The sequence below is a fragment of the Citrus clementina genome, unplaced genomic scaffold (assembly GCF_000493195.1).
Source record: "Citrus clementina cultivar Clemenules unplaced genomic scaffold, Citrus_clementina_v1.0 scaffold_3, whole genome shotgun sequence".
Taxonomy (NCBI): domain Eukaryota; kingdom Viridiplantae; phylum Streptophyta; class Magnoliopsida; order Sapindales; family Rutaceae; genus Citrus; species Citrus x clementina.
The window spans coordinates 24,293,616-24,360,910 of NW_006262339.1; the positions used below are offsets into that span (position 1 = coordinate 24,293,616).

The 67,295-nt window shown below is 33.0% G+C and overlaps 9 protein-coding genes, 1 long non-coding RNA gene, 1 other non-coding gene and 1 pseudogene across 14 annotated transcripts; 8 read left to right on the forward strand and 4 right to left on the reverse strand.

Annotated features, from left to right (window-relative positions):
- Positions 1 to 12,565, forward strand: part of LOC112099741 — a 42,888-nt pseudogene extending 30,323 nt beyond the window's left edge.
- Positions 4,847 to 6,733, forward strand: LOC112100229. Its single transcript, XR_002906540.1, has 3 exons — positions 4,847 to 5,368; positions 5,646 to 5,709; positions 6,706 to 6,733. It is a non-coding gene; the product is annotated as an uncharacterized LOC112100229 (long non-coding RNA).
- A 2,805-nt stretch (positions 12,566 to 15,370) lies between the features above and the next one.
- LOC112099742 (peptide chain release factor 1-like) lies at positions 15,371 to 16,091 on the reverse strand. The gene is made up of 2 exons (XM_024187196.1): positions 15,573 to 16,091; positions 15,371 to 15,519 (listed from the first exon to the last, which is right to left on the reverse strand). Exons 1-2 carry the CDS (start codon positions 16,089 to 16,091, stop codon positions 15,409 to 15,411), a joined length of 630 nt encoding a protein of 209 aa, XP_024042964.1. The 3' UTR covers positions 15,371 to 15,408.
- Positions 16,092 to 18,807: 2,716 nt separating this feature from the next.
- LOC18049618 (disease resistance-like protein DSC1) lies at positions 18,808 to 23,508 on the forward strand. The gene is made up of 6 exons (XM_024187197.1): positions 18,808 to 19,427; positions 20,143 to 21,229; positions 21,752 to 22,051; positions 22,150 to 22,771; positions 22,856 to 22,932; positions 23,011 to 23,508. Exons 1-6 carry the CDS (start codon positions 18,955 to 18,957, stop codon positions 23,506 to 23,508), a joined length of 3,057 nt encoding a protein of 1,018 aa, XP_024042965.1. The 5' UTR covers positions 18,808 to 18,954.
- Positions 23,509 to 28,489: 4,981 nt separating this feature from the next.
- LOC18049619 lies at positions 28,490 to 36,236 on the forward strand. The gene is given in 7 exon segments (XM_024187198.1): positions 28,490 to 28,931; positions 29,292 to 29,298; positions 29,410 to 29,881; positions 32,687 to 33,493; positions 33,893 to 34,756; positions 34,758 to 34,883; positions 35,985 to 36,236. Coding segments are annotated over 7 exon segments (2,970 nt in total).
- On the reverse strand, positions 33,188 to 33,294 carry LOC112100534. Its single transcript, XR_002906902.1, has one exon. It is a non-coding gene; the product is annotated as a small nucleolar RNA R71 (small nucleolar RNA).
- A 2,958-nt stretch (positions 36,237 to 39,194) lies between the features above and the next one.
- On the reverse strand, positions 39,195 to 40,121 carry LOC112099743 (peptide chain release factor 1-like). The gene is made up of 4 exons (XM_024187199.1): positions 40,082 to 40,121; positions 39,596 to 40,032; positions 39,437 to 39,507; positions 39,195 to 39,285 (listed from the first exon to the last, which is right to left on the reverse strand). The coding sequence occupies exons 1-4, from the start codon at positions 40,119 to 40,121 to the stop codon at positions 39,195 to 39,197; spliced, it is 639 nt and encodes a 212-aa protein (XP_024042967.1).
- A 4,078-nt stretch (positions 40,122 to 44,199) lies between these two features.
- Positions 44,200 to 47,176, forward strand: LOC112099744 (TMV resistance protein N-like). The gene is made up of 3 exons (XM_024187200.1): positions 44,200 to 44,840; positions 46,209 to 47,141; positions 47,173 to 47,176. Exons 1-3 carry the CDS (start codon positions 44,368 to 44,370, stop codon positions 47,174 to 47,176), a joined length of 1,410 nt encoding a protein of 469 aa, XP_024042968.1. The 5' UTR covers positions 44,200 to 44,367.
- Positions 47,125 to 49,572, forward strand: LOC18049620 (disease resistance protein RPS6). 4 transcript variants are annotated; one of them, XM_024189506.1, is made up of 5 exons: positions 47,125 to 47,298; positions 47,867 to 48,166; positions 48,267 to 48,492; positions 48,972 to 49,048; positions 49,124 to 49,572. In XM_024189506.1, exons 1-3 carry the CDS (start codon positions 47,179 to 47,181, stop codon positions 48,456 to 48,458), a joined length of 612 nt encoding a protein of 203 aa, XP_024045274.1. In that variant the 5' UTR covers positions 47,125 to 47,178; the 3' UTR covers positions 48,459 to 48,492; positions 48,972 to 49,048; positions 49,124 to 49,572. The 4 variants fall into 4 exon arrangements, with proteins under 4 accessions (XP_024045274.1, XP_024045273.1, XP_024045272.1 ...); XM_024189505.1 differs by having other exon boundaries at positions 48,267 to 49,048; XM_024189504.1 differs by having other exon boundaries at positions 48,267 to 48,888; positions 48,972 to 49,572.
- Positions 49,573 to 51,479: 1,907 nt separating this feature from the next.
- LOC112100328 (TMV resistance protein N-like) lies at positions 51,480 to 53,959 on the forward strand. The gene is made up of 3 exons (XM_024189503.1): positions 51,480 to 52,166; positions 52,745 to 53,834; positions 53,931 to 53,959. Exons 1-3 carry the CDS (start codon positions 51,694 to 51,696, stop codon positions 53,934 to 53,936), a joined length of 1,569 nt encoding a protein of 522 aa, XP_024045271.1. The 5' UTR covers positions 51,480 to 51,693; the 3' UTR covers positions 53,937 to 53,959.
- Positions 53,960 to 54,318: 359 nt separating this feature from the next.
- LOC18049621 (disease resistance-like protein DSC1) lies at positions 54,319 to 56,042 on the forward strand. Its single transcript, XM_024187201.1, has 4 exons — positions 54,319 to 54,587; positions 54,687 to 55,296; positions 55,392 to 55,453; positions 55,533 to 56,042. The coding sequence occupies exons 1-4, from the start codon at positions 54,321 to 54,323 to the stop codon at positions 56,040 to 56,042; spliced, it is 1,449 nt and encodes a 482-aa protein (XP_024042969.1). The 5' UTR covers positions 54,319 to 54,320.
- Positions 56,043 to 56,518: 476 nt separating this feature from the next.
- On the reverse strand, positions 56,519 to 58,700 carry LOC18049622 (pheophytinase, chloroplastic). The gene is made up of 6 exons (XM_024187202.1): positions 58,315 to 58,700; positions 57,649 to 57,760; positions 57,456 to 57,549; positions 57,151 to 57,326; positions 56,982 to 57,053; positions 56,519 to 56,896 (listed from the first exon to the last, which is right to left on the reverse strand). The coding sequence occupies exons 1-6, from the start codon at positions 58,698 to 58,700 to the stop codon at positions 56,585 to 56,587; spliced, it is 1,152 nt and encodes a 383-aa protein (XP_024042970.1). The 3' UTR covers positions 56,519 to 56,584.
- Between the last annotated feature and the right edge of the window lie 8,595 nt (positions 58,701 to 67,295).

Genomic DNA, 67,295 nt, shown 5'->3' on the forward strand with positions numbered 1-67,295 from the left:
TATCCATAATGGATATATCCATATCCATATCCAACATTTAATATTGGACATGGATATGAATTTTATCCATATAGATATGGATATCTATGGATATCCATAGATATTTGATTTTTATTATATAAAAAAATAATAAAAAATATAATAAAAATAATAATATAGAATAGTTAAAACCAGTATTAGATTCCAATATCAAATAAAAAATAATAAACATAACAAATATCAAAACTATGAATTAACAAAAAGAAACTATAACATGAAATTACAAATTAATTTCAAATTAAATACAAAAAGTTCATTCTTCTAACGCATCATTAATATCCAATCTTCTAACGCATCATTAATCTCCAACCAGATCATCATGATTAATATGCAAATTAAAGCAAAGCATTAAACAACTAAATAATTTGTATTATTTAGGACCATGATCATTCATAATTGAGCATCACAATAAGCATCAAGCACATACCAAAAAAAGAAAAATAAACACTATTCAAAACATAGTTGGGTCTCCTCTTCATCATCATTATCAGTCACTTCTTTATTTATTTCTTCCCCATTCATCACCTTATCTTTAGGAATCTCACCTAATTTAAAAAAAACTTGTAAAATATAAAGAAAACAAATACTATCAAAATCAAATAAGTGCATAAGTGAGCTGAATTTGATACCTTTTAATTGAGCCCATATCCAATTCTGAGTATACATTAAGGCTCTACTGTACTCGGATGAAGTCTACTACGATGTGGGCTTAAACATCAACCTCCCGCACTAAAAGCAGATTCGGAAGCAACTGTAGAGACCGAAACAGCCAGCAAATCTCTAGCAATCTCAGACAATATCGAATATCTACTTCTATTCACCTTCCACCACATTAAAATATCGAAGTCTGGAGTAGTCTTATCCTCTTCTTCCAAGTAAGTATCTAACTCCGACTTAACTCGTTTACGAATATGTTGGCTTTTGAATGCATTAAATTTTTGCACACCCACATGCCCATCACAACCGAAGATTGGAAACTTTTCTTTGTCATCTTCCATGTGACAGATTTAAGAAGCTACCACTAAATTTTATGTGAGGACTGTGTAATTTTCTATAGTAATTGTAAACCACCTACACTTTTCAATGTCTCTTACTTTCCTTTTAACCTTTATTTTATCTCACATCTCCCCCACCACCAGCTGGTACCATCCCCAATCACGACTCTGTAGTATTATTATTTTACTAGCAAATGTAAAAATCAAATCTTTATATAGTGTCAAGACATTTCATTTTTTTTGTAGCTGCACTAACATCACCATTTCTCACTCTCTCTCTCTCCCTGCCTCTCTCTCTGAATTCCACTCAGTCAAGTCAGTGTATACTCTCATTGTACATGTTTTGCTTCACTTTTGGGTTCCAGCTCAGAATTGTTTAGCTTTTCTGGGTTTGTTTTGCCTTGTCTTTTTTTTTTTATATAATTGCATTGTCATAAATTCAATTATGACAAGTGATAGACCATAGAAATCAAACCTCTCCATTCTCACACAGTGATAGACCAATTGGCTTCTCTATTCTTTCCTTTGGTATAGGCTTATCATAACAAAACAGGGATAAATGACTCAGACTTCAATAAAAGGCATAGACTACTTGACTCAGACTGCAATAAAAGGCATAGACTACTTGATTGCTAAAGAAAAGGCATAAACTACTTCAATCTATTCAATCATGCAAAACTAAGACCACCACAACATCATTTGCAGCTAATGATGGGATGCATAAACTACTTCAATATATTCAATCATGCAAAACTATGTTATTGATTTTTTTTCCTAGTTAATGATGTGACAATACACAATGTATGCCAAATAGCACAAAAGTGGGATAAATATTTGCAGGCTTTCTCAATTCGCATTTGCAAACTTTCTAATTTCTCTTACCCATTTATCTTTTCTCCAATTTCCATGATACAACCTGTCGGCAACCGATTGTAGAAAAGAAACAAGAACCGACGACCTCTAACAAAATGAATCGAGTGCAAGTGAAGAAAAAGAGAGAGAGTTACATATACGTAGTGACAGAGAGAAAAGAGAAGAGAAGCGACGAGCGACGAGCGGCCGAGCAACGAGCGACGAGTGGCTGGTGAGCGGTGACAATCTTAGGGTTTGCAAAATCAATAACATATGGCATTTGTTTTTATTTTTTTATTTTAGTTGTACGATATAAATTTGTTTAACCTAAAATCGGGTAAATGAATTGGATAATGGATATCCATCAAATATCCATATTCATCCAATATCTAATTGGATATCTTTTAAAATATCCATATCCATATCTAAAAAGATTTTGGATGGATATTACCCAATCCAATTGGACTGGATATATAGATATTCAATTTGGATGGACTAATTTGCCATCCCTACCCGTGAACTTATATTTTTTTTAGAGGATATCTTTATGATAATGTATGTATTTTTACAGCATTGATAGTGGGATTAATGTGGACCATTAATTTTAAGTATTTTAATCTCAAATGTCCATTTAATGTAATGGATAATTAAATAATTAATGAAAATGTCGCAAGTAATTTATAAATTGCTGGTAAATATTTGTTTTATAATTTTAAATTAATATTAATTTGAGAAAAAGCCACACACATCCCAAGGTTTGCTCAAATAGTCATATAGATCCACTTAGTTGCATAAATGGTAATACCGACCCCCTAGTTTTCATAAATGACTATTATACATTTTGATTTAAATAACCTTAATATATATACATATAGAAATAGGATAATAATAATAATAAATATCATATGATACAAATAAAATATTACAATAAGTATAATTAACAAAATAACTTGTAAAATGAATTTTTTTAATATTAAGTTACTATTAATCTATCCCGATGGATTTATTAAAATCTAATCCAAAAATTGACTTTAAGATAGATATTAATACATATATAATTAGAAAAGATATTGTAAATAAACACTATAAATTTTTATAAATTACTGTGAGTGTTAGGTATAACTATTTCAATATTCTATATCATACATCATACTTAAGTTGTTGATTTTGTTGAAGTGCTATGTTATTAAACATTAAGCTTTACATTTATAATGTGCTACAACTTTAATGTAAAATGTAATAAAAAAATATAAATACATTTTTTAGTAGTCAATTGTATTGTAATATGATCAAATTACGACAAAGTTATCATATTTTCACTGTTGAATATGCATATGATTCTTATTGAATACGAAGGTGCATCATTACGGATAGCACAATTTCATCATCATCACCATCTTGCATCCATTAAAAAAATGGAAATATAGACCTAAAATAAGCTAATGGAGGAAGACCAACAATCCTGAAAAGTTGTTCCATAAATTTAACCTTACGGTGATACTTATTTCTAGACTGACACTCCAAGTAACTTAGGGCATATTCAATATCATTTTGTAGCCCCTATTTTCATTTTCATTTTAATAGTACAAGTGTAATATATGTTCGGTGAGCCTAAACCTTAAATTAAATTATAAAATGTATTAAACAGAATCTATTTGACAGTAATAAAAGTTAAAACATGTTAAACACGTTTTCTGTAAATTACAATACGAATTATAAAATAAATTATAAAATAATATACTACACGTCCTCCAAAGCATAACAAATAAAATATATTTTACAAACACTACAATAGAAAGACATATAAGACATATGTTAAGTTAGTAGAGGTGATTTTTCTTGTAGTCATTAAGACATATGAATTGATACCCACACACACACACACATTGAGTACTTCTATCTACCCCTATTATTAATAGAAGGAAAATTAAAATCGTAATTACCTGATATATTATGAATTGATATGTCATATATAAATATCAGTGAAAATTAATTTTTAGATTAATGAAGTAAACCATATATAGGCATTTAATTAATCTAAGGTAAAATGAAATATATCACATGACATTTCATGCAGTAGTCCAATTTTTAACACTTGCAAATAGTTTTTAAGCTAATAAGCCAATGAAATATACCACATGAGAAATTGAAGGGCTATTATTTATATTTCACTATTGGACAAATATGGATCTTCCAATTGTCTTCCATGACCATAAATTAGAATAAAAACATCACATAGTAGAGACTATATCCGTTTGCATGCTCTCAAAATAGATTTTGAAATTAGTTTTGCATGCTTTCAAAATAAATTTTGAAATTAGTTTGATTACATGATAATCAAATTATCTTATAACATTAAAGATATAATTTAAGCACTATTTTAGCAATTGTGAGTTTTACATTAAATCTTCAAATTAATTACATATTGTCACTCTTTCTTGTTTTGCTTGAAATTTATATTTAATAAAATTACGAAAAGTTGATAATGAATGGTTTAGGATACATAGGTAAGATAAACTATAAAAGTCTAATGAAACATTCCTATGAATATGGGTTTTGTATGCATGTTCATATATTCCATTGAAATCATATATTTTATTGAATTTTATGTTATTAAACGAATTATGTTATTCGAGTGAAAAATATGAGAATATTTAAAACTATAGGTGTTCATTGAAATTTCTCATACCTCTACCAACTCCACGATCCAACAGTTTTTTTAAGAATTCCCAACAGTCTAGCCATTTTGTTAACCGGTTATGTTATTTTAAAAATAATTAAAACATTTATTAATAAATATAATGTGCATTGTTGATTAAATCTAATGGTTAATATTGCTTACACTATTGATGCTGTAAAAAAATTATAGCATGTAACATATGTGAAAAATAAAATAAAAATGAGGTAGTTAAGGATTTTATTAATAAATAAAAGAAGCTGGAAAAAACAGAGCAAAAACAGAAGCCACACGTGTGTGAGAGAGTGAGAGAGAGAAGCTGTCAACCCGACCCGAAAACCCGACCCGGAACCTACGAATGTGACCCGACCATATCTCCCATTTTCAGCCACCGTTTCGGCCGAGCTTGGTACCAATCTGTAGCTTAGAAGCCGGCCATTGTTCCCCTACCATCCTCGCTACAGAAAACCAACCGGAATGCCGGCGATCGAAGCTTGAAAACCCGCGACTGTTTCGATTTGTTCTGCTGGGATTTTCACCGGTTTTGGGTGACACCACCAGTTAGATTTTGTTCCCCACGACTCCCTCTTCCATTTCCGACCATCCATAGCCACCGGGAGTCACTATTTTACCACCGGTCAATTGTTGGAATTCACGGCTGCCGAGCTAGATTCCAGTGTCGTTGCCACGCGTTAGAGCTCACTGCCGGTACCATTGAACTCAGCTTGGCCAAAAGTGTCTAACCCATGCTTCCTGGCCAGCGTTGGCCAAATTCCGGTGACCGTTGACCGGCAAGGGCATTTCGGTAATTTCACACTCCGAGGGCAATTTTGTAATTTCTGAGCCTGTGGATATTTTAGTAATTCCTGGAATTGAGGATTGGATGTAATTATAATTCCGAGGGTAATTCGGTGATTTAAGATTTCAGAGTACTTTAATGATTTACGGACTCGAGGGCATTTTAGTAATTTTATCGACACGGGAGTTGTAAATTATAGATAGATGTTCGTTTCGAGTTTATTGCATAAATTTAGTCGTAATTCCAATTTACGAAAAATAATTATGTCGTTTCCTTGATTTAGGAGGATCCGCAAGCGAGAACCGATCTACAGACGTGGACGATAACCGAGCATGAACACCGTCACTGTGAGTGGAAAATACAAAACCTATTTTCACCTATTTTCATAGTTAATTATGATAGTAAAGCATGTTTGCGAAATAAGTTTTTTTAAATGTTCTGATTTAATGATTTCTTCAAAATTGATTTTATTCACGCATTTGTATTTTATTAAAATGTTTGGTTAATGATTTTGTGTATCTACTTTGAATAAAACATTATAGTATTTTAAAGACAAGAAAAGTGGATTCAAATGTGGTATGATTTAAAGTATCGTTAAAAGGTATTTGAATATGAGTGAAATGATTGCTTTTGAAATCATTAGACAGTACCATTCCCTCCAGATACAGTGATACATATGAGATGAGATGAGAGGCCTTTGGGGCCCGTTTGAACACACATAGAGACTTTGGGCCGTGTGTTTGGGCGTTTTTGCCTTTCGGGGGCATATGCATGTGGTATGATGATTACAGATACACAGATATGAGATACAGACAGATATTGAGATACAGATGATACGAATGAGATACAAGCCTTTGGGGCCCGTCTGAGTACACACAGAGGCTATGGGCCGTGTGCTTAGGCGCTTTTGTCCTTTGGGGACTAGATTATGCATGCACAGATATGATGAGATATGAGATGGTATTTCCCTGTCTATCCGTGTAGCTCCGGGGCGTGATGGTACCCAGATAGTACGTCATTGCCCGTCCGTTGAGGTCCGGATATGACGAGATTATTTTCCTGGGTACTTGTTTGGTGATGATTTTCAGATTTTTGTATTCTATATGATATTGTGATATGATTTCCATAATTATTTAGTACGATAATATATATGCTTTTCATGGTTAGTAATCTAATTTAAATGTTAAATGATTTATTACTGGTTTCTCGCATATGGTTTGATGAAATCGTGTTTGGAAATGATATGATTATTTCTTTTAAAGTAAGAATTAATTTTTAAAAACTAATATCCACTCACTGAGTTTTAAACTCACCCCGTTTTTATTATATTTTTCCCCTACCAGGAGGTTGCAGGTACACCAGACCAACCTAGTGACTGTAAATATATTTTGAGTCTTGGTCACGTAATGGTGTTAGAAGTTATAGATGTTTTTGTTGGGACAACTTGATTATCTCGTTCTTATGGGATTGTATACTTTTGTTATATTATTCTTTTGGGATTAAGAATAAACTGAGATATTAATATTAGTTATAATATTATCTTTTGAGACTCTGGAGATATAAAACTCAACATTTTGGTTGAGGATGTTGATCACTGGAGTTTGTTGTATATTGAATTATATTGGGAGTGTTTGATTCATATTTGTAGATTGGGAGTGTTATATATATAAAGGAGACTCTACCGAATTTTCGGCAGAATCCTTACCAATTCGATTATTATCAAGTCCGTTTTGATGAGACTAGATTGACTCGCCTAGCGGGATTCAGGGCGGGTCGTTTCACAGCATCATAGAGGGATCCATATTTAGATTATTTTATTTTTTCCAGGTGAAAAATTGATTCCTATTAACATGAGCAATATAAATTACTAAATCACCTTTCTCTATTCTTTAGATTGCTATATCTTTTTCCTGTAAAAAATTGAATCCTTTCATTCACATATCATTAACATGAGCAATATAGATCACTAAATCATTGTTCATTACTATTGTGCTGAATTTGACTTTTTGAAGCAAGTTAGACTTTTTATTGAATAATTTGGTACATTTCTTGAATCAATTTGGAGCTTCTACAACACGTCAGGGATTAGTATCTCTTGCATTCCTTTTGGTGCCAAAAGATATTCAAGCAGTTGAATAAGAATTGATATATACAATGTAAATACTAGAATTGTTTGTCATTTTACAATAGGAATGATATATAATGCTTATCAAAACTTGTTGATAAGAAAGTAAATTCCTCAGCAATGGGATGTTTCAGCCAACCAATTAAGGAAGCAGCTTTTCCTGGACCAAGTCCGGTCCGTCGTCACGAGGACAATGTCCTACTTCTTCCAATACAATTAACTTCACATTTGAGAGTTGAGAAGGCAGAGATGAGAAGTATTTACCAACAGGTCCATCGACGGGTGTGAATGGATACTCATCACCCCATAAAACTAGTACAGGTATGGAGATTGATGCCATCAATTGCACTGGGTTCAGCCCTGATGGGCCTGTCACGATCAAAAAAAATTAATGCATCAAGTGCCCCTTCATCAGTGGCGGCTTCTCGTATGATCTGTGGTTTTGACGTCAATTCATGAATTATGAGTGGCCATTTTTGTAAGAAATTTAAATGGCACATAAGTGCAGAATATTAATGTCTACTAGTGTTTCATCCACAGATTCATTATTTGCATAGACAATAAATTGCTCCTCAGTCTTTACCAGCAGCACCAATATGTACGCATCATAGTGTTTTTTAGTTTTGACTCTAGTGTTTTAGGATAATGAACAATGGACTGAATACAGACAAGAGAAAATACCTTTGCCTCGCACGCTCAAAGAACGTAAAGGCAACTGGCCTTTGCTTTAACAAAATATCAATGAACCAAAGCAATGGTAACAGTAGCTTGATTCTCCAATCATCAACTCAACAAAACAAGCCCCCGAACAAGTGTTTAACTGGATTCTTATGGTGGAAAATAGAGCAGGTTTATTGCAAACCATAGTTACCGAAAAGGCTAATTAAGTGCCAGTGTTTCTTGCAAGCAAGAAGACTAATATCTGATGCCCAAGAGGAAGTTAAATTAATATACCTGAGGTAGCAATAACACAAGTAGAGACGGCCAATGCAAGGCTCATATGTGCTTATGCCCGTGCCGTGCTGTGCCCACAATGTGTTTCGTGTCATGCCGTGCGGTGCCCATTATGTGTTTCGTGTCGTGCCATGCCGTGCTTAAATTTTTTTGTTTAGGGCTGGTCCGGCACACGTGTTGTGCCTATTTGTGTTGTGCCCACATATGTTGTGCTATGGGCCGTGACGTGCCGTGCTTAAGAAAAAAAAACCAAATAAGCTTTTTTTTAAAAAAAAAAATTTAAGAGCGCATGCAAAGTTGTTGCCGTACTTTTTTCAAGTATGTGTACGTTTTTTGCGTCTATGTCTTTATTCAAATCTAATAGAATCGAAAATTCAAAATTCAAGTCCATATTTAATAATAATAAACTAATAATAGTAAGAAAATATAATATTAATTACTAAGTTTGACCTTATAATATTAGAATTTTTTAATACTTAACAACAATAATAATAATAGTTTTTTTTTTAAAGCTTAACTTAATTGTTAACTTAGACTTACATAGAATTATAAATCATAGTTCACAATAATATTAATGCATATTTATAAAATCATGATATTTATAATTTTATTCATTAAAATCATGATATCAATTATTTATTTAATAAATTATAAATATAAATCAATTATAGTATTTTTTTAAACTAAGAATTAAATGAATTTAAAAAATTCAATTTTAAGTTATTTGTAAAATCATAAAATTTTAAGTTTACCTTCATTAAAAAAGTAAAACATGCTTATTACAGGTTTTTTTATTGTGCCGTGCTTAGCCCATCTCTATTTGTGCCGTGCTTTTAAGGCCCGCGTGCCTAAAATTCTAAACTCAGCCCAACCCACGTGCATGCCGTTAGCTGTATCGATGAGTCTCACTCAAGTTAGCAAGGAAAATAACCTAAGGTCGAGCGAATGATGATATAAGTATAGGAGTTGTCATATTTGACCCCTCATTATATCTTATCAGCCCCATTAATCACTTTTATTAAATGCTTTTTACTCTTTATCTTTATATGAAATAACTTAAAAGGAAAATAAGTAATGATCCTTAACATTTTTGGATGCCAACTATATGTACACAAAAGTAAATACTATTAAAAAAATAGTACATTATAAAAAAAATGCACTACAAAATAAAAATTATTTTTTGTCATTTGTGCCTGTGTTATTTTTATTACATGTAATATTATTGTACGGATGCGGGAAGAAAAAATTTGGGGTCGATTTGTTGCAAGCCCCAAATGCAACCGAAGATCCAAGCGCAAGTTTCAAACCAAACCAACCCAAAGTTTGCGCGGCAATCCAATTCAACCCAACTAAAATCATTTTATTTTGATTTTAGTTTGGGTTGACTTAGGCTTTGATAAATTCGCATGTTATATAACACAATTAAAATAAAATATCATTTGTCATACATTTTATTCATTAAAAACATAGTAAAAAAAATTTCAAAAATTCATTGGCGGCAAACGTCCTCTCTGGAATCTTTGTGGGCAACACGTACGTGGTGTCTTCACTAAGTGTTGAATCTTTAGCTTCAAAAGAAAGAAACCAAAAAAAGGATATTTCCACCACATTATTTTTGTAAATTCACACTAATTTTACAAATTAATTATAAATAATTGACAATATTTTTAAAAAATACAAGTTAATAAAAATTTTGTATAGTTAATCAATTAAATCCTTCTATTACCTTTCTTCTTAGATTTCTTTGACTATATTTGATCATAAACTTTGATATAAATTTTATTTTACTAATTTATTATTATGATATAAGACGAAAAAAATGCTTAACAAACATGAGTTATTGTATCTAATAATTTATGTATTTAATTATGTGAACTAATATTTTTAAATAAAATCTAATTATTATTTTCACTACCTTACTTACAAATGAATGATATAAATTTAACAGCCTAAAAATTTACATGAGTTTTGTACCATAAAGACACTATGATAGTTTAATTAAAGTTTTATAATCATATTAATAAAGTGGTCTTAGAAACAAGGTCCAACTACCATGCACCCAGTGCATTGTACCCTCCATTTTGTCCATATATGAGTTTGGCATAAAATTAGAAAAATATTGAAGTTAAAGTAAATTTTCAGTTGTTTTACCTTATAAGGATAAATTAATTAATTTAGAATTATGCCAAAGAAGTCTTTGTAATCAAGTTTAATAAAAAAATTTAAGTCACAAAAAAGTAAACTAAGATAGGTTTATTAATTTGTTCTCCAAATTTCTTTTTTATTTAGTTTTTTAAAAATAATTTACACTTTTTGTATTTATTTTTAACTAAGGGGTGGAGATATCATCACCCGATAAAAAATTCAGTAAGGGTTAATTTGATAATTGCCCCATAAAAAGGCATATGTGCGTGTGGTGGTGGAGAAGCCTTTTTCCATTGAGTAATGATACAACCACAAACTCTTGTACAAACTTATTTTGTACAAACTGATGTGGCATGATAAGATTGGTTGAATTAAATATCACTTGACCCACATAATTTGTTTTTATTAATTGGGTAAAAGCTCGTTTAATCCCTATATTTTTAAGTTAGTGCCCGTTTAGTCCTTATATTTTTAAAAATACCTCAAACCATCCCTACAATTAAATTATTGACACTTTTGCCATTATCTTTTATTCCTTTTAACTTATTTTTATAATATTACTCTATTATAATAATTTTTTAGACATTATTAAAAAGAAAAAAATAACCCTATTATAATAATTTTTTTAGACATTATTAAAAAGAAAAAAATAAATTACCAGTTTAACACCAAAAAATAAAATAAAATAAAAAATATATATTAATTTTTGTGGAACACACTCTTGAGTTAAAATATTAATTTTTCTAAAAAAATTGATAATGTAATTTTTTATGATATTAATTTTTTAGACATACGTGAGCTTCCACAAAAATTAATATATACCTTTTTTGTTTTTATTTTATTTTTGAGTTTAATTTGATAATTTAATTTTTTATTAATATCCAAAAAAGAAACATTATTGTAAAAATGTAATATTGTAAAAACAAGTTAAAAATAATAATAAATAATGGCATAAGTGTCAATATTTAGTAGCAGGGACGTTTTGAGGTGTTTTTAAAAATACAGGGACTAAATGGACACTAACCTCATAATATAGGGACTAAACAAGCTTTAACCCTTATTAATTTATATTTTCATTCAACCAATGAATTAATGCCACGTCAGTTTGTTCAAAATAAGTTTGTACAAAAGTTTGTGGCTGTATCATTACTCTTTTCCATTTCTCATTCCGTTTAAAATTTAACCCATATTTTTCACCTCATTCTCTATAAATTTTTGTAGAGTGAGGATAAAGAATCCACATGTTAACATCAATTTTTCTATCCACATCATGTTCCACATTTATCTATTTTATAATAGATTCTTACATATAATTCTAATGAAATAAAAATTAAAATGACTCAAATGGAATCATCACTAACATATCATAAAAATATTTAAATTATTAAAAATATACATATCCATTAAGAATTTTGGAATTATTTTTTCTCCTTCCTCAAAAACTTATCAAAATTTGGTGGGTGGGACCTGTGAACCATCTCTAGTCAGCCACATTGGACTTCTTACGGCCGGTCTTCAAAAAACTGCGAAAATATGATGTCTTTGTCAGTTTTAGAGGAGAGGACACCCGAGACAACTTTACTAGCCATCTATATTCAGATCTCTCTCGACAAAAATATCCGAACTTTCATTGATGACCAGCTCAACAGAGGAGATGAAATTTTACAGTCTCTTGTGAACGCAATTGAAGCATCGGCCATTTCAGTTATCATTTTCTCTGAATCATACGCTTCTTCCAGATGGTGTCTCGATGAACTTGTAAAATCCTCGAATGCAAGAAAGAGTATGGACAGGTTGTGATTCCGGTTTTCTATCGGGTTGATCCATCAGACGTGAGAAACCAAACTGGGAGTTTTGGGGATTCATTTTCGAAGCTTGAAGAAAGGTCTAAGGAGAATTCAGAGAAGCTGCAGACTTGGAGGAATGCTTTGAAGGAAGCAGCCAGTTTGTCTGGCTTTCCTTCTCAGAACATCGGGTGAAATGTTACCTTTAATTTCGTATACTAATATTCAACACTGTAAATAATATTCACGCAGCACTCTTAGTTAAATTTTCCAGATGCTAAACTACACTTTTAAATTCGATTTGAATTCGATTCATTTATTCATTTTGCCACCCCTACGTAGAATCAGATCACTTACTTTTGGGGTGCTATTTTTTCAGTGAGGAGGATTTCAATGGTTTTTGGAAATATAATTGCGTTCCTTAGTTTTTGGAGAATTCACGCAGCACTCTTAGTTAAATTTTCCAGATGCTGAACTACAGTTTTGAATTTTTTTAGGCATGAAATTCTAGACTTCTTTCCCCACTTTTGAACTCCTGTAAAAGAATTCTTGTAGAATTAATAATAAAAGCTCCAGAAGTTTACAATATATTTCAACAAAATTAATGGTGTTCTGTCGTTTTTTAGTCAATTTCAATCTCTCAATCATACACCATTACTAAAAAAAAATTAAAAAAAGTAAAAAATAGTATTTAATAAATCACTTACTTTTGGGGTGCTATTTTTTCAGAGAGGATAATTTTAATGGTTTTTGGAAATACAATTGCGTTCCTGAGGCAGTCCGCTTCTTTTTTGATAATTTTGATCGTTTTCCACCTTTGGAGTGCGAGTGCTGCGGGGTGAAAAAATGTGGGATCCATTTACTTTACATCCCAGATTCTACGGATTCAATGGAAGTTCCAAGCAGTTGTTTCAACTCTTACGAAGAAGACTAAGATTTTCATGAATGTAATTTTATTTTTTTCTCTTTTGCTAATCACTATTAATAATTACAAAAAAAAAAGCCAAGATTAGTCTTGGAACAAAACATGCATGTAATAATTTTCGAGAGACGTGGTGCATGTAACACAAATTCACACTAGAGTATTGAACTATACCTTATTAGACGAAGGGTATAATGTACCGAAAGCACGTATTTAGCTATGTAAAATTACTGGCCTTCTTTTCCTGCAGATCTAATCTACTCGGCGTGTTATTTTTTCCCTTTTTTTTTAAATGCTAGTGCTTCATTCATGATATTTCTGAATTTTTATCCATGATTTTTTAATTTTATTTTTATTGATTGAATGAGGTTTCCTTAAGAAATACCCTCAAGCCTTAAGCATTTGTATATATTGCAGTAAGAATTTTGAATCAGGCGCACATATGCATATAAGAATTTTGATTAGGTGCGCGGCAAGACATGTAGTGATTTCTTATTAGTGCAGCTCTGCCTAACACACCACTTGCGCACCATATCAACCCTCGTGTTTATGACGCAATCACATTTGAAAATTTTCAACTTTCTTAAACCTGAATTGTTGTATATGGGAAAGTTTCATCACGTGGAAGCAAAAACCATAGAGAGGCATAGTGAAAATACCATCAAATCTTATATATTTTAAAAAACATATTTGTATATTGATTGAAAAAAGAATAGGATAGGTGTCATTTTCACCCAACTCATTTGTGTTGTGAATCCATACGATTAAACATGTATGCACTTTCTCAAGTATCTATACCAATTCCATATTTGGAATGGTGCATTTGATTCCATAGTTGATGTGGTATCGTCTATGGCTAGAATTTATATCTACAAAACTGACTTGTAAGGAAAGGATTGAAGATGCCGGTGAACTTATATTTCTATTTAGATTATTGTATCTTTTTCATGTATAAAATTGGATCTTATCATTCTCATATCATTAACATTAGTGGAGAATGTTAATACCTCTACCAGTGTTTCATCCACAGATTTCTTAATTGCATAGATGGATAGTAAAATGTTCCTCAGTGTTCCCCTGCAGCGCCAATATATACACATCATAGAGTTTTTTAATTTTTGACTCTAGTGTTTTAGGATAATGAACGATGGACTGAATAGAGAGAAGAGAAAATACCTTTGTTTCACGTCCTCAAAGATTGCATCTGCAATTGGCCTTTGCTTCAACAAAGGATCAATCAACCAAAGCAATGGAAACAATAGCTTGATTCTCCAATCGTCAACAATGCCTTGTAGTTTATGCCGCCAGCATAATTCAACAGAACAAGCCCTCTAACAAGTATTTGTATGTATGTATGATCATTCATTTCTCAATCAACCACCAAATTGATGTCAACAAAGCCATGAGGATTGTCTCAAAAGTCTTTCATTTTCCCTCTCTTTTGGCCGGAGACCAGTAAACCATTTGAAATATGGATGTGCAAACCAATAAATAAATCATGAAGTTACACACTAGTCTGCTTTCGCACTCATTAAAATAAAGCATTCTTCTCACTATCCTATATTGTTGGAAAATGGACCAAAATAAAAAAGAAACCATATATGGAACGTCACAACAAGAATATTTGTGCATTTGGAGATCATAGGATATTGGGAAGACATCGGCAGAAAAGTACAATTTTTTTTTTTTTTTGGGGGGGGAAGGAACAGAGAAGTGCAAGTCAAAAAGGAGAAAAAATGAAAACAGACACTCGACAACAAAAAACAGACTTATCATCACTTAACAACACAAAAGTAAAAAACCAAATACTCTTAGTCAAGTATTATATTTGTTGCACAAATAAGAAAGAAGATAAAAATTTTAAATTAACCAACAGGTTGAGTCTTATCGTAATACACACTATCAACTATGAATTAACACACCTTAGAAGTCCTCAACTCATTCACCGCTATTCGAAGAGAATCGTCCGATAGAATCAACCGTGACAATGCTCCAGTGCTTAATCTGCCACATTTATAAAAGATCACCATACGAGAGAAATCTTAAATTAAAAAAAATATTGGAAACCTAAACGCCAATCAAACACATTACATATAGCAATTTCTCTTTTTAAAGTTCAATTATCGCTTGATAGAGTATTAAGCTTAATGCAATACCCCAATAATTTTGCTGCTTCTGATACAGATCCCTCGACTGCGAAAATTAGATCAAGCAGAGCTTGCATTCCCCGTAGTTAACCAAAAAAAAAAAAAAACGAAGCAAGAGTGAATAGAGTAATACCAAAGCAAATTTAGGATTGTTAGGTCCAATTTGTGGACCAACTTCTGAACTTCTAATAGTAGACTTAGGAGGAAGGATTTGAAGAAGCTGCGGCGGCGGCGAATACGCATCAAGATTCACACTGCTCCTCACTTTGAGGGCCAAAAGCGTGCGGAGGCGCGACAAAGCTGACACGCGATTCTTGTGCTGCGATCGGTCTTCGGCGGCATGCGCTATGACGCCGGTCGGTACGTGCTTGAGACGTACGGCAGATTCGCGCTTGTTGCGGTGCTGACCGCCTGGTCCCGACGATTTGAACGTGTCCATTTCGCATTCGCGAAGCAGCTCATCGTCCGTCAATTCTAAGTAATTCTTCGAAGAAGAACAACAACAAGAAGTTGAAGAACAATTGTCATTGGTGCTGTAATTGCAACACAAGACCAATGGCTGATAATTCCCGCGATGCTTGTACGACGGAAAGTTTATATTTTTCCTTCCGAGTTGGAGAATCCGAAGCAGGAATTGAGCGGCCAACGCCATCATCAATTTCAATTTCCCTCACTGTGTATGCGATGATGAAAGCAAAGCTTCGTACTAGTAACACATTCTTATAGCAGGCCCAGCCCAATCCAGCCCAGTCCAGCAAGCGAGCAATGTTATTATTTTATTATTTTTGAACTCGTGGTGGCTCTAAATTATTTGCAAAATACTCTTATAAGGGAGAGGGATATATTTTATCCTGGAATATTTTTAAAATAAATGGTGCTTTAAAAATGTGTCTGACCGTAAAGATATGTCTAATTAAACAGTGTCATATATAATAAAAACGTATCCTTTTATTTAAATATGCATCCATTCATAGTTTTATGTTTCAATTTGAATTGACAGTAGTTTATTTTGGACCAGTGATGATCTAATTCAAATTTTGATTTAATAACCATGAATGAAATAACCACTTTCTTTTAGTTCTCTTAAAATTTATTAAGGAATGTATGTTGAAGGCCATTTCATCCTTTAGTGTTGTAGAAAATACATTTTACATTCTGAAATTTAAAATGACCTTCTTTTAAATAAAATTTTAAAACAAATGCCTCTAACTAAGGAAGAAATTTTAGAATACATCAGAAGTATCATGTCAACCATACAATAAATTAATCATGCTACGACACATGTGCACTTATTTTAAAAACTATCATTCAAATGGTGGTTATATTGAATCTAAATATGTACATATCATACATGACACAAACCGCCTCAACCCTTCTGTTGGATCTGGGGTGAATCATGCAATTTTATATTTAAAGCTCATGACATAAACTTAATTCATGAATATATAACACTAGCCTTGGCCTTTGTTATAAACATATAATAATCTATGTGCCTCATTAAAAAATATATTAAAAACTTACATAGTTCATATCTCACTGTACATACATACACTTCAGATATATACATATAAACATAAACATGGTCAAAATGTAAGTCATGCAGTAATGCGTGTCGTGTCCCAACCTCAATTGCTCAGAAATTGAACTACAAGAAATCCTATGGAAACCTTAGAGAAATGGGGTAAATAGGAAAATAGTAAGCTTGCGGCTCAATGAATGAATATAATTATATATAAAAATAAATTAATGCTTTAGTGCTCGTCATAATTGTATGACATAACTTTACACTGAATGCTTTACAAAAGCAAACATGAACTCATATATCCATAAATGACAAAATTGCACCAAATAATATACAGGGGAAATAACTCTCAATACTTACTGGGATCATCATCACACGAGTAAAAATGGGGAAAAACCTCTCAATACTCAGCAAAATTAACAAATTCACAAGGGTCGAGTAATTTAACTTGCAATACGTATGCATAGAGCCTATGGGGAAGGGTACACATATGGTGCCTGTCAATCACACCTCATGACTCAGTCAATCATATAATGTACGTACATATAATCATAACTTTATACTAAATCATACTATCAAACATAAATGCTTTGTAGAATACATAATAGTAATAATAATAATCCACTCATAGATCCTATTGGTGAAGCACGCATGTGCTTTGCTTTAAGCTAACAGCTTGCTATTGCTTTGACAATTAGCCACATGTGCCTCCTTTTAGCTCGCACGTCCATCACAATACATGCATTAGAATTGGTTGTATTATCATAGGCGAAGCATGAATGTGCTTTGCTTTAAGCTAACAACTTGCTATTGCTTTGACAATTAGCCACATGTGACCCATTTTAGCTTGCATGTGTGTTACAACGAATGCATTAAAATTGGTTGTATTATCTCTAATATATTATAAAATTTCTTTTAACGAAGGATGTAGCCAACGATTTTATCCAGTTGAACATGTTCTTTGACATATAATACAATTTATGGTCAAACAATTCATAAGTAGTTGATTTTTTTTTTTTGGGTAGATAATCTCAATTTTAAAATACTTTTAAAAGATTTTCAAAGATAAGATACAATGATATACAACTAAACCCTTATCCAACATAGAAAAATTAAATAAAATTAATTTTCATCATTACTCGAGAGAATTAAAAGGACATTAAGGTAGCGTTTATTTTTATCTAAAATTTGAATAAGTATGAATTTGACTGAAATCTAAATGGATTTGAATATAATGTCTCAATAACATGTTTATTTTTTTAATATCTAAAAATTAAGTGGCATCTTATTTGTTTCTATAATAAAAAAAAATCAAACGCTATTATTTGACATTTATGCGCTTATAAGTCAAAATGAGTAAAAGGGATTAGGCTTCGTAGTTTAGGAAATAACTTTATTGAGTAGAAATATTCTTAGAATATAGTATTTATTTTGCATTCAAACATTTTCTCATTTTGGCAAAGGTCACAAAAAAAATTACTTTTTTAATTTAAATGTAAATGTTTAAAAATCATATATAAGTTATAAAAAATAAATAGCTGATTTTTTAAAAAAAAGTTAAACTTCATATGTTTAAAATCAACGCTAAGGAACATGAATAAGAGCTATTAAAACAAAACAAAAAGAATAATTTTGAAACTAAATACAATTAATTGAGAGATGAGGACCGATAAGATAAATTCAGAGATAAAAAGTAACATATCACCCTACTTGTTGCTGGTAGTTATGAGCATTAAAGCACAGAAGCCGTGTGTTGAAAAGTATGGTGTTCGTGTGGACTTTTCAGCTAAAAGTCTACAAAGCAGTTGAATTAATCAATCATCGTGGAGTGCACGGTGCTTGGACAATGAGATGAAATTGAAAAATTATCACGGAACTTGAAGGAAGGTTCATGGCATCGATTTATTCTACAGAGTCGCTCACATTTGGTTCAATAATTGTTTTCATCCGAATCAAAATCTCTCTCTAATCAATTCAACTGTTTCTGTTGATTATGGCTTATTCTTCACGAAACAACAAGAAGTATGATGTGTTTGTTAGTTTCAGAGGAGAGGACACCCGAGACAACTTTACTAGCCATCTCTGTTCTGCTCTGTGTCGACAAAATATCCAAACTTTCATTGATGACCAACTTAACAGAGGAGATGAAATTTCGGAGTCACTCGTGAATGCAATTGAAGCATCAGCCATTTCAGTTATCGTCTTCTCTGAATCATACGCTTCTTCTAGATGGTGTCTCCATGAACTTGTAAAGATCCTCGACTGCAAGAAAGAGTATGCACAGATTGTAATTCCGGTTTTCTATCGGGTTGATCCATCAGACGTCAGAAACCAAACTGGGAGTTTTGGCAATTTATTTTCGAAGCTTGAAGAAAGTTTTAAGGAGAATCCAAAGAAGCTGCGGAGTTGGAGGAATGCTTTGAAGGAAGCAGCCAGTTTGTCGGGCTTTCCTTCTCAGAATATCAGGTGAAAAGTTACTTTTAATTTCTCATACTAATATTTAACAATAAATAAAATTCACGCAGCACTCTTAGTTAAATATCCGGCTGCTAAACTCCAATTTAAAAAATTTTTAAGCATCAAATTCTAGACTTCCTGACTTCCCCACTTTTGTGCTCTCATAATTATAAAATAATTGTGACAGAATTAATAATAAAAGCTCGAGAATTTTACAATATATATGTAACAAAATTAGGGGTGGCCTGTCGTTTTTTAAGCAATTTCAACCCCTCACTCAGATACCACCTCTCATACTAATATTTAACATTAAATAAAATTCACGCAGCACTTTTAGTTAAATTTTCCAGATGCTAAACTACACTTTTAAATTTTTTTAGGCATCAAATTCTAGACTTCCTGACTTCCCCACTTTTGTGCTCTCATAATTATAAAATAATTTTGACAGAATTAATAATAAAAGCTGGAGAATTTTATAATATATATCTAACAAAATTAGTGGTGAGCTGTCGTTTTGTAAGCAATTTCAACCTCTCACTCATATACCAACATTAGGGAAAAAAAACATAAAAAAACTCTCACATATTCCTGTAATTTAAGAGTTATTAATTTATTGGGAGATTATAGACTAGTAGTGGTATATATTAATCTCCCTTATTTCATATTTAATGCAAATTCCTCCTATTAATTTGAAGTTACTGCGCTAATTTTATGTATTTGCTAGGCGTGAGTCGGAACTTATAAATGAAGTTGTTAATCACATTTTGAAGAGATTGGATGAAGTGTTTCGGCCGTGTGATAACAAAAACCAGCTGGTTGGAGTAGAATCAACAGTTGAGAAAATTGAATCTCTATTAGGTGTTGAGTCAAAAGATGTTTGGGCTTTAGGGATTTGGGGCATTGGTGGTATAGGCAAAACAACAATCGCTAGAGCTACTTTCGACAAAATCTCTAGCGATTTTGAAGGTTCTTGCTTCCTTGAAAATGTTAGAGAAGAGTCACAAAGACCGGGAGGATTAGCTTGCTTGCAAAAGAAACTTCTATCAAATTTATTGAAGGATAAAAATGTGATTCTTGATATTGGCCTCAATTTTCGAAGGCTCAGCCGCATGAAGGTTCTGATTGTTTTTGATGATGTGACTTGCTTCAGCCAATTGGAATCTTTAATTGGAAGTCTTGATTGGTTGACGCCTGTGAGTCGAATCATAATAACCACCAGAAATAAACAAGTGCTTAGAAATTGGGGGGTGAGTAAAATATATGAGATGGGGGCATTAGAATATCATCACGCTCTTGAGCTTTTTAGTCGACATGCCTTCAAACGAAACCATCCTGATGTTGATTACGAGAAACTTTCAAGCAAGGTAATGAAATATGCTCAAGGTGTTCCTTTAGCTATTAAAGTTTTGGGTTGCTTTCTATATAAAAGGGAAAAAGAAGTCTGGGAAAGTGCAATAAATAAATTGCAAAGTATCCTCCATCGAAGTATCCTAGAGGTATTAAAAATAAGTTACGATGGTTTGGACGATAAGGAGAAAAATATTTTCCTTGATGTTGCTTGTTTCTTTCAAGGCGAGGGTATAAATCTGGTAATGAAATTCTTTAATGCAAGCGGCTTCTACCCAGAAATAGGAATAAGTGTTCTTGTTGATAAATCTCTCATTGCTATTGATTCATACAGCAAGATAACAATGCATGATTTACTACAAGAATTGGGTCGGGAAATTGTTCGACAAGAATCAATTAATCCTGAAAACTGCAGTAGGCTGTGGCATCATGAGGATACCTATGAAGTTCTTACATATAATACGGTAAGCATTTTTTTGTGGATTATATTTTTGAATATTATAGCATTTACAGACTTGATATGAATATATTTATATACGCTCGAACTGATGAGTCTTAGAATTAATAGAAGTGTGACAATGATTAGAAAAAAAAAAGTGGTTAAATGATGTAACAATAAATTATATTTGCCATGACAACTTGTGTGATCGTTTGTAAGCATATTTATATGTCAACTTGTATACTACACATACATACTTTGTATGTTAAATATTACGTGTATTATTATGATTCTTTGTGCATTTGCAATTAAGAGTTTAGCTGCCTAGCAATAACCATAAACATGAATTATTGAAATTTGATTCCTGTAATGGCAGAGAGCCCCACTCCGATCCCACCTCAACTCTACTCAAGAATAAATAAACGTTGAATTAATAACTAAACTACCTCTAATTGTGAATTAATGACATGCTTGCCCCCAAAATTTGTCTTGGTTGGGTTATCATTTTTCTTTTGATTTTAACTTTATTTTTTTAATTGGATTTTAGGGGACAGAAAAAATTGAGGGCATTTGTTTGGATATGTCAAACGTAAAAGATATCCATCTAAATCCCAATACTTTCACAAAGATGCGTAAGTTGAGATTTTTGAAATTCTATAACTCATCATTCAATGGAGAGAACAAATGTAAGGTGTCTTATTTGCAAGACCCCGGATTTGCTGAAGTGAAGTATTTTTACTGGCATGGATGCCCGTTGAAGTCATTGCCTTCAAACCTTAATGCAGAGAAGCTTTTGTTTCTTGAACTGCCTGGTAGCGACATTGAACAACTTTGCGATGGTGTGAAGGTATGTATATCTTGATAAATATGTGCAATCTTTCAATAATAACGTTGAATTATCATACATGGTAATGATTTTGTGTTGGCTTCTTTTTGATCGAGCAGCGTCATGGTAAGTTAAACCAGATAATCCATGCTGCCTGCAAGAAGCTAATTGCCAAAATTCCAAACCCCACGTTGATTTCACATCCGAACAAGCTAGTTATCTTGAATCTAAGAGATAGCAAAAGCCTGAAAAGTCTTCCAGCTAGAATATTTAATTTGGAATTTCTTACCAAACTTGATCTTTCTGGTTGTTCAAAACTGAAGAAGCTTCCAGAGATCTCATCTAGTAACATAAGCCGGCTATATTTAAGTGGAACTGCAATTGAAGAACTGCCCTCATCATTTGAGCTTCTACTTAGGCTTTGGTGGCTGGACCTTTCGGATTGTAAAATGCTTAAGAGTCTCCCAAGCATCCTATGCAAGCTGAAATCTCTTGGAGTTCTTAATCTCCGTGGTTGCTCAAATCTTCGGAGATTGCCCGAACGTCTTGGCCAGTTATCATCGCCAATAATATTGAATCTAGTGAAAACCAATATTGAGAAGATACCAGAAAGCATTATCCAACTTTTTGTGTTGCGACACCTCCTCTTAAATTATTGTGAGGGGCATGAATCCTTACCAAAGTTTCCTTGTACGATGGTTAGATGCCAATCATTGCCCGGCACTGCAACCATATTAATAGGTTTATTCTCTAAGTTCTGAATCTTATAGGCAGTGTTTTTTAACTAGAGCAATAATTTTAAATTGGAAGGTAATTCTACTGCAGGAACTATTGAAGATGCCATGAGAATTGAGCATATGGGCCATGTGGTAGCTGCCCGTTGGAAAGAAGTACGGGAAAAGGTGTGTCTTAACTCTCTCTCCTTACAATTTATACGGTCTTTTTTTTTTTTGGTTTAAAATTATGATTTTTTGGTACAGAGAGGTTTTCCCATGGAAAAAAGTCATGTCGTACTAGCTAGGAATGAAATTCCAAGGTGGTTTAATTTTCAAAGTGAGGGATCTTTTATAACCTTGGAGATGCCCCCAGATTTCTTCAATAACAACAGAGTACTGGGCTTTGCATTTAGTGCTATTTTATCATTTTCAGACCGTCATGTAGATTGTGGCAGATGGTTTTCGTTTTCTTGTGAGCTGAAAGTGAAAACCACCAAAGATTGTGATCTGCATGACAAACGGTTATTTCAGAGCAGAGTTAATTATTTAAAATCAGATCACTTACATTTTGGGTACTATCTGTTCTGTGAAGAGGATTTTAATGGTTTTTGGAAACGCAATTCCATTCCTGAGGCAGTCCATTTTAGTATTTTTCCACCTTTGAAGTGTGAGTGCTGCGGGGTGAAAAAATGTGGGATCCATTTAGTTTGCTTCCCAGACTACGAATTCAATGGAAGATCCAAGCACATGTTTCAACTATAACGAAGAAGACTGAGATTTTCATGAATGTATTTTTATTGCTTTCCTTTTTCTAATCACTATTAATAATAGGAAAAAATGTCAAAATCAGTTCTTGGAACAAAACATTCATGTAATAACTTTCGAGGGATCTAGTGCATGTGACACAGATTCACACTAGAGCATTGAACTTTACCTTATTAGATGAAGAGTATGTTGTATGAAGAGCACATGATGTATATTGTAAAATTAAAATTATTGGCCTATTTCCTGCTTTGCACACGCAACCCATGACGATTTTGTTATTAATCTTTGTAACCCAAAACACAACTGCTTAGTTAGGGGAGTACGTAACTTATAAACCAGTAAAAAAACTCGCTAGCGATGTGGGATATTTCAGGACGTGCAGCAAGTTCTCATTGGTGGAGCTATGTTGTGGGCCCATATCTCTATCAATGAAAACATGTCACTCACCCTGTTGGCGCACTATATCAACTCTCATGTATATAACACAATCACATTTGAAAATTTTCTACTTTCTTAAATCTAAATTGTTGTATATGGGAAGTTTCATCTTGGGAAGCAAAACCCATAAAGAGGGAACAGTCAAAACACCATCAAATCTTATATATTTTAAGAAATATATTTGTATACTGATTTAAAAAAAAAAAAAAAAGAACAGGATTGACTCAACTCATTTGTGTTGTGAATCCATTTGCTTAAACATGTATGCACTTTTTCAAGTATCTATAACAATTCCATTATCGGAATGGTGCATTTGATTCCATAGTTGACATGGTATCGTCATATGGCTAGAATTTACCGTTAAAAAACTGACCTGTAAGGAAAGGATTAAAGACGCCCGTGAACTTATATTTCTATTTAGATTATTTTATTTTTTCCATGTGCAAAGTTGAATCCTATTAACATGAGCAATATAAATTACTAAATCGCTGTTCTCTATTCTTTAGATTGCTGTATCTTTTTCATGTAAAAAATCGAAGCCTTTCATTAACATATCATTAACATGAGCAATATAGATGACTAAATCATTGTTCTTTACTATTGTGCTGAATTTGACTTTTTGAAGCGAGTTAGACTTTTCATTGAATTATTTGGTACATTTCTTGAATCAATTTGGAGCTTCTGCAACAGGTCAGGGATTAGTATCTCCTACATTCCTTTCGGTGCCAAAAGATATTCAAGCAGTTGAATAAGAATTGATATATACAATGTAAATACTAGAATTGTTTGTCATTTTACAATAGGAATGGTCAACAATTGCCTTGTTGTTCATGCTGCCACCAGCACAATTCAACAAAACAAGCCCTCGAACAAGTGTTTGACTGGATTCTTATGGTAGAAAATATAGCAGGTTTATTGCAAACCATAGTTACCGAAAAGGCTAATTAAGTGCGAGTGTTTCTTTGCAAGCAAGATGACTAATATCTGATGCCCAAGAGGAAGTTAAATTAATATACCTGAGGCAGCAATAACACAAGTAGAGATGGTCAATGCAAGGCCCATGCGTGCTTGTGCCCGTGCAGTGCCCATTATATGTTTCGTGCCGTGCCATAATTTTTTTGCTTAGGACAGGGCCGGCACACGTGTCGTGTCTATTAGTGCCGTGCCGACACATGCCATGCCGTGGGCTGTACCGTGCCGTGCCATGCCTAAGAAAAAAAACCCAATAATTTTTTTCTTTTTTTTAATTTTTTTTAAGAGCACATGCTAAGCTGTTGGCGTACTTTTTTCAAGTATATGTATTCTTTCTTGGGTCTATGCCTTTATTCAAATTTAATAGAATCGAAAATTCAAAATTCAAGTTCATATTTAATAATAATAAACTAATAATAGTAAGAAAATATAATATTAATTATTAAGTTTGACCTTATAGTATTAGAATTTTCTTAATACTTAACAACAACAATAATAATAAATTTTTTTTAAAGGTTAACTTAATTGTTAACTTGTACTTACATAAAGTTATAAATCATAGTTCATAATAATATTAATGCATATTTATAAAATCATGATATTTATAATTTTATTCATTAAAATCATGATATCAATTATTTATTTAATAAATTATAAAAATAAATCAATTATAGTATTTTTTTAAACTAAGAATTTAATGAATTTAAAAATTCAATTTCAAGTTATTTGTAAAATCATAAAATTTTAAGTTTACCTTCATTAAAAAATAAAACGTGCTTATTGCAGCCTTTTTTATCGTGTCGTGCTTAGCTCATCTCTAATCGTACCGTGTTTTTAAGGCATGTGTGCGTAAAATTCTAAGTCCGGCCCGGCAGACGTGTGTGCCGTGCCCCGTGCCCTACCGAAATATGCTCGTGTATTGCCGTGCCACGTGCCGTCCGACCCATTGGCCATCTCTAAACACAAGTTAGGCTTCGAATTGAATTACGTATAAGCACAGCTGGCTTCTAAGCAACTTCATCCAAGAAATCCAACATTAGCTGTATCGATGAGTCTCACTCAAGTTAGCAAGGAAAATAACCTAAGGTCGAGCGATTGATGATATAAGTATAGGAGCTGTCATATTTGACCCCCTCATTATATTTTATTAGCCCCATTAATCACTTTTATATAAATAGTTTTTACTCTTTATCTTTATATGAAATAACTTGAAAGGAAAATAAGTAATGATCCTTAACGTTTGTGGATGCCAACTATATGTACACAACAGTAAATAGTATAAAAACTAGTACATTATAAAAAAAATTCACTACAAAATAAAAATTATTTTTGTCATTTGTGCCTGTGTTATTTTTATTACATGTAATATCATTGCACGGATGCGGGAAGAAAAAATTTGGGGTCGATTTGTTGTAAGCCCCAAATGCAACCGAAGATCCAAGCGCAAGTTTCAAACCAAACCAACCCAAAGTTTGCGCGGCAATCCAACTCAACCCAACTAAAATCATTTTAATTTGATTATAGTTTGGGTTGACTTAGGCTTTGATAAATTCGCATGTTATATAACACAATTAAAATAAAATATCATTTGTCATACATTTTATTCATTAAAAACATAGTAAAAAAAAATTTCAAAAATTCAGTGGCGGCAAAATTCAACACGTACGTGGTGGTGGTGTCTTCACTAAGTGTTGAATCTTTAGCTTCAAAGGAAAGAAACAAAAAAAAAAGGGTAGGGATATTTCCACCCCATTATTTTTGTAAATTCACACCACTTTTATAAAATAATTATAATGAATTCACAATATTTTTAAAAAATACAAATTAATAAAAATTTAGTAGAGTTAATCAATTAAATCCTTCTATTATCTTGCTTCTTAGATTTCTTTGACTATATTTGATCATGAACTCTGATATAAATTTTATTTTTCTATTGTATTATTATGATATAAAACGAAAAAATTGCCTAACAAACATGAGTTATTGTATCTAATAATTTATGTATTTAATTATCTGAACTAATATTTTAAATGAAATCTAATTATTATTTTCACTACCTTACAAATAAATGATATAAATTTGACAAGCTAATAATTTACATGAGTATTGTGCCATAAAGACATTATGTTTGTTTAATTAATGTTTTATAATCATACTAATAAAGTAGTATTAGAAATAATGAATTTGGTATAAAATTAGAAAATATTGAAGTTAAAGAATTAGTTTTTCCTTATAAGGATCAAATAATCAATTTAGACTTATGTCAAAGCAATCTTTATGATCAAATATAATAAAAAATATTTAAGTCACAAAAAGTAAATTAAGATAGATTTGTTAATTTGTTCTCCAAAGTTCTTTTTTATTTAATTTTTAAAAAAATAATGTGTACTTTTTGTAATTATTTTTTAAAAATGGAGTGGATTTGGAGATATCATTAGCCAACAAAAAATTTAGTAAGGATTAATTTGATAATTTCCCATAAAAAGAAGGCATATGTGCAGGTGGTGGTAGGGAAGCCTTTTTCCATTCTAAAATTACATGTAAGAATCTATTATAAAAAATTTATCAGTTCTTCACTCCACTAAAATTTATCAGAGAATGAGGTGAAAAATATGGGCCAAATAAAACTATTAACATATTAAAAAATTTAAATTATTAAAAATAATAACTAAAAAATACATATTTGTTAAGAATTTTGGAATTATTTTTCTTTGAGTAATGATACTATAATTCAAAAGACGCTTTTTGAATTACATCAGATTTTTTATTCAAAACGAACAAAGGGATTATATTTTACCATTTAGGAAATAACTATATTTAATAGAGATAATTTTTGGTTATATCATTTACTTTCTATTGAGACATTTTCATATATTAGATAAAAGTTACAAAAGTTTACTTTAAAAAAAAAAGAAAAATTTGACTTTACACGTTTAACAAATAACCCGAAGGAATATGAATAAGAATTATTAAAACAAAAATGATAAATAAGGATAATTTTAAAATTAAATGCAATTAATGGAGAGATGATGACTGATAAGAAAAATTGGGGGGCAAAAATTAAAATATCAACCTACTACTCATGGTTGATAGTCATGACCCACTCAATTTGAGAATTAAAAGCACAAAAGCCATGTGTTGAAAACTTTGGTGTTCATGGGGAAATTTCAGCAAAAAGTCTAAAAAGCAGTGAAATTATCTTGCAGTGCACGGTGCCTGGACAATGAGATGAAGTTGAAAAATTATCACGAAAACTTCCAAGGAAGAGTGCCAATAGTCTTACTCATAACGCCGTGTCTAACTCAAAACATAGAGTAGGAGTTCTACGAAAGTAACGGAAGAGTGCCAATAGTCTTAACTCATAATTTCAACTGAAAAAATCCGCCAAGTCGAAAAATTAGGTGGGCATTCCAATAACCCTTGAATATTCCACGAATCATTGTCCAGGAAGCTTGGAAAATGAGCTATCAGGTCAATATATGCTGCAGAGTCACGCTCATTTTGGCTTTGTAATTGTTTTCATCTGATCACAATCTCTCTCTAATCAATTCAACTGCTTCTGTTGATTATGGCTTCTTTTTCTGGAAACAACAAGAAGTATTATGTTTTTGTTAGTTGCAGAGGAGAAGACACCCGCGACAACTTTACTAGCCATCTCTATTCAGCCCTGTCTCGACAAAATATCCAAACTTTCATTGATGACCAACTTAACAGAGGAAATGAAATTTCAGAGTCACTTGTGAAAGCGATTAAAGCATCAGCCATTTCGGTTATCATTTTCTCTGAAGACTACGCTTCTTCCAGATGGTGTCTTGATGAACTTGCGGAGATCCCCGAGTACAAGAAAGAGCATGCACAGATTGTGTTACCGGTTTTCTATCGCGTTGATCCATCATACGTGAGAAACCAAACAGGGAGTTTTGGGGATTCATTTTCAAAGCTTCAAGAAAGATTTGAGCAAAATTCGGAGAAGCTGCAGACATGGAGGAAGGGATTGAGAGAAGCGGCCGGTTAATATTTAACACTGTAGCATCAGGTGAAAAGTTAGTTTTAATTTCTCATGCTAATATTTAACACTGTAAATAAAATTCATGCAGCACTCTTAGTTAAATTTCCGGATGCTAAACTACAATTTTAAATTTTTTTTAGGTATCAAATTCTAGGCTTCTTGACTTCCCCACTTTTGAACCGCAATAATTGTGAAAGAACTTTGACAGAATTAATAATAAAAGACCGATAATTTTACAATATATTTAACAAAATTAATGGTGGTCTGTCGTTGTTTAAGCAATTTCAACCTCACATACCTCCATCAGGAAAAAAAAAGAAGTCACACATACTCCTATAATTTAAGAGTTATTAATTTATAGGGAGATTGTAGTGGTATATGTTAATTTCAATTGAAAAACTAGCAATCTCCCTTATTTCATATTTGATGCAAATCCCTCCTATTTGAAGTTACTGCTGCTAATTTTATGTATTTGGCAGGCCTGAATCAGAACTTATAAACGAAGTTGTTAATCACATTTTGAAGAGACTGCTGGAAGAAGTGTTTCGGCCGCGTGATGACAAAAGCCAGCTGGTTGGAGTAGAATCAAGAGTTGAGGAAATTGAATCTCTACTAAGTGTTGAGTCGAAAGATGTTTACGCTTTAGGGATTTGGGGCATTGGTGGTATAGGCAAAACAACAATCGCTAGAGCTACTTTCGACAAAATCTCTAGATATTTTGAAGGTTCTTGCTTCCTTGAAAATGTTAGAGGAGAGTCACAAAGAACGGGAGGATTAGCTTGCTTGCGACAAAAACTTCTTTCAAATTTAATGAAGGATGAAAATGTGATTCCTGGTATTGACCTCAATTTTAGAAGGCTCAGCCGCATGAAGGCTCTGATTGTTTTTGATGATGTGACTTGCTTCAGCCAATTAGAATCTATAATTGGAAGTCTTGATTGGTTGATGCCTGTGAGTCGAATCATAATAACCACCAGAAATAAACAAGTGCTTAGAAATTGGGGGGTGAGGAAAATATATGAGATGGAGGCATTAGAATATCATCACGCTCTTGAGCTTTTTAGTCGACATGCCTTCAAACAAAACCATCCTGATGTTGGTTATGAGGAACTTTCAAGTAAGGCAATGCAATCTAATTAATCGTCTAAGGAGGCTACTATGCTACATTTAGCCATTGGTTGGATAGGCAGCTTGTCTTCTAGTACAACTTTAAATTTACCAAGATTGAGAATTTTCCTCCTGAAGAAAAGTAATTTCTATAGCAGCTAGTACCATCTTCATCCCAACGGTAAGCAGCTCCATACTAAGGAAAGAGTGAAATAGTTGTGCTTTACTTATAGAAGCCCGTTCCTGTCCAGAGTGATTAGTAAGTTGTTTCACCACAACGCCCATTATGGTGACTGAAAAAAGAAAAAATATATATATATATATTTGCCCAACACAGAAGTAGCACCCAAGAAGTCCTACTTAAGAGGCTTCCTACCCTGCACAAATGGGAAAGTTTTTTAAAATTTTCATGTTCCAAATGAAGATTGCCCATTAAAAAATTACATGTTAGGAAATTGAACTTCCTCCCAAGATCACTCCAAGCAATTTATCAAGCAACAACTTAATAAGAAAATTAAATGGAGAATACACCAATCACACAACACAAGATTTACGTGGAAAACTCCAAATCCGGAGAAAAACCACGGCAGTTGTCGAGAGACAACCAGAGAAAAATATTCACTATGTGGAAAATTATTACAACCACTCTCAGAAATAAATTTCTCTCACCCAAGCCCCAAATACATAATCCTGAGAAATATCCCTTAACAAAGCAAACCCGCAATACCCATATTGAGGAGCCAAATGCTCCTTCAATATAACTACATGCTTAAGAACATTTCTCTCCTCTCAATTTGGATTGCTTCTCTCCATGGCCAACATTTCATGTCTATTTTCTTGAGCAATGCCGAAGCTCATTGCTACTCATTTCTCATCAAATGACGTTCCAATTTATAGCCAAACTATCACACCAAAAAATCTAACAAGTCGGCAACAACTTTCTTCCTTTTTGACAAATTCATCATGCGGTTCAAAATTGGCATTTTCCTTGTCCAAGTCCAGCCACCAATTTGAATGCAATCAATGTGTTCTCATTTGACTCTTCCTTTTTTTTTTTAATCAATTTCAACATTACACACATAATATATGTAAAGCAATTAAAACAGAAAAACAAGGATAACCCAGAAACAATCCAACCATCAATAACATAAAACTTTTGTAATTCTGGTAAAGTGAATGAGAAGCAGAACATACGTTTCACGTAATAATGAAGATACATCTTTTAATCAGTTTTTGCTCTTAATTTATTCTTGTACTTCCTTCCAATAACAATTCATAAAAGGTACGTATCTTGAAAAATTATATCATACATTTCTCTTATCAATGGGGCAGGTTGCTATTTGTTAGAGTGCAATTTATGCACTAGTTTTGCATTGTTTACTTCCCTTAATATCAATGTTTTGCACTTAATAATAGTGATTTACTTGTGTTTTACTTTTGTAGGTGCAATTCTATTGATTGATGATAAAATTGAGCTATAAGATGATGTTTAAGGATGATTGTTCTCTTGGAGAAATTATGAGCGTCAGAAGAACTTTGTTGATAAGGCGTGGGCGCGTGCTGTCAACTGCGGACCTGCAATTTTTAGTTTAACGTGTTTTGTATTTTTGGTTATTTTTGTAATTACGAATTTAATATTTCAGATATTAGTATTTTATTTTAAATAGAATTCTAGAGGAGAAGAGAGAGAGAGTATTTAAGGGAGGAATCTATTGTGAAAACGGGGATTTTGGATTGGAGAAAAAGAAACCCTAGATCTAATTTTTCTCTTCTCTCTATGAGGAACTAAACCCATTTTTCTGGTTGAAGGTTAATGAAGCTTTGATTCATCACTACTGTGAGATCTTTCTTGTGCTTTAATTGTTTTATTACTTTTTGGGTATTTGTTTATTCTCTGAATTATTTTCATGATTATGTTTGTTAATTAGGTAATTGGCCACTATTTAATTATCAACTTAATCTATTGTCAATTAAAGGATTCATCGTATGAAGAATTTAATGTTTGTGACAAATAACATAGCAGAGAGTTGTGTTGTGAGAATAAACAATCTAATTTAAATGAATCATCATATGTGTTGATTAGGATTTGGGTCTCTCTGGTTTTTCAGGCTGTCAATTGATTAAATTCTATGATCGTATCTAGGGTTGTCTATTGATTAGGGAAATAACCAACGGTCGTACCTTGGTTATCGACTAGTTAAGGAGAGATTGGCTATTAGAGGGTCTCAGTAGCTATAACCGGTCTATTCATGAGTAATAATAATCTATATTTGAATCAATGATCAGTAGTCGAATCAAGCTGAGTTAATTCCTTCAACCAGAGCTTTCTCCAATTTGAATTACAACTTTAATTTGCATTCTTGTTATTTTTAATTTGATTTTTATTATTGTCAACAATTCCCCCATTTTACGTTTTACGTTTCAAAATGATTTAAATAATTACCGATCTTTGTGGACACGACCCTGCTCAATCACTATACACAATTTATTTAGAGTAGGAATTTATTTTTGTTGGCTTCGACACCCATCAAATTTTGGCGCCGTTGCCGGGGATTGGTGTCATTTATTTAATCCTTTTTACGTTTTACTTGGTGTATGGTTCGTTCTTCTCGTACAGGTACACTTTCGTTTGTTCCTGAAATTGAGAAGACAGCTCGCCAGCTGAGACAACAGACGAAGCGAGCTAAGCAACGATCCTCGTCGCCTTTGCTTTTTGAAACAGATACGGTGCCTGATTTAGTTGAATCATCTAGCGATTCGGAAGAACAAGTGATGGATAGACCTGCACCTGTAGAAAGAACTCTTAGAGAGTTAGCTGAACTAGACTTGAATCAGCAACCACTCTGCATTCAATATGTAGACTTGGAGGTAAATTTTGAATTAAAGTCTGGTCTTATTCATTTATTACCCAAGTTTCATGGTTTTGCAGGTGAAGATCCTCATAAACATCTCAAGGAGTTTCATGTTGTGTGCTCAAGTATGAGGCCACAAGGCGTGACTGAAGAGCATATTAAGCTGCGTGCTTTTCCGTTCTCTGTAGATGGGCTAGCTAAAGATTGGTTGTATTACTTGCCTCCTGGATCGATTACAACGTGGAATGATTTGAAGAAGCAGTTCCTCGAGAAGTACTTTCCTGCTTCAAGAGCTGCTAACATCAGAAAAGACATTTGTGGGATCAGACAACTTCTTGGGGAGACTTTGTATGAGTATTGGGAGCGATTCAAACAATTGTGTGCCAGCTGTCCTCAGCATCAGATTTCTGATCAACTTCTTATTCAATATTTTTACGAAGGATTATCATTGATGGATAGGAGTATGATAGATGCTACTAGTGGAGGCGTGTTGGTGAACAAGACCCCTACTCAAGCAAGGGAGTTGATCTCAAATATGGCTGCCAATGCACAACAATTTGGCAGCAGACAAGATGCCACTTCATCTTCAAGAACGGTGAATGAGGTAAATATTTCTTCTGTTGAACAACGTTTAGATAAACTTACTTCTCTTGTGGAAAAGTTTGTTGTAGGTAATGTGCAACAGGTGAAGACTTGTGGCATTTGTTACAATATGGGTCATTCAACTGATATGTGTCCTACACTTCAAGAAGAACCCGTTGAACAAGCCAATGCAGTTGGAGGATTTCCAGGCATGCCTCAGAGGAGGTATGATCCTTATGCACAAACATACAATCCGGGATGGAAGGATCATCCCAACTTCAGCTATGGAGTTAGGCCGTCAGGATTCCCACAACAGTATCCACCAAGACAACCAACACCTCCACAGTCAAACTCCAAGTCAGGTATATCTCTTGAAGAAATTGTTAAATCACTTGCGACTAACACTCAACAATTTCAGCAGGCAACTACAGCAAGCATTCAGAACTTGGAGAACCAAATGAGTCAATTGGCGACTACAGTGAGCCGTCTGGAGTCTCAAGTATTAGGGAGATTGCCTTCACAATCTGAGGTGAATCCAAAGCAAAACGTTAGTGCTGTCATCCTTAGAAGTGGGAAGGAGTTGCAAGAGCCTAGTAAGAAAGTGACAGAGCATGTAGAAGATGAGCTTGAGAAGAATGAATTGATGCCTCAATCTCAAGATGCACAACCCACCGGAGCGAAACCCCTACCTATTGTGATACCTCCTCCTTTTCCAAGCCGGTTTGCAAAATCCAAGAAGGAGGAACAAGAGAAAGACATCCTTGAGACATTTCGCAAGGTTGAGGTAAATATTCCTTTATTAGATGCTATAAAACAAATACCTCGATATGCTAAAGTCCTTAAGGAACTGTGCACCTCCAAAAGAAAATTAAGAGGAGATGAAAAAGTTCACATGGGGGAGAATGTTTCAGCAGTTTTCCAAAAGAAACTACCTCCTAAGTGCAAGGATCCAGGTATGTTTACTATCCCTTGTAAAATTGGTAGTGTTAGAGTTGAAAAGGCTATGTTAGATCTAGGAGCTTCTATTAATGTCATGCCTCGTTCCATTTATTCATCTTTGAATGTTGGTCCATTAAAAGAAACTGGCGTGATAATTCAACTAGCTGATAGGTCTAATGCATATCCTGATGGGGTATTAGAAGATGTCTTAGTACAAGTTAATGAGTTGGTTTTTCCTGCTGATTTTTATGTACTTGATATGGAAGATGATAACTCCTCTAATTCTGTCCCAATTTTGCTAGGAAGACCTTTTCTTAAGACTGCTAGGACTAAAATGGATGTACATAAAAGGGACTCTCACTATGGAGTTTGATGGAGAGGTTATAGAATTCAATATGAATGATACCATGAAATATCCTAGTGAGGAACATTCGGTATTTTCTGTGGATGTTATTAACCCTATAGCGCAGGAAGTTTTTTACAAGGAAAAGACGAAGACATTTCATGATAGAATGATTTTGAGAAAGGAGTTCTCTGTTGGTCAAAAAGTTCTTCTTTTTCATTCTAAGCTTAAACTTTTTCCGGGTAAATTACGTTCTTGCTGGGTTGGACCTTTTATTGTTACTAATGTTTTTCCTCATGGTGCAGTTGAGATTCGGAGTCCGACCTCTGACAAAGTTTTTAAGGTTAATGGTCATCGCTTAAAACCTTTTTATGAAGGTTTTTCGGTTAATATTGTGGAGGATGTGGCTCTCGAGAGTCCCAATTATGGAGATTGATGCATAAATGTGTCTAGCCAAAGACATAAAACAAAGGCGCTTTTTGGGAGGCAACCCAAATGATTTGTTTATTTTGGTTTTTGTTTTATCTTCTTTTAGTTTTGATTCAGATTTAAAAAAAAAAAATTTAATGTGTTTACTTATCTTGGTCAGAAGAAAATTTTTGATAAGGCGTGCCCACGTTTTAACTAATAAGTACTTATGAAATTTTTAAAGTAAAATAGTTTTAAGGCGTGCCCACGTGCTTATTAAAAAACTACTTCTGAAATTTTTGGCGTCTCAAAGTGATTCATCACAAAAAAAAAAAAAAAAAAAATTTACTGTTCACAAAATCCCTAATTTTCCAGATCTTGTTTTCTTCTCCAGCCGCTTGCAGCACACCAGCAGCAAACCAGCCCGCCGGAAAACGCAAGCCCCCGCGCGCGCAGCACCAGCAACGAGCACGCCCCGAAACCCAACCTAGAACTAGCTCTCGCGCGCAACACAACGCGAACGCAGCAGTGCGTAGATCCAACCCCGCAACGCAGCGCGAACCAGCAACGCGAACCACCAGCGCGCAACACAAGCCCCCGCGCGCGCAACACCAGCATCCCGTGTCTCGCAGCCCACCAGCGCGCAACGCAGCACCAGCATCCCGCGTCCAACGAGCAGCAGCCGCAGCCACGCAGACAGCATCCCGCGCGCAACACAGTAGTGCGCAAGCAGCCCCAAGCCGCGTAGCAAGCTCTAACCGAGCAGCAACGCAACGCAACCAGCCTACGCACTGTATTCTAGCCGGGTGTGGTCGAATTCAAGGAGGGGAGATTTCAGTTTACTGAACCAGGACCCACTCAACTTCCGAAGAAGCTTTATGCTAGGAGTAGTGCTGCCTCTGATGACGAGTTTGACGACGACACTGCTGCCCCGCCAACTATTCCTTCTACATCCGCACCACCTTTGAGTATTCAGTTAGAGAAAATGGAGCACAAACTGAACAAGATGGAGCAGAATTTGGCCGCATACTTCGAGAGTGTGGGATTTACCCCACCATTTCCGCCAAGCCCATAGACGTTATGTGGATCAAAGCTCACAATTCAGGGAAGTTTCTTTTTGCCCTTAATCTTTTATCCTTATGCTTTAATTTTTATGTGAGCTTTGATTATCTTACATTGGGGACAATGTCAGTTCTTGGTGTGGGGGAGGGATTTTTGCATTATTGATGTCTGGAATTATTGTTTTCACTGTACTCATCTATTTTCACTCTACTCATCCTTAAATGATTTTGGAGTTAGTATGCTTCATATATTATTAATTTTCTTTTCCTCTCTCTCTCACTACTCTTTTCCCATCTATCTCAAATTATTTACATCTATTTTTATTCTATCATACTCTTTCATCACTCACATTTTATCTTTCACTTTTCATATTACTACATACATCTTTCTCACTTCTTATCATTTTTACCTTTTCTTTTATATATCACTCATACCTTCTTCTCATTCTACACCACTATTGATGGTTGATTCATTTGAAGAGTGTACATGATTTGATGGCAAATTTATCAACTTTGTGAGGATTTGAGCCTATGAGCAACCACTTTGCTCTAATATTTTTGTTGTGTGAATATCAATCTTAGTTTGTTTATTCTAGAACTTGCTTTGTTATGCATGTTGCAGCCGCATTACGGGATTTTATGCATTAAAATGATAAGGGCAAACCCTTTTCCATTTTTCTATTCTCGCATTTTTTTTTCTCTACCCGAAGACCTTTATTTGCTATCTTTGTTTGAGCCTTAACCATTACCCATCTAATTTTCTCCGTCTACTTAACCATTTTTCTTCTTTTTGAGCCTTAATTTAAGGAGATTTTTGGACTCATTGTGTGGATATATTTTGTTGCTTTTTCTACCTTGTAATAAAGTTTCTCAATTAGATCAACAAGCATTATGCTTGAATTAAATTGTGCAAGGTTCGTTTCTTTTGTTTGATTCAAAAACAAAAAAAAAAGAAAAAAAACAACAAAAAAAAGAGAAAAAAAAAAAGAAAAAAATGTTTACATTCTTGGTGACTTGAGTAGAAATAAGCATTTTGATATCATAAGTTCATTCAATGAGTTCATTCTTCTCATTTTGATCTCTTTTTCTTTCGTAAACCTTTCTTTTTCATTCAACCTATTTAACCCCATTACAACCCTTTTAAGACCCTTAGATTTTTGCATTTTATTCATGTTTTGTGGATTGAGATGTGATATATGAGCAAGCTTATGGTAATAGCATTCTTTGATTTGATTTGAGTGAATAAATGACACCCTAAACACTTTGAGTGCATGGAGTGAAGTTATTGAGAGGGCTATTAAATCTTGTTGCACTTGAATTTTGAATGGATCTTCTTGGTGGTTGAATGTTCTTATTCTATCTTATGAAATTCTATGCTTTAAAATCCTTGTCTCTCGAATGTTGATCGACTTAATTTCTTGAGGTATGCTTGCTTAAAATTGTTTTTGGATAAGTTGAGATGAGAATTGAGTGGAGATTTGAGATTAATCTTGAGTTATATGCTTGAGGACAAGCATCATCTTGGTGTGGGGGAATTTGTTAGAGTGCAATTTATGCACTAGTTTTGCATTGTTTACTTCCCTTAATATCAATGTTTTGCACTTAATAATAGTGATTTACTTGTGTTTTACTTTTGTAGGTGCAATTCTATTGATTGATGATAAAATTGAGCTATAAGATGATGTTTAAGGATGATTGTTCTCTTGGAGAAATTATGAGCGTCAGAAGAACTTTGTTGATAAGGCGTGGGCGCGTGCTGTCAACTGCGGACCTGCAATTTTTAGTTTAACGTGTTTTGTATTTTTGGTTATTTTTGTAATTACGAATTTAATATTTCAGATATTAGTATTTTATTTTAAATAGAATTCTAGAGGAGAAGAGAGAGAGAGTATTTAAGGGAGGAATCTATTGTGAAAAAGGGGATTTTGGATTAGAGAAAAAGAAACCCTAGATCTAATTTTTCTCTTCTCTCTATGAGGAACTAAACCCATTTTTCTGGTTGAAGGTTAATGAAGCTTTGATTCATCACTACTGTGAGATCTTTCTTGTGCTTTAATTGTTTTATTACTTTTTGGGTATTTGTTTATTCTCTAAATTATTTTCATGATTATGTTTGTTAATTAGGTAATTGGCCACTATTTAATTATCAACTTAATCTATTGTCAATTAAAGGATTCATCGTATGAAGAATTTAATGTTTGTGACAAATAACATAGCAGAGAGTTGTGTTGTGAGAATAAACAATCTAATTTAAATGAATCATCATATGTGTTGATTAGGATTTGGGTCTCTCTGGTTTTTCAGGCTGTCAATTGATTAAATTCTATGATCGTATCTAGGGTTGTCTATTGATTAGGGAAATAACCAACGGTCGTACCTTGGTTATCGACTAGTTAAGGAGAGATTGGCTATTAGAGGGTCTCAGTAGCTATAATCGGTCTATTCATGAGTAATAATAATCTATATTTGAATCAATGATCAGTAGTCGAATCAAGCTAAGTTAATTCCTTCAACCAGAGCTTTCTCCAATTTGAATTACAACTTTAATTTGCATTCTTGTTATTTTTAATTTGATTTTTATTATTGTCAACAATTCCCCCATTTTACGTTTTACGTTTCAAAAGGATTTAAATAATTACCGATCTTTGTGGACACGACCCTGCTCAATCACTATACACAATTTATTTAGAGTAGGAATTTATTTTTGTTGGCTTCGACACCCATCACTATTGAATGTTATTCATAAACAAAGAGCCAAATATGCTTTAAAGCTACTTAAAAATATGCCATCAGGCATTGACGCAGACACTCAACAACAAAAAATGGACTTATAGGCACTTAACAACACAAAAGTAAAAAGGAAAATACTCTTACTCAAGTATTATATTTGTTGCACGAAGAAGAAAGAAGATAACAATTTTAAATTAACCAACAGGTTGAATCTTATCGTAATACACACTATCGGCTTTGAATTAGCATACCTTAGAAGTCCTGAACTCATTCACGGCCATTCGAAGAGAATCATCCGATAGAATCAACCATGACAACGCTCCAGTGCTTAACCTGCCACATTTATTAAAGATCACCATATGAGAGAAATTTTAAATTAAAAAAATATTGGAAACCTAAACGCCAATCAAACACATTACATATAGCAATTTCTCTTTTTAAAGTTCAATTATCACTTGATAGAGTATTAAGTTTAATGCAATACCCCAATAATTTTGCAGCTTCTGATACAGATCCCTCGACTGCGAAAATTAGATCAAGCAGAGCTTGCATTCCCTGTAGTCAACCAAAAAAAAAAAAAAATTACTATGACTTAAATTTTAATAGAAAACAAAAGACGAAGCAAGAGTGAATAGAGTAATACCAAAGCAAATTTAGGATTGTTAGGTCCAATTTGTGGACCAACTTCTGAACTTCTAATAGTAGACTTAGGAGGAAGGATTTGAAGAAGCTGCGGCGGCGGCGAATACGCATCAAGATTCACACTACTCCTCACTTTGAGGGCCAAAAGAGTGCGGAGGCGCGACAAAGCTAACGCGTGATTCTTGTGCTGTGATCGGTCTTCGGCGGCCTGCGCTATGACGCCGGTCAGTACGTGCCTGAGACGTACGGCGGATTCGTGCTTATTGCGGTGCTGACCGCCTGGTCCCGACGATTTGTACGCGTCCATTTCGCATTCGCGAAACAGCTCATCGTCGGTCAATTCTAAGTAATTCTTCGAAGAAGAAGAAGAAGAAGAAGTTGAAGAACAATTGTCATTGGTGCTGTAAATTGTAATTGCAAGACAAGAACAATGGCTGATAATTCCCGTGATGCTTGTACGACAGAAAGTTTATATTTTTCCTTCCGAGTTGGGGAATCCGAAGCAGGAATTGAGCGGCCAGCGCCATCATCAATTTCAATTTCCCTCACTGTGAATGTGATAATCCAAGCAAAGCTTCGTTCTAGTAACACATTCTTATAGCAGGCCTAGCCCAATCTAGCCCAGTCGAGTAAGTGAGCAATGTTAGTATTTTATTATTTTTGAACTCGCGGTGGCTCTGTATTATTGGCAAAATACTCATGTAAGAGCATCTTCAAAAGACTCTTCAAATAAGATTCTACTTCATATTTGAAGAGCCATATCAATATTAAACACTCCAAAAGACACGTTAATTTAGATTCTTCAAATAAAATTTGTTTCTCACTCTTTGATATTGCCGAGTGAGTTTCTCCCTCTTCTATTAATATTTTATTATTATTTATTGAAAAGATAAGACTGCAATAATTATTATTTATGTTTCTTTTAAAAAATATAATAACAATTCAATTTGATAGTGGGAAAGATTTGATTAAAATAATATTAATTTATTCTTATTTGGTGAGACTTTTGGAGCGGATTATATTTTTTTATACACTTATTTGCCACATCAGTAAGCAAATTGAAAATTGAAAAGTAAAATTTAAAGACCCTTCTGGAGATGCTCTAAGGCAGATAATATATTTTATATTGGAATAATTTCAAAATAAATGGTGCTTTAAACAGGTGTCCGATTGTAAAGATATGTCATATGTCTAATAAAACAGTGTTAGATATAATAAAAATATATCCTTTTATTTAAAGATGTATCTATTCACGGTTTTATGCTTCAATTTGAAATGGTGATGGTTTATTTTGGATCAGTGATGATCTAATTCAAATTTTGATTTAATAATCATAAATGAAAAACTACATTTGCAATGTGTCTCGAAGCACCATCAATTCTTACCTATATTTTAATTAAAATAAGAATGAAACTATTGGCACTCATTCGTTATTCTTATAAAACCTTATTTCAAATAAAATTACAGTTAAGGGCAAAGAAGAAATAAACACATGTAGGATTTTTTTTTCCCAACAAATTACTTACATTAATAATCAATCCCCTTTTTTTTAAATTTCTTACCATTATTTCTTATCTAACTAAGATAAATTGTATAAATCTAGCATAATCTATTTTTCTTTTCCTATTTCTTATTGATTAAATATTTTCGTACTCAAGATTACTTTCAAACTACAATCTAAAATATGTGTTATTTAAGCTAATGATTAGCATTCAAACTTTATCACCTAGAAAACTTTTTAATTTTTATGTAGGATAACAATAAGATTGCAAAAGAGATGAAAAAAAGCACAATACTACTTTGAGTTTTAACAATAAAAAAAAGATTAAATGAAAAACTAAAAGAGCGTCTTTGAAAATAAAAGGAAATTTTTGGAAATAAAATAAATATAACTGAAAAAAAAGTTTGATGAGGAGACTAGATGGGTGCCAATAGTCCAACTTTTAAAATAAAGTTTTATCAATTATTGATCCCTTTTTCTGCAATTATTATTCCCCACAAATATTTCTCCAACATTTTATTTCATATACTTACTTCTACTATACTCTAACAAAAGGCGCCTTTTTGAACTACATCAGTTTCTACTTTCTAGATGCATTTTATTACTAAATTAAATAAAGGCACCATCCATTGTTCAATTTCTCTATTTTTTTTCTCTAAATCACCACTTTCTGTCAGCTCTCTTAAAATTTATTAAGGAATCTATGTTGAAGACCATTTCATCCTTAGTATTGTGTAAATGTATAAAAATACATTTTACACTTTGAAATTTAAAATGACCTCCTTTTAGCACAAAATTTTAAAACAAATGCCTCTAACTAAGCGACAAATTTTAGAATCATGATAAGTACCATATCTGCCATATAAAAAGTGAATCATACTATGATATATGTACATTTATTTTGAAAAATCATCACGTAAATAATGGTTATATTGAATCTAAGTAAGTGCATATCATACATGAAACAACCCAGCCCCGCCTCTCTGCTGGATTCGAGGTGAATCATGTGATCTTATATCTAAAGCTTGTGAAATAAATTTAATTCATGAATGCATAACACTAGTCTCGGCCTTTGTTATAAACATATAATAACATATGTGACTCATTCAAAAATATATTCAAAACTTGAACAGTTTACATCTTACTGTACATACATACACTTTGGATATATATATACAAACATAAACATGCTCAAAATATAAGTCATGCAATAATGCGTGTCGTGGCCCAACCTCAACTGATTAGAAACTAAACTGCACAACACAAAATCCTATGAAAATCTTAAAGAAATGGGGGTAAATAGGAAAATAGTATACTTGTGGGTAAATGAATGGATATAATTATATAAATAAATTAGCGCTCTAGTGCTCGTACATAATTGTATGACATAACTTCGCACTAAACGCATTACACAAGCAAACATGAAATCATATATTTATACATGATAAAACTGCACCAAATAATATCTAGGAGAAATAACTCTTAATACTCATTGGAATCATCATTGCACAAGTAAAGTAGGGGAAACACCTCTCAATACTCAGCGGAATTAACTACATCACAAGGGCCGAGTAATCTAACTCTCAATACACATATAGAGAGCCTATGGGGAAGGGTACACATATGGTATCTGGCAATCACATCTCATTATTCAATCAATCATATAATATGAGTACATATAATCATGACATGATACTAAATCATACTAACAAGCATAAATACTTTGTAGGATACATATAAGTAATAATAGTAATCCACTCACAAAACATTTTTCACTCCGAGGTTTGTTGGAGCTCCTATAGATTCCTTAATTCTTGGATTTCTCCTAAATATAGGGTTAAAAAATTAACTGTTAGAATTGATATAAAAACTTTTACATATGACATAAACTAAATCATAATTGTTCAAATTTCTTAAATACGTTACCTATTGACTTAATGGATATAGATATAACTATCCAACTCTCTTTCCTATAATATTTCCTCTCAATTCCTCTTTTCAAAATTATTTTTCACTCTCGGTTTTTCTTTTCTTTATTTTTTCTTCTTCATCTTTTATTCTTCTGTTCTTTTCCTCTTCTTTCTTCATCTTTTCTTCTTTTGTTCTTTTCCTCTTCTCTTTTCCTTTTGTTTTCTTCCCTTCTCACCTTCTCCTTTCTTTTTCTTTTCTCTTTGAATTGCTTTGTTTTAGTTTGATTCATGAAAATGGTGACAGCTTCTTCAATTCTTTATATATATACATTGCCTCCAATCATGCATGCATGACAGGCACATAGCATGCATGTGCTTTGCTTTAAGCCGACAGCTTGCTAGTTAGCCACATGTGCTCCCTTTTGGCTTGCATGTGATTGATTGTATTATTTTTAATATATTATATCATTTCTTTTAATGAAGGATGTAGCCAACAATTTTATCCAGCTAAACATGTTCTTTGACATATAATACAGTTTATGGTCAAACAACTCATAAGTAGTTGAAATTAAATTATTTTTTAATCTCAATTTTCCTTTTCTCTCAATTTTAAAATACTTTAAAAGATTTTCAAACATAAGATACAATGGTATACAATTGAAGCCTAATCCAACATTGAAAGATTAAATAAAATTAATTTTCATTACTACTCAAGAGACTTGAAAGGACATTAAGCCAGCGTTTATTTTTTATTTAAAATCTGAATAGGTCAGAATTTATTTTTAGGATACAGTATTTATTTTTCATTCAAACATTTTTTTCATTTCGGTAAAGGTAACAAAAATTTACTTTTTTAATTCAAATGTAAATATCTAAAAATCAGACATATGTTAAAAAAAAATAGCTAATTTTTTTTAAAAAAAAGTTAGACTTCATATGTTTAAAATCCACGCTAAGGAACATGAATAAGAGCTATTAAAACAAAACAAAAAAGAATAATTTTGAAACTAAATACAATTAATCGAGAGATGAGGACCAATAAGATAAATTCAGAGATAAAAAGTAACATATCACCCTACTTATTGCTGGCAGTTATGAGCATTAAAGCACAGAAGCCGTGTGTTGAAAAGTATGGTGTTCGTGTGGAATTTTCAGCTAAAAGTCTACAAAGCAGTTGAATTAATCAATCATCGTGGAGTGCACGGTGCTTGGACAGTGAGATGAAATTGAAAAATTATCACGGAACTTGAAGGAAGGTTCATGGCATCGATTTATTCTACAGAGTCACGCACATTTGGTTCAATAATTGTTTTCATCCGAATCAAAATCTCTCTTTAATCAATTCAACTGTTTCTGTTGATTATGGCTTCTTCTTCTCGAAACAACAAGAAGTATGATGTTTTTGTTAGTTTCAGAGGAGAGGACACCCGAGACAACTTTACTAGCCATCTCTATTCTGCTCTGTGTCGACAAAATATCCAAACTTTCATTGATGACCAACTTAACAGAGGAGACGAAATTTCGGAGTCACTTGCAAATGCAATTGAAGCATCAGCCATTTCAGTTATCGTCTTCTCAGAAGGGTATGCATCTTCCAGATGGTGTCTCGATGAACTTGTAAAGATCCTCGAGTGCAAGAAAGATTATGTACAGATTGTGATCCCGGTTTTCTATCTGGTTGATCCATCAGACGTGAGAAACCAAAGTGGGAGTTTTGGGGATTCATTTTCGAAGCTCGAAGAAAGATTAAAGGTGAATACTGAGAAGTTCCAGACTTGGAGGAATGCTTTGAAGGAAGCAGCCAGTTTGTCTGGCTTTCATTCTCTTAACATCAGGTGAAAAGCTACTTTTAATTTCGTGTACTAATATTCAACACTGTAAAGATATATGAATAGGAGCTGGGCCTAAAACATTAAGCTACTTGCTAGTCAAATTAAGCTACTTGCTAATCAAATTAATTTCTTTCAAAATAAAACTATAAAGAATTGGGTATTTTTCTTTTTTCTTTTTTAAATTTTCCAGATGCTAAACTACACTTTTAAAAATTTTTAAGCATCAAATTCTAGACTTCCTGACTTCCCAACTTTTGTGCTCCCATAATTACAAAATAATTTTGAAAGAATTAATAATAAAAGCTCGAGAATTTTACAATATATATCTAACAAAATTAGTGGCGGTCTGTCGTTTTTAAGCAATTGCAACCTCTCACTCATATGCCGCCATTATAAAAAAAAAGGGAAATTATCATTGCACCACCTCTCTTTTACCTAATGTTCATCCAACCACCACAAAATTCTCACATGTTCTTTGCACCACATTTTTTTTTTTAAAAATTTGTATCAATTAGCCACTTTTGCACTAACATCGTAAAATAATTTAAATGAAATGATAATTTTACTCTTAAATAAATTAAAAGACCATTTTTATTTTAGAAAAACATTGAAAATAAAAAATTATAATTATAAAATACTCCTAAATTTAAATAAAAATAAATCCCAAAATTAAAATTTTATTTTTTAATAAATATTATTTTAATAAAAAGTTATAATTATAAAAATAATTATAAATTTTGGGATTTAATAAAAATCCCCTAAATTATTAAAATTTTGGGATTTTTTTAATAAATAAATTCATTTATTTTAATAAAAGTTTACAAAATTATAATTTTTTAATAATAAATTCAGTTATTTTTATTAAAATATTGCAAAATTATAATTTAATAAAAATAATTATTAAAATTTTGTAAAATCTAAATTTAATAAAAATTGGCTGCGCACCTCTATTTGGGATTTATGTTTAATTATAATTTTTTATTTTTCAAAATTTTTATAAAATAAAATGATCTTTTAGTTTATTTAGGGGTAAATTTGTCAGTTTGTTTAAATTATTTAACGGTGTTAGTGTAAAAGTGGCTAATTGATACAAATTTAAAAAGAAAGGTGGTGAAAAGAATATATTAAAATTTTGTGGCTATTGGATGAGCATAAGACAAAAGAGAGGTAGTGCAGTGATAATTTCCCAAAAAAAAAAAACTCACACATATTCTTGTAATTTAAGAGTTATTAATTTACTGGGAGATTGTGGACTAGTGGTGGTATATATTAATTTCAATAAGAAAACTGACAATCTCCCTTATTTCATACTTAATGCAAATTCCTCGTATTAATTTGAAGTTACTTTGGCTAATTTTATGTATTTGCTAGGTGTGAGTCGGAACTTACAAATGAAGTTGTTAATCACATTTTGAAGAGACTACTGGATGAAGTGTTTCAGCCCCGTGATAACAAAAACCAGCTGGTTGGAGTGGAATCAACAGTTGAGGAAATTGAATCCCTATTAGGTGTTGAGTGGAAAGATGTTTATGCTTTAGGGATTTGGGGCATTGGTGGTATAGGCAAAACAGCAATTGCTAGAGCTATTTTCGACAAAATCTCGGGTGATTTTGAAGGTTCTTGCTTCCTCGAAAATGTTAGAGATGAGTCACAAAGACCAGGAGGATTAGCTTGCTTACGACAAAAACTTCTTTCAAATTTATTGAAGGATAAAAATGTGATGCCTTATATTGACCTCAATTTTAGAAGGCTCAGCCGCATGAAGGTTTTGATTGTTTTTGATGATGTGACTTGCTTCAGCCAATTAGAATCTTTAATTGGAAGTCTTGATTGGTTGACGCCTGTGAGTCGAATCATAATAACCACCAGAAATAAACAAGTGCTTAGAAATTGGGGGGTGAGGAAAATCTATGAGATGAAGGCATTAGAATATCATCACGCTATTGAGCTTTTTAGTCGACATGCCTTCAAACAAAACCATCCTGACGTTGGTTATGAGGAACTTTCAAGCAAAGTAATGAAATATGCTCAAGGTGTTCCTTTAGCTCTTAAAGTTTTGGGTTGCTTTCTGCATAAAAGGGAAAAAGAAGTCTGGGAAAGTGCAATAGATAAATTGCAAAGAATCCTCCATCCAAGTATTCTTGAGGTATTAAAAATAAGTTATGATAGTTTGGACGATAAGGAGAAAAATATTTTCCTTGATGTTGCTTGTTTCTTTCAAGGTGAGGATGTAGATCTAGTAATGAAATTTTTTAATGCAAGTGGCTTCAACCCAGAAATAGGAATGAGTGTTCTTGTTGATAAGTCTCTCATTGCTATTGATTCATACAACAAGATAACAATGCATGATTTACTACAAGAATTGGGTCGGGAAATTGTTCGACAAGAATCAACTAATCCTGAAAACCGCAGTAGGCTCTGGCATCATCAAGATATCTATGAAGTTCTTACGTATAATACGGTAAGCAGTTTGTTGTGTATTATTATTTTGGAATAATGTAGTGTTTAAAAACTTGATGTGAATATATTTACATACGCTCGCACTCGTGAGTCTTAGAATTAATGGAGGAGTGGCAATGATTAGAAAAAACAATAGTGGTTAGATGACGTGGTTAGATGACGTAGCAATAAATTATACATGCAATGACAATTTGCATAACCGTTTGCAAGCATAGTTGATATGTAAATTTGTCTATTACACATGCAGAATTTTTATGTTAATTATTACTTGTGTTATTAGGTTTCTTTGTGCATTTGCAAGTAAGAGTTTAACTGCGTAGCAATAACTATAAACATGAATTATTGAAATTTGATTCCAGTAATGACAGAGAGCCCCACTCCAATCCCACATAAACTCCATGCAAGAATAAATAAAATTTGAATTAATAACTAAGCTACCTCTAATTGTAAATTAGTGACAAAATTGCCCCAAAAATTTTTTCTTGGTGGGGTTGAAGTGCAATTCATTAGTGGAATATATATATCATCTTTCATTTGATTTTAACTTTATTTTTTTTATTTATTTTTAGGGGACAGAAAAAATTGAGGGCATCTGTTTGGATATATCAAAAGTAAAAGAGATCCGTCTAAATCCTAATACTTTCACAAAGATGCCTAAATTGAGATTTTTAAAGTTCTATAGTTCATCAGTCAATGGAGAGAACAAATGTAAGATATCTTATTTGCAAGATCCCAGATTTGCTGAAGTGAAATATCTTCACTGGTATGGATATCCGTTGAAGTCATTGCCTTCAAACCTTAGTGCAGAGAAACTTGTGTTACTTGAAGTGCCTGATAGTGACATTGAACGACTTTGGGATTGTGTGAAGGTATGCATACCCTATTATACATGTGCAATCTTTCAAATTACAACATTAAATTATTATACGTGGTAACGATTTTGTCTTGGCCTCTTTTTTGACCGAGCAGCATTATAGTAAGCTAAACCAGATAATCCATGCTGCCTGCAATAAGCTAATTGCCAAAACTCCAAATCCCACGTTGATGCCAAGTCTGAACAAGCTAGTTATCTTGAATCTAAGAGGTAGCAAAAGCCTGAAAAGTCTTCCAGCTAGAATATTTAATTTGGAATTTCTTATCAAACTTGATCTTTCGGGCTGATCAAAACTGAAGAGGCTTCCGGAGATCTTATCAGGTAATATAAGCTGGTTACTTTTAAGGGGGACTGCAATTAAAGAACTGCCCTCATCAATTGAGCTTCTACATAGGCTCGGGTACTTGGACCTTTCAGATTGTAAAAGGCTTAAGTGTCTCCCAAGCAGCCTATGTAAGTTGAAATCTCTTGGAGTTCTTGATCTCCATGGTTGCTCAAATCTTCAGAGATTGCCCGAATGTCTTGGCCAGTTATCCTCGCCAATATTATTGAATCTAGCGAAAACCAATATTGAGAGAATACCAGAAAGCATTATCCAACTTTTTGTGTTGCGATACCTCCTCTTAAATTATAGTGAGAGGCTTCAATCCTTACCAAAGCCTCCATTCCTTGCACGAGGGTTAGATGCCGATCATTGCCCACTGCAATCATTATTAGGTTTATTCTCTAAGTTCTGAATCTTATAGCAGTGTCTTTTGAGCAGAGCAATAATTTTAAATTGAAAGGTAATTATACTGCAGGAATTGTTGAAGATGCCCTGAGAATTCAGCATATGGGCTATGTGCTAGCTGTCCGTTGGAAAGAAATACGGGAAAAGGTGTCTTTAACTCTGTTTCCTTTCAATTTATACAATTTTTTTTTTGGGGTTTAAAATTATGATTTTTTGGTATAGGGAGATTTTTCCACGGACAAGGTTCATATCGTACTACCTGGGAATGAAATTCCAAATTGGTTTAAGTTCCAAAGTGTGGGATCTTTTATAACCTGGGAGATGCCACCAGATTTCTTCAATAATAGCGGAGTGCAGGGCATTGCATTTAGTGCTATTTTAGCATTTTCAGACCGTCATGTAGATTGTGGCAGATGGTTTTCATTTTCTTTTGAGCTCAAAGTGAAAACCACTAAAGATTGTGGTCCGCATGACACACGATTATTTCAGAGCAGAGTTAATTATGTAGAATCAGATCACTTACATTTGGGGTACTATCTGTTCTGTGAAGAGGATTTTAAAGGTTTTTGGAAATGCAATTGCATTCCTGAGGCTGTCCAATTTAATGTTTTTCCACCTTTGGAGTGCCAGTGCTGCGGGGTGAAAAAATGTGGGATCCATTTACTTCACACCCCAGATTCTATGAATTCAATGTAAGATCCAAGCAGATGTTTCAACTGTAACGTAGAAGACTGATATTTTCATGAATCTATTTTTATTGTTTTCCTTTTTCTAATGATTATTAATAATAGGAGAAAATGCTAAAATCAGTTCTTGGAACAAAACATTCATGTAATAACTTTGGAGGGATCAGGTGCATGCAATTACCTTCAAGGGATTTGGTGCAAGCAACACAAATTCACACTAGAGCATAGAACATTGCCTATAAATAAAAGTAAAAAGACAACCTAAATGAAGGAGCACATGATTATCTATAAATAAAAGTCGCAACATTTTCTATAAATAGAAGTTACGCCATTTCGTGATCCATATATCTTCTTGCACCACTCTTTTTTTTCTTTTTTATTTTAACCCCTCTTTCCTAAAACGAATTTCTGCATAATACATCTATATTTTATGCATCAAATCCTTAATATATTATTTTTTGCAGGAACAATATATTAATTTTCGTAAGCTTACAACATACAAGGACATTTAGGTTTGCTTTTGTTAGTGCATAATACAGGCAAATATACACAAGCACTTCATTATATCATGGAGGCATATTTGCTTAACTTATGTATATCACTCAATTGGAAGAGGGAGTAAATAACGTCTTGAGGAAAACAATATTGTGTCTCGCAGCACTGTTAATTCATACAGTTTACTATTATGATTATTATTCTTTGTACCTATAAAGTTTCATCAATTATATTTTCCACAATTATTATTCCTCACGAATATATTTCCAATATTTTATTTCGCATATTTACTTCTGCTACTAGTGTGATAACAAAAGATGCCTTTTTGAACTACATCAGTTTCTAGATCTATTTTATTGAGAAACTAACCGAACGCACCATCCATTATTTAATTTATGGGTCAAATAAGTCAAAAGTAGTTGAAATAAAATGTTTGTTTGGTAGATAATATCGATTTTTAAAATAGTTTAAAAGATTCTCAAACATAAGATACAATAATATACAATTGAAGCCTAGTCCAACATAGAAAATCAAATAAAATTAATTTTCATCACTACTCGAGAGACTCAAAGAGTACTAAGGTAGCTTTTTTTATTATTTAAAATTTGAATAGGCTTGAATTTGGGTGAAGTCTTAACATAAATGTCTAAATAATATGTTTATTTTTTTTAATATCTGAAAATTAAGTGACATCTTATTTTTTTATAATTTTTTTTAAACAAACATGGTTATTTGACATTTTTGTCCTTATAAGTCAAAATGAATAAATGGATTAAACTTTATAGTTTAAGAAATAACTATATTTAATAGAAATATCTTTAAGATATAGTATTTACTTTCCATTCAATATATGTTTTCATTTTGATAAAAGTCACAAAATTCACTTTTTGTATTCAAATGTAAAAATCTAAAACTTAGACATAAGTTCCCCAAAAAACAAATAAATAAATAAACAAGCAACATTAAGGGAAAAAAAAGGTTAGGTAGCTTTTGTTTTAAACAAAAATGATAAATAAGATAATTTTCAAAATTAAATACAATTAACTGAGAGACGAGGACTGATACGATAAATTGAGCGATAAAAATTAAAATATCTCCCTGGTCGTTGCTGATAGTTATGACTTGTGAGTGTGAAAGCACAGAAGCCGTGTGTTGAAAGTATGGTGTTCATGTGGAAATTTCAGCAAAAAGTCCACAAAGTAAATTCAGTCATCGTACAGTCCACGGTGCTTGGACAATGAGATGTTGAAAAAATTATCACCGAACTTCAAGGGAGGTTCATAGCATCGGTTTATTCTACAGAGTCACGCACATTGGATTCAATAATTGTTTTCCTCCCATCAAAATCGATTTATGTTGAAAAGCCGTATGTTGAAAAGTCTGGTGTTCATGTGGAATTTTCAGCTAGAAGTCTACAAAGTGGTGGAATTAATCAATCATCGTGGAGTGCACGGTGGTTGGACAATGAGATGAAATTGAAAAATTATCACGGAACTTGAAGGAAGGTTCATGGCATCGATTTATTCTACAGAGTCACGCACATTTGGTTCAATAATTGTTTTCATCCGAATCAAAATCTCTCTCTAATCAATTCAACTGTTTCTGTTTATTATGGCTTCTTCTTATCGAAACAACAAGAAATATGATGTTTTTGTTAGTTTCAGAGGAGAGGACACCCGTGACAACTTTACTAGCCATCTCTATTCAGCTCTGTCGCGACAAAATATCCAAACTTTCATTGATGACCAGCTCAACAGAGGAGATGAAATTTCAGAGTCTCTTGTGAGTGCAATTGAAGCATCACCCATTTCAGTTATCATTTTCTCTGAATCGTACGCTTCTTCCAGATGGTGTCTCGATGAGCTTGTCAAGATCCTCGAGTGCAAGAAAGAGTGTGAACAGATTGTGATTCCGGTTTTCTATCGGGTTGATCCATCAGACGCGAGAAACCAAACAGGGCCTTTTGGGATTTCATTTTCGAAGCTTGAAGAAAGATTTAAGGAGAATCCAGAGAAGCTGCGGAGTTGGAGGAAAGCTTTGAAGGAAGCAGCCAGTTTGTCCGGCTTTAATTCTCTTAACATCAGGTGAAACGTTACCTTTAATTTCTCATACTAATATTCAACATTGTAAATAAAATTCACGCAGCACTCTTAGTTAAATTTTCCAGATGATAAACTACACTTTTAAATTTTTTCATGCATCAAATTCTAGACTTCTTGAACTTCCCCACTTTTGAACTCCTATAAAAGAATTTTTGCAGAATTAATAATAAAAGCTCCAGAGGTTTACAATATATTTTAACAAAATTAATGGTGTTCTGTCGTTTTTTAATCAATTTCAATCTCTTACTCATATACCATTAGGGAAAAAAAAAATCTCTTCCACATATAACATATTCCTGTAATTAAAGAGTTATTAATTTATAGGGAAATTGGAAATTTCCTTACTCAAATCAATATATACCACTTATTTTGACTATTTTTACAATATTTAATAACTCTCCTGGAGTCCTGGTACCATCACTTTGCAATATTATCCTTATGAAAAAAAATAAGTGGTATATATTAATTTCAATAGGAAAACTAGCAATCTCCTTTATTTCAAATTTTATGCAAATCCCTTCTATTTGAAGTTACTGCTGCTAATTTTATGTATTTGGTAGGCCTGAATCGGAACTTATAAATGAAGTTGTTCGCCACATTTTGAAGAGACTGCTGGATCAAGTTTTTTGGCGGAATGATAACAAAAACCATCTGGTTGGAGTAGAATCAAGAGTTGAGGAAATTGAGTCTCTACTAGGTGCTCAGTCGAAAGATGTTTACGCTTTAGGGATTTGGGGCATTGGTGGTATAGGCAAAACAACAATCGCTAGAGCTATTTTTTACAAAATCTCTAGCGGTTTTAAAGGTTCTTGCTTCCTTGAAAATGTTAGAGAAGAGTCACAAAAACCGGGAGGATTAGCTTGCTTGCGACAAAAACTTCTTTCAAATTTATTGAAAGATAAAAATGTGAGTCTTGATATTGGTCTTAATTTTAGAAGGCTCAGCCGCATGAAGGTTCTGATTGTTTTTGATGATGTGACTTGCTTCAGCCAATTAGAATCTATAATTGGAAGTCTTGATTGTTTGACGCCTGTGAGTCGAATCATAATAACCACCAGAAATAAACAAGTGCTTAGAAATTGGGGGGTGAGAAAAATATATGAGATGGAGGCATTAGAATATCATCACGCTCTTGAGCTTTTCAGTCGACATGCCTTCAAACAAAACCATCCTGACGTTGGTTACGAGGAATTTTCAAGCAAGGTAATGAAATATGCTCAAGGTGTTCCTTTAGCTATTAAAGTTTTGGGTTGCTTTCTATATGAAAGAGAAAAGGAAGTCTGGGAAAGTGCAATAAAGAAATTGCAAAGAATCCTCCATCCAAGTATCCTAGAGGTATTAAAAATAAGTTACGATAGTTTGGATGATAAGGAGAAAAATATTTTCCTTGATGTTGCTTGTTTCTTTCAAGGCGAGGATGTAAATCTAGTAATGAAATTCCATAATGCAAGCGGTTTCTACCCAGAAATAGGAATAAGTGTTCTTGTTGATAAATCTCTCATTGCTATTGGTTCGTACAACAAGATAAGAATGCATGATTTACTACAAGAGTTGGGTAGGGAAATTGTTCGGCAAGAATCAATTAATCCTGGAAACCGCAGTAGGTTGTGGCATCATGAGGATATCTATGAAGTTCTTACATATAACACGGTAAGCAGTTTGTTGTGTATAATTATTTTGAAATATTCTAGCATTTACAAACTTGATATGAATATATTTATATCTGCTCGAACTGATGAGTCTTAGAATTAATAGAAGAGCAACAATGATTGGAAAAAACCAGAGCGGTTAGATGACATAGCAATAAATTATAAATGCCATGATAACTTGCATAATCGTTTGCAAGCATAATTGATATGCCAATTTGTATAGTACACAGACGGAATTTTTATATTAAGTATTACTTGTTTTATTATGTTTCTTTGTGCATTTGCAATTAAAAGTTTAACTGCCTAGCAATAACTACAAGCTACCTCTAATTGTGAATTAGTGAGAAAATTGCCCCAAAAATTATCCCTATGTATTGTTGAAGGGCGATTCATTGGTGGAATACACATATCTTTCATTTGATTTTAACTTTATTGCTTTTTCATTTATTTTTAGGGGACAGAAAAAATTGAAGGCATATGTTTGGATATGTCAAAAGTAAAAGAGCTCCGTCTAAATCCCAATACTTTCACAAAGATGCCTAAATTGAGATTTTTAAAGTTCTATAGTTCATTATTCAATGGAGAGAACAAATGTAAGATGTCTTATTTGCAAGACCCTGGATTTGCTGAAGTGAAATATCTTCACTGGCATGGATATCCATTGAAGTCATTTCCCTCAAACCTCAGTGCAGAGAAGCTTATGTTACTTGAAGTGCCTGATAATGACATTGAACAACTTTGGGATTGTGTGAAGGTATGCATATCTTATTATATATGTGCAATCTCTCAATAACAACATTAAATTATTATACGTGGTAACGATTTTGTCTTGGCCTCTTTTTTGACCGAGCAGCATTATAGTAAGTTAAACCGGATAATCCATGCTGCCTGCCATAAGCTAATTGCCAAAATTCCAAATCCCACGTTGATGCCCTGTCTGAACAAGCTGGTTATCTTGAATCTAAGAGGTAGCAAAAGCCTGAAAAGTCTTCCATCTGGAATAATTAACTTGGAATTTCTTACCAAACTTGATCTTTCGGGCTGCCCAAAACTGAAAAGGCTTCCAGAGATCTCATCAGGTAATATAAGCTGGTTATTTTTAAGGGGGACTGCAATTGAAGAACTGCCCTCATCAATTGAGCGTCTACTTAGGCTCGGATACTTAGACCTTTCAAATTGTAAAAGGCTTAAGAGTCTCCCAAGCAGCCTCTATAGATTGAAATCTCTTGGAGTTCTTAATCTCTGTGGTTGCTCAAATCTTCAGAGATTGCCCGAATGTCTTGGCCAATTATCCTCGCCAATAACATTTAATCTAGCGAAAACCAATATTGAGAGAATACCAGAAAGCATTATCCAACTTTTCGTGTCGGGATACCTCCTCTTAAGTTATGGTGAGAGGTTCCAATTCGTACAAAAGTCTCCATTCCTTGAACGAGGTTGCTTGGCACTGCAACCATTTTTAGGTTTGTTCTCTAAGTTATGAATCTTACAGGCAATTTTTTTTTACCGGAGCAATAACGGAGTAATAATTTTAAATTGTAAGGTGATTCTACTGCAGGAATTGTTGAAGATACCCTAAGCCATATGCTAGCTGTACGTTTGCAAGAAATATGGGTAAATGTGTGTCTTTAACTCTCTCTACTTACAATTTCTACAATATTTTTTTTTGGGGGTTTAAAATTATGTTTTTTTGGTACAGAGAGGTTTTTCCCTGGGCAAAGGTCATATAGTACTACCTGGGAATGAAATTCCAAAGTGGTTTGAGTTTCAAAGTGTGGGATCTTTTATAAACTTGGAGATGCCACCAGATTTCTTCAATAATAGCAGAGTGCAGGTCATTGCATTTAGTGCTATTTTAGCATTTTCTGACCGTCATGTAGATTGTGGCAGATGGTTTTCATTTTCTTTTGAGCTCAAAGTGAAAACCACCAAAGATTGTGGTACGCATGACACACGATTATCTCAGAGCAGAGTTAATTATGTAGAATCATATCACTTACATTTGGGGCACTATCTGTTCTGTGAAGAGGATTTTAATGGTTTTTGGAAATGCAATTGCATTCTTGAGGCAGTCCACTTTAATGTTTTTCCACCTTTGGAGTGCCAGTGCTGCGGGGTGAAAAAATGTGGGATCCATTTACTTCACACCCCAGATCCTACGTCAATGGAAGACCCAAGCACATGTTTCAACTGTAACGAAGAAGACTGAGATAGGTGTCATTTTCACTCAACTCACCTGAGTTGTGAATCCATTTGCTTAAACATGTATGCACTTTTTCAAGTATCTCTACCAATTCCATATTTGGAATGATGCATTTGGTTCCATAGTTGATGTGGTATCGTCTATGGTTAGAATTTATATTTAAAAAAATGACTTGTAAGGAAAGGATTGAAGATGCCTGTGAACTTATATTTCGATTTAGATTATTGTATCTTTTTCATGTATAAAATTGGATCCTATCATTCACATATCATTGACATGAGCAATATGGATTACTAAATCATTATTCTTTATTATTGTGCTGAATTTGATTTTTTATTGAATAATTTGATATATTTCTTGAATCAATTTGGAGCTTCTACAACATGTCAGAGATCAGTTTCTCCAACATTCCTTTCGGCGCCAAAAGATAACCAAGCGGTTGAATAAGAATTGATATATACAACATAAATACAAGAGTTGTTTTGTCTTTTTACAATAGGAATAATATATAATGCTCGTTAAAACTTGCTGATGAGAAAGTAAATTCCTCAGAAATTAAATGTTTCAGCCAACCAAGGAAGCAGCTTTTCGTGGACCAATTCAGGCCTGTCGTCATGGGGGCAATGTCCTACTCCTTTCAATACAATTAACTTCCCGTTTGAGAGTTTAGAAAGCAGAGATGAGAAGTATTTACCAACAGGTCCATCGAGGGGTGTGAATGGATCCTCATCACCCCATAAAACTAGTAGAGGTATAGAGATTGATGGCATCAATTGAACTGGGTTCGGCCCTGGTGGGCCGGTTACAATCGAAACAAATGCATCAAGTGCCCCTTCCTCATTGGCAGGCTCTCGTATGATCTGCAGTTTTGAGGTTGATTCATGAATTCTGAGTAGCCATTTTTGTAACAGGTTAAAATGGCATATAAGAGGAGAATATTAATACCTCAACCAGTGTTTCATCCACAGATTCCTTATTTGCATAAATGGACAGTAAAATATTCCTCAGTGTTTCCCTACAGCACCAATTTATGCACATCATAGAGTTTTTTAATTTTGACTCTAGTGTCTTGGGATAATGAACAATGGACTGAATAGAGAGAAGAGAAAATACCTTGTTTCACACGCTCAAATATAGCAGAAGCAATTGGCCTTTGCTTCAACAAAAAATCAATGAACCAAAGCAATGGGAACAATAGCTTGATTCTCCAATCATCAACAATTGCCTTGTTGTTCATGCCACCAGCACAATTCAACAGAACAAGCCCTCGAACAAGGGTTTGACTGGATTCTTATGGTAGAAAATATAGCAGGTTTATCGTAAACCATAGATACCAAAAAGGATAATTACGTGCAAGTGTTTCTTTGCAAGCAAGTTGAAGAATATCTGATGTCCAAGGGGAAGTTAAAATAAATATACCTGAGGCAGCAATAACACAAGCTAGGCTTCCAACCGAGTTACCTATAAGCACAGTTGGCTTCTTAACAACTTCATCCAAGAAATCCAATATTAGCTGTATCAGTGAATCTCACTCAAGTTAGCAAGGAAAATAACTAAAGGTCAAGCGATTGATGACAAAAGATCCAACTTCTGGCTAGGGAACATTGCATACCTGAGCCCATCCCTCCATGGTATATGAATAACCAGCTGGCTTATCTGAAGCACCAAATCCAAGAAGGTCAATTGCATAAACCGTGTAGCTCTTTGCCAGGGTGCCAATATTCCTGAAATTACTTCAGAGATGACAAGAAAAATATCAATTCCTCACATTATTTAATAGGATAAAGGAATGGTGCACAAGCAAATTTTCATTCCCCTTTTCAACGGAGCAGTAAAATGAATACTTTTTCACTAGATTAAGAATCGGAAAATGGAAGAAGCCTATATCCATAAAAGGGTAATATGAAATGGAACCCTGAAACTCAGATCACCGGTTTGTCATCATCTAGGTGCAAGGAATAGAACTAGGTGTTAATGCCAATGCACCAGGAAATAACGAATAGATTTACCTTCATTATTCTTTTGCTTCATTCATCTTAATTAATTATTAGAAGTATAACACATATAAATGCATCCCTGAACTTCATAATACATAACAGAGTCAGAGATATTACATACATAAGGGAAAGACATGCTCCATACTAAAAAAAAATATAGTCGAAAATGCCCAGAACGTAATTTGAATTGAACTCACAATAAAGGAGCTACGTTTTTATGCACCCAATAATTAACCCGCTACACAATTCACAACAAGAAAGAGCAATCTTATCTCGCTAACCTGCGCCAGTGAGGAATGGAGGCACCAAAGCCATGGACAAGGAGTAGAGGAGGAGAATTGGGATGTGAATTTGGAGTTGAAGAAACCAAGTAATTGATGGAGTACTGACCCTTCCATTTCCACATTTTGCAACTCTCCCTTATCTCATTAACCTCCAATTCCAGTGCCGCAGAAGCAGAATCCCCTCCACTGCTACTGTTAGTATAACTGATGGTAACATTTTGTCTCTTCTTCTTCTCCTTATTCCTCTGCTGGAACTGCAACTGAAACTGCCAACTCTTATTGCTCAATAGGGGCAAGCGCAGGCCTTTTACATCTCCATTTCCATTTCCAATCCTGAGTGTTGTTATTGGAATAATGAAAGAGGGAGCCCGAGCCCTTACCATCCACACGCTCATTCTTTTCTTGCTTTTTCAAATGAATATTTTCTGTGGCCTGGCTTGGCCTGCTCCTTCCCTGCTTCCACCTCTATGAGACTACTAAAACTTTTTATATAATTATTTATTGGGCTTATTCCACTATTATATGAAAATTTTACTGATATTCCTCAAAAATCAAAATGATAATACTTCGTCTGAAACGAATATCAGGTGCTTTACTAAAATACTCCGGGTGATTGGTATTTCCGTCCAATAATTTTTGCAAACTCATTCCATTTTTTAAAAATAATTATAGAACATACATGCTATGCTTAAAAATTTTCAAACAAAGAAGAACTTTGTAGAAGGTAAAACTATTAAGAATTTACTTTAACTTTAATATTTTTCTAATTTTGTACCAAACTCATTGTTTCTAATACTATTTTATTAGTATGAGTTTTAATCTTTAATTAAGCTAAAATAGTATCTTTAGGGCATGATACTCGTGTAAATTATTGGGATGTCAATTTTTATGTAATTTACACATAAAAGTAAAGAAAAAACAATTAAATTTTATTTAAAAATATTAGATTATAAGCTAGATACATAAATTATTAGATACAATAACTCATGTTTATTATGGTAATTTAGTCGCTATATATCATAATAATAAAATACTAAAATAAAACTTGTATTAAAGTTTTATGATTAAAGATGGTCAAAAAACCCAAGAAAAAAATTAATAGAAGGATTTAACTGATTAACTATACAAAATTTTTATTAATTTGTATTTTTTTTTTAAATATTGTGAATTCATTGCAATTAGTTTCTAGAAGTAAGGTGGGTTTACAAAAATAGTGGGGTGCAAATACCCTTACCCAAATACTCCATAAAAAGTGAAAACTATATTACCTTTTTTGATGTACTTCTCTTGAATTTTTTATTTCTAAGGATAAAGTTTAATTCATTCCCAAATAAAATGATAATCTCTAATTTGCTCTCAATGTAAACCTCAATTTATTCTTCATTTCCGTCCAAAAGATGAGGGGCAAATAAGGAATGTGTTGATGGTTTTTTTGTTTTAATCTTTTTAACAATAAATGGGGTAACTTGATATTTTTATACTTTTAGGTGATAAATTAAAGATTTTCATTTTAAATTGGGGGCAAATTAAAATCTATCCTATTTCTAAAGGCACCACGTGATTTGGCAAAATAACTATAAAGATATTTTGTTTTTAGAAAATGTCACACATGTCTCTTTTGAGATACACAAACTCTTTTTTAGCTAAAAGATTGGGATTTGTGTGATTATTTCTGAACCAAAAGGTTTGTGTTTTAAAAAAAATGATTATGTGACTGTTTTGCCTAACCGAGAGGGTCATTATTCAAACACCAATCACATTTTTGTTTTAAATCACCCTTTCATTTATTCTTTAAGCTTCTTTTTTTTTCCCAAAAAATGATGAATAGATATTGAAAATTTTGTTTTCATTTTTTTATTGAAAAAAATGAAAAACACCAAATATTACTGCTTCCTTGTCCATACTGTTTTTCGTCCTATATTACCTTAATTTTATATCGTTTTCTCTATTTCTATTTTTATAGTCCAATTCTGAAAATACACTATTAGACACATTTTTAAATTGAAAAACACCAAACATACTGCATCATTTTCATTATAAGCATTAACACCAGACGTACACATTCTCCAGATGGGACTAAAAATGGTGACTCCTTCAGAAATGAAGTTGTACAATTAGTTTGAATTGAGTCGATACAGAGACGTCTCCATTGCGTCATCTATTTAACTGTCTTGTGCAACCTTATTCTGTACAAGTAGGATTCCTCATTGGCCATGTATATGCATAGTTCCTGGTTTATTAACCCCAAAACACCCTCCACTTAATTCAAGGTCTTAAAGAGAAGTCCAATCTCACAGGTTCGTTAACATTTTAAAGGTAAGTTTTATCTTGTAACATTCATACAAAATTTATAATCAACTGGGGCGGAAATTTTGAAAATACTATGATTAGCACAAGCATTTCAACAATAAAGGATGTAATAAAAGCTCATTAAGTTTAAACTTGAAAGGAAAATTAGGGCAAGGTCATTTCTTTAAAAAGAATAAGGCAAGATGATGCACGGCATGAAATACCTGTGACCAAGCCTCAAAAGATTCATCAAGCGCAGTATTTTGCTTGCCCACGGCATAATTACACGTGGCTTCCCAAACAAATATCAGCCATTGTTTGGCTTCCCAAACAATGCAAGTATTCAATTTAACTTCATAAATATCAGCCAGAGCATAATTACACTTGGCTCCCTGGAGCTCGGACAATACGAGTATTCAATTTAACTGTACATAGATGTGCGGGGTTTTGGTGGTAAGTAAAAAGACGTGCCACTATCAGTTGAGGAGTGCATAAGAGGATTACATCTATCAAATACTATCCGGCCCCCTCGGCCAATTCTTCCATGAAATTTGTGAGTTCGTGCTATAGTGCCATTCCTCGTAGAAGAATCTGACGGCGGAACAATACCTGCAGCGTCCAATTTTTCTGGCACAAGGGCTTTTGTGAACAACAAAACTGGCTCAAGAGGATCCTGAAACCCCACAGTTACATTTTCAAAATGATGCACTGCTGATATTCAGAAATAAAATAATGATAAAACATTTTGGAAAGTTTACTTAAATCATTTTTCTTTCCAGCCACAGATAGGTCAATAAGTCAAATATATGAGGAAAAATACTAAAGAAACTGACAGAGGGCAGGCAGAATTAACTACAAAACCACCAGATTTATCGCGTTTTTGTCCTGTTAATTAATTGTTTTCAATTAACACGGTAACCCGGCTCGGGTGTTAACTCTGTTTCTGTCAGTGCTCTGTTGAATATTTCTGTTTAAAAATCAGCACTCGCATGTAAGTAGTATGGCAGCAGCAAAATCTCATGTGTAATAATTAGGCTATATTAGTTCTGGGTCCAGGAATCGAGATAATCAGATTTGGTGCAAAAGCTATATGTACCAATTTATGTAGCCATGCATAATATATTCATTTTTGACTAGCAAATTCTTCCTTTTCACAACTTTAGGTACAACTTTTCCTTTCCTTTTGAAGGCCCACTCCACTGGCATAGAGAGTAAAAAGAGTTTCTTATAAATAATTTTAGGAGGATGCTTCTGCCACGACAAGTAATACCATAAACAAATGATTTCACCACATTTCAAGAAAGCATTTAACTTATGCCTCATTTTCATTCTAGCAATTTGCTTGCCATTAGCTGATTGGAAAAAGTGCATTTAAGTGATAGATTACTGTCAACCTATAGCACGAATAGGGGTTAAAACAAAGTAAATCCCTACCTTTACATGTCAAATAAAAGACTTTCATAATATCAAATATCAAAACTCATGTCTAGTAAAGGATTCCCCAATGCTGGCTCTCAAAATTGCTTTTGTTTCATGGATGAGATGATCGATTTTGTGGATATTCTGCTCAACTTGGATTATGACTTGGGTCAGATCCCAACTTGCTGCAAAGCTCACCTGACTAAATCTTAGTTGATTTGCTTTTCCAAACTAAATCCAAGCAAGTAAGTACAAGAGATAAAAGCAAAAGTTCAAGCATCTCATTTGAGCCTGTCACTAACAAATGGTCAACGAGCAATGTCTAGCTATGACTGAGCAACAGAATCAATAAACAGACAGACAAAAAATAATAATCAAGTCATCTGTCAAATGCTAGTCCATGAAAATCATATATATATATATGTATGTATGTATGTATGTATGTATATGTATATGTATATGTATGATCATTCATTTCTCAATCAACCACCAAATTGATGTCAACAAAGCCATGAGGATTGTCTCACAAGTCTTTCAATTTCCCTCTCTTTAGGCCAGAGACCAGTAAACCATTTGAAATATGGATGTGCAAACCAGTAAATAAATCATGAAGTTACACACTAGTCTGCTTTCGCACTCATTCAGAACTATCAATGATACTTACTGCAGGTACGGTGTATACATTATACTAAAGTGAAGGCTGGATCAATAAGAAATTCAAAATATTTCATCACATTTGGGGCTTGATGATGCCAAAGAAAGACCATACCAATTATGATGAACAGTAAAATGTGAACAAGAACAAGCATACATTTAAGAAAGCAGAGAAGCATCATTAAAATAAAGTATTCTTCTTACTATTCTATGTTGTTGGAAAATGGACCAAAATAAAAAAGAAACCATATATGGTTAACGTCACAACAAGAGTATTTGTGCATTTGTACATCAGAGGATATCGGTACGTGCTTGAGACGTACGGCCGATTCGCGCTTATTGCGGTGCTGACCGCCTGGTCCCGACGATTTGTACGCGTCCATTTCGCATTCGCGAAACAGCTCATCGTCGGTCAATTCTAAGTAATTCTTCGAAGAAGAAGAAAAAGAAGTTGAAGAACAATTGTCATTGGTGCTGTAAATTGTAATTGCAAGACAAGAACAATGGCTGATAATTCCCGCGATACTTGTACGACGGAAAGTTTATATTTTTCCTTCCGAGTTGGGGAATCCGAAGCAGGAATTGAGCGGCCAACGCCCTCATCAATTTCAATTTCCCTCACCGTGTATGCGATGATGAAAGCAAAGCTTCGTACTAGTAACACATTCTTATGGCAGGCCCAGCCCAATCCAGCCCAGTCCAGCCCAGTCCAGCAAGTGAGCAATGTTATTGTTTTATTATTTTTGAACTCGTGGTGGCTCTAAATTATTTGCAAAATACTCGTATAAGGAGAGGGACATATTTTATGCTGGAATATTTTCAATATAAATGGTGCTCTAAAAATGTGTCCGACTGTAAAGATATGTCTAATTAAACAGTGTCATAAATAATAAAAATGTATTCTTTTATTTAAAGATGCATCCATTCACGGTTTCATGCTTCAATTTGAAATGACGATAGTTTATTTTGGACCAGTGATGATCTAATTCAAATTTTGATTTAATAACCATGATTGAAATAACCACTTTCTGTTAGTTCTCTTAAAATTTATTAAGAAATCTATATTGAAGGCTGTTTCATCCTTTAGTGTTGTAGAAAATACACTTTACATTTTGAAATTTAAAATGACCTTATTTTAAATAAAATTTTAAAACAAATGCCTCTAACTAAAGAAATTTTTTTAGAATACATCAAAAGTACCATGTTAGCCATACAACAAGTGAATCATGCTAAGACAAGTGTGCATTGATTTTAAAAAACTATCATTCAAATGGTGGTTATATTGAATAAAAATATGTACATATCATACATGACACAAATCACCTCAACCCTTCTGTTGGATCTGGGGTGAATCATGCAATTTTATATCTAAAGCTCATGACATAAACTTAATTCATGAATATATAACACTAGCCTTGGCCTTTGTTATAAACATATAATAATCTATGTGCCTCATTCAAAAATTTATTAAAAACTTACATAGTTCATATCTCATTGTACATACATACACTTCAAAAATATACATATAAACATAAACGTGGTCAAAATGTAAGTCATGCAGTAATGCGTGTCGTGGCCCAACCTCAATTGATCAGAAATTGAACTACACAAATCCTATGGAAACCTTAGAGAAATGGGGTAAATATGAAAATAGTAAGCTTGCGGCTCAATAAATGAATATAATTATATATAAAAATAAATTAGTGCTTTAGTGCTCGTCATAATTGTATGACATAACTTTACACTGAACGCTTTACAAAAGCAAACATGAACTCGTACATACACACATGACAAAATTGCACCAAATAATATACAGGGGAAATAACTCTCAATACTCACTGGGATCATCATTGCATGAGTAACAAGGGGGAAAAACCTCTCAATACTCAGTAGAATTTACAACATCACAAGGGTCGAGTAATTTAACTCTCAATACGTACGCGTAGAGCCTATGGGGAAAGGTACACATATGGTGCCTGTCAATTACATCTCATGACTCAGTCAATCATATAATGTACGTACATATAATCATAACATTATACTAAATCATACTATCAAACATAAATGTTTTGTAAAATACATAATAGTAATAATAATAATCCACTCACAGATCCTATTGATGAAGCACGCACGTGCTTTGCTTTAAGCTAACAGCTTGCTATTGCTTTGACAATTAACCCATGTGCCTCCTTTTAGCTTGCTCGTGCGTCACAATACATGCATTAGAATTGGTTGTATTCTCATGGGTGAAGCATGAATGTGCTTTGCTTTAAGCTAACAGCTTGCTATTGCTTTGACAATTAGCCACATGTGACCCGTTTATAGTTTAGGAAATAACAATATTGAATAGAAATATTCTTAGAATATAGTATTTATTTTCCATTCAAACATTTTCTCATTTAGGCAAAGGTCACCAAAAAAAAATTACTTTTTTAATTTAAATGTAAATATTTAAAAATCATATATAAGTTATAAAAAATAAATAACTATTTTTTTTTTAAGTTAGACTTTATATGCTTAACAATCAACCCTAAGGAACATGAATAAGAGCTACTAAAACAAAAAAAAAAAGAATAATTTTGAAACTAAATACAATTAATTGAGAGATGAGGACGGATAAGATAAATTCAGAGATAAAAATTAAAATATCACCCTACTTATTGCTGCCAGTTATGAGCATTAAAGCACAGAAGCACCTGTGTTGAAAAGTATGGTGTTCGTGTGGAATTTTCAGCTAAAAGTCTACAAGGCAGTTGAATTAATCAATCATCGTGGAGTGCACGGTGGTTGGACAATGAGATGAAATTGAAAAATTATCACGGAAATTGAAGGAAGGGGCATGGCATCGATTTATTCTACAGAGTCACGCACATTTGGTTCAATAATTGTTTTCATCCGAATCAAAATCTCTCTCTCATCAATTCAACTGTTTCTGTTTATTATGGCTTCTTCTTATCGAAACAACAAGAAGTATGATGTTTTTGTTAGTTTCAGAGGAGAGGATACCCGCGACAACTTTACTAGCCATCTCTATTCTGCTCTGTGTCGACAAAATATCCAAACTTTCATTGATGACCAACTTAATAGAGGAGACGAAATTTCGGAGTCACTTGTGAATGCAATTGAAGCATTAGCCATTTCAGTTATCGAGCCTGTTTGGGAGTGTGGTGAGGTAGCTGGACTGTTAAAGCCCAACTACTAAGGTGTTTGGTAACACTTGTAGTTGAGTTTTAGTAGCTTAGTAGATTTTGTTTTTCAACTTCTACTCTACAGCTATAGCTTTTACTTCACAGCAGCTGCAGCTTAAAAGTTACAGCACCTCACTATCAAACACACTCATCTTCTTGTCAGAAGGGTATGCATCAGCCATTTAAGTTACCCAAAATTCAACCGAAGATCCAAACGCAAGTTTCAAACTAAACCAACCCAAAGTTTGGGCAAGAGTCCAACGCAACCCAACTAAAACCATTTTAATTTAATTTTAGTTTGGGTTGACTTAGGCTTTGATAAATTCACATGTTGTATACCATAATTAAAATAAAGTATCATTTGTCATACATTTTATACATTAAACACATAGTGAAGGAAAAAAGTTTCAAAAATTCAGTGGCGGCAAACATCCTCTCTGCAATCTTTGTGGGCAACGCATACATGGTATCTTCACTAATAAGTGTTGAATCTTTAGCTTCAAAGGAAAGAAACTAAAAAGGGTAGGGATATTTCCACCCCATTACTTTTGTAAATTTACCCACTTCTAGAAAATAATTATAATGAATTCACAATATTTTTTTAAAAATACAAATTAATAAAAATTTTATATAGTTAATCAATTAAATCCTTCTATTATTTTTTTACTAGATTTCTTTGAGTATATTTGATCATAAACTTGATATAAATTTTACTTTACTATTTTTGTATTATGATATAAAAAGGACAAATTGTACAATAAACACGGGTTATTGTATCCAATAATTTAGGTATTTAATTATGTGAACTAATATTTTTAAATGAAATTTAACTATTTTTTCACTATCTTACGTGTAAATGATGTAAATTTGACAAGCTAATAATTTATATGAGTATTGTGCCATAAAGACATTATGTTTGTTTAATTAATGTTTTACAATCATACTAATAAAGTAGTATTAGAAATAATGAATTTGGTATAAAATTAGAAAATATTGAAGTTAAAGAATTAGATTTACCTTATAAGGATAAATAATCAATTTAGACTTATGTCAAATCAATCTTTATGATCAAATATAATAAAAAAATTTAAGTCACAAAAAGTAAATTAAAATAGATTTGTTAATTTGTTCTCCAAAGTTCAAAATGAGTAAAAGGAATTAGGCTTCGTAGTTTAGGAAATAAATTTACTGAATAGAAATATTTTTAGTATATATTATTTATTTTTCATTCAAACATTTTCTCATTTCAGCAAAGGTCACAAAAATTTACTTATTTAATTTAAATGTAAATGTCTAAAAATTAGATATAAGTTATTAAAAAAAATTAATATTTTTTTAAAAGTTAGACTTCATATGTTTAACAATCAACCCTAAGGATAATGAAAAAGAGCTATTAAAACAAAAAAAAAAGAATAATTTTGAAACTGA

What these genes read in the sequence shown, in the direction of transcription:
- LOC18049620 (XM_024189505.1), top strand. Translation starts at nt 47,179, where the DNA reads ATGCATGATTTACTACAAGAATTGGGTCGGGAAATTGTTCGACAAGAA. An exon ending in AAGTTCTTACGTATAATACG is followed by an intron (nt 47,299 to 47,866) that starts GTAAGCAGTTTG and finishes ATTTATTTTTAG; the next exon opens with GGGACAGAAAAAATTGAGGG. An exon ending in GACTTTGGGATTGTGTGAAG is followed by an intron (nt 48,167 to 48,266) that starts GTATGCATACCC and finishes TTGACCGAGCAG; the next exon opens with CATTATAGTAAGCTAAACCA.
- LOC112100328 (XM_024189503.1), top strand. Translation starts at nt 51,694, where the DNA reads ATGGCTTCTTCTTATCGAAACAACAAGAAATATGATGTTTTTGTTAGT. An exon ending in TTTAATTCTCTTAACATCAG is followed by an intron (nt 52,167 to 52,744) that starts GTGAAACGTTAC and finishes TGTATTTGGTAG; the next exon opens with GCCTGAATCGGAACTTATAA.
- LOC18049622 (XM_024187202.1), bottom strand. Translation starts at nt 58,700, where the DNA reads ATGGTAAGGGCTCGGGCTCCCTCTTTCATTATTCCAATAACAACACTC. An exon ending in CCATGGAGGGATGGGCTCAG is followed by an intron (nt 57,550 to 57,648) that starts GTATGCAATGTT and finishes TCACTGATACAG; the next exon opens with CTAATATTGGATTTCTTGGA. An exon ending in TGGATGAAACACTGGTTGAG is followed by an intron (nt 56,897 to 56,981) that starts GTATTAATATTC and finishes TCAAAACTGCAG; the next exon opens with ATCATACGAGAGCCTGCCAA.
- LOC18049618 (XM_024187197.1), top strand. Translation starts at nt 18,955, where the DNA reads ATGGCTTATTCTTCACGAAACAACAAGAAGTATGATGTGTTTGTTAGT. An exon ending in AAGTTCTTACATATAATACG is followed by an intron (nt 21,230 to 21,751) that starts GTAAGCATTTTT and finishes ATTGGATTTTAG; the next exon opens with GGGACAGAAAAAATTGAGGG. An exon ending in GGAAAGAAGTACGGGAAAAG is followed by an intron (nt 22,933 to 23,010) that starts GTGTGTCTTAAC and finishes TTTTTGGTACAG; the next exon opens with AGAGGTTTTCCCATGGAAAA.
- LOC18049621 (XM_024187201.1), top strand. Translation starts at nt 54,321, where the DNA reads ATGTCAAAAGTAAAAGAGCTCCGTCTAAATCCCAATACTTTCACAAAG. An exon ending in AACTTTGGGATTGTGTGAAG is followed by an intron (nt 54,588 to 54,686) that starts GTATGCATATCT and finishes TTGACCGAGCAG; the next exon opens with CATTATAGTAAGTTAAACCG. An exon ending in TGCAAGAAATATGGGTAAAT is followed by an intron (nt 55,454 to 55,532) that starts GTGTGTCTTTAA and finishes TTTTTGGTACAG; the next exon opens with AGAGGTTTTTCCCTGGGCAA.
- LOC112099744 (XM_024187200.1), top strand. Translation starts at nt 44,368, where the DNA reads ATGGCTTCTTCTTCTCGAAACAACAAGAAGTATGATGTTTTTGTTAGT. An exon ending in TTTCATTCTCTTAACATCAG is followed by an intron (nt 44,841 to 46,208) that starts GTGAAAAGCTAC and finishes TGTATTTGCTAG; the next exon opens with GTGTGAGTCGGAACTTACAA.
- LOC112099743 (XM_024187199.1), bottom strand. Translation starts at nt 40,121, where the DNA reads ATGGCGCTGGCCGCTCAATTCCTGCTTCGGATTCCCCAAC. An exon ending in CCTGCTTCGGATTCCCCAAC is followed by an intron (nt 40,033 to 40,081) that starts TCGGAAGGAAAA and finishes TCACGGGAATTA; the next exon opens with TCAGCCATTGTTCTTGTCTT. An exon ending in ACAATCCTAAATTTGCTTTG is followed by an intron (nt 39,508 to 39,595) that starts GTATTACTCTAT and finishes GGTTGACTACAG; the next exon opens with GGAATGCAAGCTCTGCTTGA.
- LOC112099742 (XM_024187196.1), bottom strand. Translation starts at nt 16,091, where the DNA reads ATGGCGTTGGCCGCTCAATTCCTGCTTCGGATTCTCCAACTCGGAAGG. An exon ending in ACAATCCTAAATTTGCTTTG is followed by an intron (nt 15,520 to 15,572) that starts GTATTACTCTAT and finishes GGTTAACTACGG; the next exon opens with GGAATGCAAGCTCTGCTTGA.